Raw genomic sequence first — 72,089 nt, 5'->3', positions numbered from 1 at the left:
AGAACCTGAGCTTCATCACAAACTCAATAGTCCTGAAATGTTAACCTTAATCCTGACCTCAGAATAAACATCACTCCCCAAGTTATCATGATGAAAATGTCCCAGAACTCTTGGCGAACAGGTCTCTAAATTCATTGGGCTCCCAACCCTAACCCTTGCCATTGCTCTGGCCCTGACGGAGGCTGGAATCCTAGGTATGAAGAAAATATACCAATTCTGAACACATGACTGCCATAATATTAAAAAGCCAAAAATCCAGAAGGAAACTATGCCATTTTCAACCACCAGAATGGTGCAAGAAATATGAGTCTTTGCAAAAACCCAATGCTAACCCATAACCTCAGCCTAGCCCAGGGACTCTCATGTTATACCTTGTCTTCAAATGATCTCTTTACTGCTGGAAGGTTGGTCCCTAATTTTACCAGAGCCCTATCTATAAACCTAACCCTTTCTCTGGCCCTGACCCAGGCCTGAATCATAGGTCTGAGGAAAAAGCCAAAATGGGACACATAACTGATGGAATATTACTCAAACAGGAATACAGAAGGAACAATCTTTTGCATCCTTTTGCAATGACCAGAGGAAGAGACTATGATTCTGAGTGGAAACGTGAGCCTCACCACACACTCAGTGTAGCCACTGAACCCTAAACCTAACTGTGACCGTCACAATAATAATTGCAGTCAACTTACCCAACTGGAGAGGTCTCTGCATGGCTGGCAGATAGGCCTACATCACTCAGACCATAACCTTAACACTAGATCTTGCTTTGGCACAGACCAAGGCCCAAAAAATAGGACTCAGGGAAAAACTGATTCAGGACATATTATCAAAGGAATATTACTGGAGCAGGAACACCTAAGAAAACTTTGCCAGTTGCAATAAAGGGAATGGGACTACAGAGTATTATTCTGAGCAAAAACATAACCCTAAAACACACTCAGCCTACACCTAAACCCTAAACTTAACCCTGACACTCATGTCAAACCTCCTTCAACTTACACTCTGAAGAGATCTTTGCCATGACAGCAAATAGGCCCCTAATCTCACCTGGACTCCAACCATAATCCTATCCCTTGCTTTTGCCATGACCTGGGCCATGGATTCACTAGGTCTGAGAAAAATTCTGGTTCAGGACACATGACTGACAGAATATTATTCAACCAGGAACACAGGAGGAAACTGTGCCATTTGCAATGAAAGACATGGGATTAGAAAGTATGATTCTGAGGGAAATCCAAACCCTACCCACACAATCAGCTGAACCCCAAAACCCAAACACCAACCCCAACATTTACCCTAACCCTCGCCCTCAACTTATTCCTCTGGAGATGTCTCCACACCGATGGCAAAGAGGCCCTTAACTTTGCTCACACCCTAACCGTAACCCTAGCCATTTTTCTGGCCTGACCAGGGCTGGAATCCTAGTTGTGAGAAACAAACTGATTCAGGACACATGAGTGAGGGAATATTACATGGTCAGGAAAACAGAAGGAAACCGTGCCCTTTGCAATGACTGGGATGGGGATAAAGAATATGATTCTGAATGAAAACTGAACCTTGACCCACATGTTCTACACAGCCCCTGAACCCTAACCTTAAACCTGACCCTAACCCTAATGATCACCCTCTACTCTGTAGAGGTCCCAAACTAGGACCCTAACTTCACTGGGCCCTAACCCTAACCCCAGCCTTTACTGGCGTCCTGACAAGGGGTCTGAATCCTAGGTCTGATGAAAATACATATTCTGGGGACATGATGGCCATAATATTAATTGGCAAAAATACAGGGGGAAACCATGCCAGTAGCAATGACTGGGATGGTGGTAGAGTGTATGATTCTTTGGACAGTCTAACCTTAATGCACACCCTACCTTAGCTGAACCATAACCTAAAGCTGACCCTCACAATAAATCTCACCACCACCTACCCTTTAAAGAGATTTCTGCACTGCTTGTAGATAATCTCATAGCCTCACCCTAACCCTAAAACGAATCCCTTCTCTGGCCTTGACCTGGTCCCCAAACCTAGGTCTGAAGAAAAACCCAAATTGGAACACATAGCGAATGGAATATTTCTTGACCAGGAACACAGAAGAACCTTGCCCTTTGCAGCAACTGGGATAGGTCCAGAGACTATGATTCTGAGTGAAAATCTAAGCCTAACCCTCATGCTCAGCCTAACTTTGAACCGTAACCACAAACCTGGCCTTCATCATATATATCGCCATCAAATTATTCATTTGGAGAGATATCCAAACTGCTGGCATATAGGGAACTTCCCTCACACTGACCCTAAATTTAACCCTCACCATTGATCAGGCCCTGATGTAGGCCCAAACCTAAATTTGAAGAAAATACTGATTTGGAATATACGACCAATAGAATATTACTCAGCCAAAATCACAGAAGGAAACTATGCCTTTCAAAGACTGGGATAGGACAGGAGAGTATGATTCTGATCAAGAACCTGAGCCTCACCACACACTCAATAGCCCTGAAATGTTAACCTTAACCTTGACCTCAGAATAAACATCACTACCAAATTCTCACTCTGGAGAGGTTCCAAACACCTGGCAGATAGGTCCCTAACTTCACAGAGCTCCTAACCCTAACCCTAGCCCTTTTTCTGGCCCTGAGGCTGGAATCCTAGGTGTGAGGAAAATATACCACTTCTGAAAACATGACCACCCTAATATTAAAGGGCCAAAAACTCAGAAGTAAAATGTGCTTTTTCAACCAACAGAAAGGTGCTGTTTTGCAAAAACCTAACCCTAACCCATACCCTCAGCAAACCTGGGACCCCAACACTAACACTGAACCTCATGTTAAACCTTGCCCTCAACTTACCCTCTGAAGAGATTGCTTCACTGCTGGTGGATAGGTCCTTATTCTCACCCAGCCCTGTCTATAAACCCAAACCCTTTTCTGGCCCTAACCTAGGCCTGAATCCTAAGTCTGAGGGAAAAAAAAAGTTGGGACACATAACTGATGGAATATTACTTGGCCAGGAATATAGTGGGAACAACATTTTCATCCCCTTGCAATGACCAGGATGGAACAAGAAACTATGACTCTGAGTGGAAATTTGAGCCTCACCACACACAGAGTAGCCACTGAACCCTAACCCTAACCCTGTGCCTCACAATAACAATCACACTTAAGTTGTCCATCCAGAGAGGTCTCTGCATGGCTGCCAGATAGACCTACCTCACCCGGGACCTAACCATAACTCTAGCCCTTGCTCTGGCTCTGACAGGGTCCAAAGTATAGGCCTGAGGAAAAAACTGAATCAGGACACATGAGCAAGGGAATATTACAATGCCAGGAAGAAAGAAGGAAACTGTGTCTTTTGTGACAACCGTAATGGATATATAGAGAATATGATTCTGAGTGAAAACTAAACCCTGATCCACATGCTCTGCTCAGCCCTTGAACTTTAACCCTAACCTTAACCCTCACCCTAATGAACGCCCTCAGTTTATTACTCTGTTGAGGTCGCAAACTACTGGTGGATAGGTCCCTAATTTCACTGGGCCCCTAAGCCTAACCTTAGCCTCTGCTCATCCCTGAACAGTATCTGAATCCGAGGTCTGATGAAAATACCATTTTTGTGGACATTGCTGTAATAATAATGAGCCAAATACAGAATAAAACTATGCCATTTCAAACAACAGGATGGTGGTAGAGAGTATTGTTGCCATGCACTGAAGAAGTTCTCAGACACCAGACTGAGAGGATGTGTAGGATTGCCTCTGTGAGAGAGCAGCAAAAGGAGAAGACTGCATAGTTTTTATTTCATGTTTTATGGGATATAAGTATCAAAGAGTATCAAAGAATGGAAAGAGAACACAAGAGATTTTAAACATTACCCAGACACACATCTGGTGGTTACATGAAGGCATGCAGGGAATACCTGCAGTTCCAAGGAGTGTCAGTAAGTTACAGCCATTTTCGACTTTCTTACTATCCTCTGGGGGATCATGGGTCTCTGTATCTCATAATTCTATCACGTTCAATAATCTTGAGACCAGAACATTGCTGACATTTCAGCTATTGCTCTGCTCACCCTCCAGGGCTTACAATACATTCTCTAGAAATAACTCCACAGAGAATGATTCTTTGTCACAACCTAACCCTAACCCACACCTTAGGCTAGGTCCAGAATGCTAACTGGAAAGCTGACACTCACATTAAACCTCACCCTCAACTTACCCTTTGAAGAGATCTCTGCACTGTTGGCAGGTAGTCCCCTATCCTCACCCAGGCCTTCACCCCAAAGTTAACCTTTACTCTGACCTTGACCTGGGCCCAAATCTTAGGTCTGAGGAAAAACCTGAATTGGGAAAAAACCAATGGAATATTGCTTAACCAGGAACACAGAAGGAACTTTGCCCTTTGTAACAACTGGAATGACAAAAGAGTATGATTCTGAGTGAATATCTAAGCTTAACCCACATGTTTAGCAGAGGCTTGAAAACTAACCTTAAATTGACCCCCACAATAACAATCACCCTTAAAATAATCCTCCAGATATGTATCTGCATTACTGGGGATTAGACCACTTCCCTCACCCAGGCTCCAGAAAACCCTAAACCTAACTTAAACCAAAACTCTTCCATTTGCAACGTCTGGGATGGGCTAGATAGTGTAATTCTGTGCAAAAGCCCAATCCTTACTGATATCCTCATCCTAACCCTTGACATCAACTTATCCCTTTGGAGATGTCTCTGCACTAAGAATAGATAAGCCCTTACACTCACCTGGGCCCAAACCCTAACCCTAAGACTTGCTCTGGCACTGACATGGTCCTGAATACTAGGTTTGAGAAAAAAAGTGATATGGAAAACACGACCAAGGGAATATTACTTGGCAGAAAACACAGAAGGAAATCATGCCATTTGCAACAACCAGGATAGCCCTAGAGGGCATGTCTCTGAACAGAAACCTAACACCAACCCACATCTTCAGCCTAGCCCCTGAACCCTGATTTTCCCACTAAACCTGGCCCTCAGCTAATCTGTCTAGAGAGGGCCGTGTACTGCTAACAGGCCCTTACCCTCATACAAGTCCTAACCATAGCCCTAGTCCTTGTTCTGGCCCTGAGCCAGGGCCAAATAATAAGACAGAGGAAAAGCCGATTTTGGACACACAAATGACGGAATATTACTTTACAGAAACAAAGAAGGAAACTAAGCCATTTGTAATGAATGGAACGGGGCTTGAGCATATGATTCTTAACAAAAACCTAACCATAACACACACCCTCAGTATTGCCCATGAATCCTAACCCTAAACCTCACCCTAACTCTATTCCTCAACCTATCCCTCCAAACAGGGGCACCTGGGTGGCTCAGTTGGTTAAGGGTCCATCTTCAGCTCAGGTCATGATCTCTTGGTTTGTGAGTTCAAGTGCCAAGTCAGGCTTTGTGCTGATGGTTTAGAGTCTGGAGCCTGCTTCAGATTCTGTGTCTCCCTCTCTCTCTCTCTGCCAATCCCCTGCTCTCAATCTGTCTCTCTCAAAAATAAACATTAAAAAAAAAATTATCCCTCCATAGAGGTCTCTATACAGCCATCAGATAGGTCCTTCCTTCACCCAAATACTAACCCTAACCCTGCCCTTGCTATTGCCCTAAGGGTTCAACCCTAGGTGTGAGGAAAAAAATGACTCAAGACACATGATTAATAATATTAGACAGGAATAGAGAAGGAAAATGTTCCATTTGCAATGATCAGCTGGTGCTAGCGAGTATGATTCTCAGCAAAAACATGACCCAAACAGACACCACCAGCCTCACCCCTCAATCTTAACTCTAACCCTGCCCTTACACAAACTTTTGCCCTCCACCTATCCCTCTGGAGAGGTCTCCATACTGCTGGTGGAGAGGTGACTACTTTCACCTGGGCTCTAACCCTAGCCCTTGTTCTGGCCCTGACCTGGGCCTGAATCCTAGGCCTGAGGAAAAAACAAAATGGGACAGAAAACTGACAGAATATTACTTGGCAAGGGACACTGAAGGAAACCATGCCATTTGCCATGACCAGCAGGGAACTAGAGTATGATTCTCAGCAAAAAAAAACTGATTCTATCTCCTGAATCCTAACCCTAACTCTGACCCTCACAATAACACTTGTTTTCAACCTACCCCTTTCTAGAGGTCTTTACACTGCCCATGGATAGGCTGCTCCCTTTACCTGGACTCTAAACCTAACCCTAACCTTTGTTTTAGCCAAGACTCATGTCCAAGTTGTATATCTTGGAAAAAAACAATTTGCACCACCTGAGTGATGGAAAATTACTGGGCTTAAAACACAAAAGGGAATAATGACATTTGCAACAATCAGATTGGGGCTAGAGACTAATATTTTAAACAAAAACCTATCAAATCCACAATTTCAGCCTAGTCCTTGAACCCTAACCTTAACCTTGACCATTACCCTAACACTCAAACCTCAACTTATACCTCCAGAGAGGTCTCAATACTGAGGAAAGATAGGCCCCTACACTTACCCTGGCCTAAATTCTAGGTTGGAGAAAAAGAGAGATTTGGAAAACAAGACCTAAGGAATATTTACCAACAACACAGAAGGAAACGCCATTTGCAATGACCAAGATGAATCTTCAGAGTATTATTCTGAAGGAAAACCTAACCCTATCATACATTGTCTAGCACTTGAACCTAAAACTGACCCACATCCTAATGCTCAGTCCCTACTGAGAAGTTTTTGCACTGCTGGTGGATAGGCCCTTACCGTCTTCCTGGGCCCTAACTCTAATCCTAGCCCTTTATCTGTCCCTGAACTGTGCTCAAATCCTAGGTCTGAAGGACCTTAGGTCAATTTGGGACCCACGGCTGAATAAATATTATTCTAACAGGAACACCAAAGGAAACCATGTCATTTGCAATGACCAGGATGAGGCTAAAAATTATGATTCTGGGAGAAAATCTAATGATAACACACATCATCTGCCTAGACCCTGAAGGCTAACCCTACATCAGACCCTAACACTTGCCATGAATTTATCCCTCGAGACAGGTGTCCAGCAAGAGAGCAGATGCAGAATTAAATATGAGAGAAGCTAATGTCTGGGATGAGACAAAAACCCCGAATAAGTGTCCTTGCTCCGTATTTATTAGGATCATAAGTCTTACAAACGTGACGGATATACAGAAAGAGAAAATGACACAATGATCATTAACACAAGTGTGTGAGAGAAAGGGGGTTTCAAGAATATGTGGTGTTAGGGGTTTGGGTCAATACAAAACAAAATCCTGGAGCTGAGAAGATAGCTATTTATGGCAGGCACCAGGTGCCTTGTCTGTGTATCTTAACTTGCCTAGGGGATGACAGATAGAGCATGCTATCTCAGGGCTAACAAGGCACTTTTCTTTTGCCAATTAGCTCTGGGAAATTTCACCCTGATGTGGTGGTCTATTGCCTGTTTACCTGTTTTCCTATTCTGGACAAGTTCCTCCTGTGGAAGGAGCTTTCTGCTTTTGTTCTATGCTGGGGGTGCTTTCTCCCTGTTTACCTATTCTTGGACGCTTTCATCCTAAACCTACTTAATCCATTCGTGTAAGCTCAGGGCATTTGTAAATTTATTCCCCAGAGTCAGGTCTCCTCACTGATTGAGGATAGGCACCTACACTCGGACGTGCTATAATGTTAACTCTAACCCTTTCTCTGGTCTTGAACCTGGCCTGAATCCTCCGAGGGGAAAAAACTGGGGACACATGATCAACAGAATACCAGGCAGAAACACAGAAGGAAACTGTGCCATATGCCATGACCATGAGTGGATTAGAGAGTATGATTCTTAGTGAAAACCTGACCCTAACCTATACCCTCAGCCTATCATCTGAATCCTAACCCTAACACTGAACCTCACACTAACACTCACCCTCAACTTATCCCTCTGGAGAGGCCTCTGCACTGCCTGCAGATAGGCCACTACTCTCACTTGGGCTCTAGCCCTAATCCTAGGCCTTGCTCTGGCCCTGATCCAAACTCAAATACTAGGTCGGAGGAAAAACCGGATTCAAGACACATGACGATAAGTCATTTACAAATATATTCTCCCATATCTTTTAGTTTTGTTGATTGTTTCCTTTGCTCTGCAGAAATTTTTTTTTTATCTTGATGAATAGTTCATTTTTGCTTTCATTTCCTTTGCTTCCAGAGATATGACTAGGAAGAAGTTGCTACACCCGAGGTCATAAAGGAGGTTGACTGTTTTATTCTCTAGGATTTTAATGGTTTCCTGTCTTACATTTAAATCTTACATTCACTTTGAATCTATTTTTGTGTATATGATGTAACAAAGTCATTAGGTTTCATTGTTCTGCATGTCACCATCCAGTTTTCCCAACACCACTTGTTGAAGAGACTTTTTTTCCCACTGGATTTTCCTTCTTTGTTGAATAATAGTTCACCACGTAGTTTGAAGTCTATTTCTGGGTTTTCTATTCTCTCCCAATGATCTCTGTGTCTGTTTTTGTGCCAGTACAATAGTGTCTTCATGATGACAGCTTTGTAATACAGCTTGAAGTCTGGAATTGTGATGCCACTCACATCACTTTTCCTTTTTAATATTACTTTGGCTATTAACAGTCTTTTTGGTTCCATACAAGCTATAAAAGCTCAGTGGATAATGCTGGTGTTATTTTGATAGAGATTACATGGATTCTCTAGATTGCTTTAGGTAGCATAAACACTTTAACAATATATGTTCTAATACATGAGCCTGGAATATTTTTTTTAAATATGAAATTTATTGTCAAATTGTTTTCCATACAACAGCCAATGCTCATCCCAACAGGTGTCCTCAATGCCTATCACACACTTTCCCCTCCCTCCCACCCCCCATCAACCATCAGTTTGTTCTCAGTTAAGTCTCTTATGTTTGGCTCCCTCCCTCTCTTTTTTTTCCTTCCCCTCCCCCATGGTCTTCTGTTAAATTTCTCAGTATCCACATAAGAGCGAAACATATGGTATTTGTCTTTTTCTGTATGACTTATTTCATTTAGCATAACACTCTCCAGTTCCATCCATGTTGCTATAAAGGCCATATTTCATTCTTTCTCATTGTCAAGTAGTATTCCATTGTGTATATAAGCCACAATTTCTTTATCCATTCATCAGTTGATGGACATTTAGGCTCTTTCCATAATTTGACTATTGTTGAAAATGCTGCTATAAATGGGATACAAGTGCCCCTATGCATCAGCACTCCTGTATCCCTTGGGTAAATTCCTAGAAATGCTATTGCTGGGTCATAGGGTAGATCTATTTTTAATTTTTTGAGGGACTACCCCATTGTTTTCCAGAGTGGCTGCACCAGTTTGTATTCCCACCAACAGCGCTAGAGGGTTCCCGTTTCTCCACATCCTTGCCAGCATCTATTGTCTCTGGATTTGTTCATTTTAGCTAATCTGACTGGCGTGAGGTGACATCTCAGTGTGGTTTTGATTTGTATTTCCCTGATGAGGAGTGACGTTGAGCGTCTTTTCATGAGCCTGTTGGCCATCCGGATGTCTTCTTTAGAGAAATGTCTATTCATGTTTTCTGCCCAATTCTTCACTGGATTAATTTTTTTGGGTGTGGAGTTCAGTGAGTTTTTTACAGGATACTAGTCCTTTGATATGTCATTTGCAAATATCTTTTCCCATTCCATCAGTTTCCTTTTAGTTTTGTTGATTTCTTTCCTTTGCAGTGCAGAAGATTTTATCTTCATGAAGTCCCAATAGTTCATTTTTGCTTTTAATTCCCTTGCCTTTGGAGATGTGTCAAGTACGAAATTGCTGTGTCTGAGGTCAAAGAGGTTTTTTTCCGGCTTTATCCTCTAGGGTTTTGATGGTTTCCTGTCTCTCATTCAGGTCTTTTATCCATTTTGACTTTATTTTTGTGAACGGTGTAAGAAAGTGGTCTAGTTTCATTCTTCTGCATGTTACTGTCCAGTTCTCCCAGCACCATTTGTTAAAGAGACTTTTTTCCATCGGATATTCTTTCCTGCTTTGTCAAAGATTAGTGGGCCATACTTTTGTGGGTCCAATTATGGAGTCTCTATTCTATTCCATTGGTCTATGTGTCTGTTTTTGTGCCAATAGCATTCTGTCTTGATGATTACAGCTTTGTATAGAGGCTAAAGTCTGGGATTGTGATGCCTCCCGCTTTGGTCTTCTTCAAAATTACTTCGGCTATTCGGGGTCTTTTCTGGTTCCATACAGATTTTTAGGATTGCCTGTTCAAGCTTCGAGAGGAATGGTGCAATTTTGATTGGGATTGCATTGAATGTGTAGATAGCTTTGGGTAGTATTGACATTTTAACAATATTCTTCCAAATCCATGAGCATGGAATGTTTTTCCATTTCTTTATATCTTCTTCAATTTCCTTCATAAGCTTTCTATAGATTTCAGCATATAGATCTTTTACATCTTTGGTTAGATTTATTCCTAGGTATTTTATGCTTCTTTGTGCAATTGTGATTGGAATCAGTTTCTTTGTCTTTCTGTTGCTTCATTGTTAGTGTATAAGAATGCAACTGATTTCTGTACTTTGATTTTATATTTTGTATTTGTTTTCCTTTTGTTGTCTGATTGCTGATGCTAGAACTTCCAACAATATGTTAAACAGCAGTGAGAGTGGACATCCCTGTCGTGTTCCTGATCTCAGGGGAAAAACTGAAAGTTTTAATATTGAGGATAATATTAGCTGTGGGCTTTTCATACATGGCTTTTATGATGTTCAAGTATGTTCCTTCTCTACCGACTTTCTCGAGGGTTTTTATTAAGAAACGGTGCTGAATTTTGTCAAATGCTTTTTCTGCATCTATTGACAGGGTCATATGGCTCTTAAAATTTCTTTTATTAATATGATGTATCAAATTGATTGATTTGCAGATGTTGAACCAGCCCTGCAGCCCAGAAATGAATCCTACTTGATCATGGTGAATAAATCTTTTTATTTGCTGTTGAATTTGATTTGCTAGTATCTTATTGAGAATTTTCGCATCTATATAGTTGTATTTTTTTTTTCTGGGTCTCTGTCTGGTTTGGGAATCAAAGTAATGCTGGCTTCATAGAATGAGTCTGGAAATTTTCCTTCCTTTTTATTTTTTGGAACAGATTGAGAAGGATAGGTATTATGTCTGCTTTAAATGTCTGGTAGAATTCCCCAGGGAAGCCATCTTGTCCTGGACTCTCATTTGGTGGGAGATTTTTGATAACTGATTCAATTTCTTCTCTGGTTATGGGACTGTTCACATTTTCTATTTCTTCCTTTTTGAGGTTTGGAAGTGTGTGGCTGCTTAGGAATTAGTCCATTTCTCCCAGGTTGACCAGTTTGTTGGCATATAATTTTTCATAATAATTGCTTGTATTTCTGAGAGATTGGTTGTAATAATTCCATTTCATTCAGGACCTTATCTATTTGGGTCATCTCCCTTTGCTTTTTGAGAAGCCTGCCTAGAGGTTTATCAATTTTGTTTATTTTTTCAAAAAACCAACTCTTGGTTTCAGTGATCTGCTCTGCAGTTTTTTTTAGATTCTACGTTGTTTATTTTGGCTTTGATTTTTCTTATTTTTCTTCTGCTGAGTTTGGGGAGTCTTTGCTGTTCTGCTTCTATTATCTTTAGGTAGGCTGTTAAATTTTGTATTTGTGATTTTTTGTTTGTTTCTGGAGATAGGCCTGGATTGCAATGTATTTTCTTCTCAAGACTGCCTTTGCAGCATCCCAAATCATTTGGATTGTTGTAATTTCATTTTCATTTGTTTCCATATATATTTAAATTTCTTCTCGAATTGTCTGGTTGACCCATTCATTCTTTAATTGGGTGTTGTTTAACCTCCATGCTTTTGGAGGTTTTCCAGACTTTTTCCTGTGGTTGATTTCAAGTTTTGTAGCGTTGTGGTCTGAAAGTGTGCATGCTATCATCTCAATTCTTTTACACTTTTGAGGGGAGGTTTGTGACCCAGTATGTGATCTGTCTTGGAGATGGTTCCATGTGCACTTGAGAAGAAAGTACTTGAGAAGTACTTGAGAAGAAAGCACTTCTAACGTAGTGACACATGGTGTTGCTTGAACGATGGTGTCTCCCCAGGATTCTTTCACGCTGGCGGGCACATGTCACCTCTCCCCGTCTTTCCCCGCATAGGTGTTCCTACGCTTCTGGTGTAGTGAGATCAGATGTCAGTTGAAAGGTGGTTTCCCCAAAGTGCAGACGGGCAGAGTGGAGTGTAGGGAACTTTACGCCTTGTCTCCGGAGACTTTTGGGAACACTGCTTATTGGGGGAAACGAGCTGTTAGTTCAAAGATGCTTTCTCCAGACTGTTGTCTCACACAGGTGAGGATGCGGCACTTGCCTTGGAGTCCCCGCAGAGCTGTCCAGACAGGTCTCCCTTCGCGAAACAAGCTATCAGTTGCAAGACCCTTTGCCCAGCGTGTAGTTCCACAGAATCGAGTTACATAGCACTTCCCGCCTAAGCCCCCACAGGGTTTCAAGCCTTTCTCACTTTGTGAAACAAGATGCGAGTTGACGGCTGGTTGCGGCCTAGCGTTGCTTCACAAAAACGAGCATGTGGCACTGTCTGCCCAGGCCCCGCGAAGGTTTCCACACAGGTGTGTCCTTGGGAAACAAGACGGGCCTTGAATGATGACGACGGGCCCGAAGTGTAGTTTGACAGCGTGGAGCATATGGCCCTTTCTGGAGGGTCCTGGCAGAGGTGTTCCAACACTGCTCACTGAGTGAAGCAAGGTGTTAGTGGAAAGGTGGTTTCCCCAAAGCACAGGTGGACAGAGTTGAGTGTACGGAGCAGGATGCAGAGTCGCCATGGAGTTTTGGAAACACTGTGGGATGAGTGACACGAGATCTTAGTCCGAAGTTGGTTTCTGCAGTGTGTTCTCAGGCAGAGTTGTGGGCACGGCACTTACCTGGCAGGCCCCGCATAGGCTGCCAGACACTTTTCACTTTGTGAAACAAGCTCCGAGTTGAAACACTGCCTGGCTGCCGTGGTGTTTCACATCATGGAGTGTACGGCACTTTGTTCATATGCTTCCCCCCCACCCCCTCTCACCGCCACCTTCATCACCACGCACCCACGCATAAGGCTTCCGACCTCTCTAACGCAGGGAAACGAGACGCTGGGCGAGGGACGGTTTCGCCATTGTGTTGGCTCACCAAACCGAGGGCCCAGCACTCTCTGCCTAGGCACCACGTCGGTTTTCCAACAGCTGTGTCCTTGTGAAACAAGATGTTCCTTTAGTGATGCTGTCCCCGATGTGCCATATGACGGAGTTGGACTCTCCAGCTCTTGGGTCCTCGTCCCGGCAGAGGTGTTCCAGCACGTGTGACTGAGCGAAACATGTTAGTTGAAGGATGGTTTCCCCACAGGGTTCTTTCTCAGGTCGACTACGTGACACTTCGCTTGTGGGGCCCGCGTAGCTTTTGACACAGTGCTCACGTAGTGAAACCCGGTGTTCCTGGAAAGAGTGTTTCAGCACGGTGCTGGCTCACAGGATTGAGTACATGGCACTTTTCCACCTGGGCCCCGCCGTAGCTTTTCGAACCCTTCTCGCTGAGTGAAACGACATGTTCATTAATGGAGAGATAGATGGGTTCCCACAGTGGGGCCTGCTGAGAGCCGAGCCTAGGGCATTTTCCACCCAGGCCCCACACCGGGGTTTCAAACACTTGTAACCCAGGGAAACGCGATGCCATTCGAAAAGGGGGTTTCCTCACTGTGTTGTTTCACAGCATTTCAATCCGTGGCCCTTTCTGCATTCGCCCCACTGGGTTTGCACACCGTTGGGATGTGGTGAAACAGCACGTTGTTGGAAGGCTGCCTTCTCTTCCCCGGGAGCTGTTTCACGGAGTGGAGGTGTGTGGCGTTTTCCTGCTAGGCCCCGCATGGGGTTTTGAGCGCTTCCAAGTTCGTTGCAGCAGGTGTGAGTTGAAAGATGCATTCCCCCAAGGGCAGTTGGAGACAGTGGAGTATAGGACGCTGTTCACCTAGGCCCGCATAGGTTTTCAAACCCTTCCGAATGAGAAAAGATGTTCGTTTCAAGACGGTGTTCCCCCACAGAGCTCTTCGGAGAGTGGAGGATAGTCCACTTCCCTCGTGGGCTCCGCATAGCTTTGCAAACAGTTCTCAGTGAAACCATGCAGGGCCTGAACGACGGCTTCAGCAAAGTGCCGGTTCACAGGCTTGAGTACATGGCAGGTTCCTCATCGGCCCCGCAGGGGTTTTCCGACACTTCTGATGTAGTGAAACATGGTGTTGCTTGAACGATGGCGTCTCCCCAGGATTCTTTCACGCTGCCGGGCACATGTCACCTCTTCCCGTCGTTCCCCGCATAGGTGTTCCTACGCTTCTGGCGTAGTGAGACCAGATGTCAGTTTAAAGGTAACTTGTGCTAGGCAAAGATTTCTTACATATGAAAACTGAAAGGAACAATCATAGAACAAATGAATGCATAAACTGGACTTCACCAAAAAGAAAAACTCTTCAAAAACACTGTTGAGGGGCGCCTGGGTGGCGCAGTTGGTTAAGCGTCCGACTTCAGCCAGGTCACGATCTCGCGGTCCGTGAGTTCGAGCCCCGCGTCAGGCTCTGGGCTGATGGCTCAGAGCCTGGAGCCTGTTTCCGATTCTGTGTCTCCCTCTCTCTCTGCCCCTCCCCCGTTCATGCTCTGTCTCTCTCTGTCCCAAAAATAAATAAACGTTGAAAAAAAAATTAAAAAAAAAAAACAAAACACTGTTGAGAGAAGGAAATCACAGACTGGGAGAAGAAAAACCTTGCCAAAAAAACAGGTGATAAGGCTCTGTATCTAGCTCTTTCCACCATCTTTCTGTGCCACCATCATGATGCATGTGACTGTCGTGGCAGATACTCCCCAAAGCATAACAATACTGAAAAGAGAAGCAAACGCCAGGTTCTTACTAGGCCATGCTCCAAAGACATTGTCCACTTTCTAACTGTGATGATGAAGCATGGTTACACTGGTGAATTTAAAATCATTGATGATCTCAGAGTTGGGAAAATTGTTGGGAACCTCACAGGCAGGTTAAGCAAGCATGAAGTGACTGGCCCCAGAATTGATGGACAATGCAAAGATCTAGAAAATTGGCAGAATAATCTGCTAAGTTTGGTTTCATTATACTGACCACCTCAGCTACAGTCATGGACCATGAAGAAGCAAGATGAAAACACACAGAAGGGGAAATCCTGGGATTCTTTTTCTAGGGATGTAATACGTATGTGCAAATAAAATGCCTCAATGGAAAACAAAAACAAAAACAACCACAAAAAGACAAAAAGAAAACAAAATAAGAAGGAACTGTGTCTAGAATATACAAAGAATTCTGAAAACTCAACAAGTAAGAAAAGATACTAATTTTTAAAACAACAAAAGATTTAGACGATTCAAAGAAGATACACAGGTGGCAAAGAAGCACATGAAAATATGCTCACCATCATCAGTTATTAAGGAAATGTATATTAAAACCATAATGAGATATATACTAAATATCCATCCGAATGGCTTGGATTTAAAAAGCTGGCAATACTAAGTGTTCATGAATATGTATGTAGGAATTGGTGCTCTGACAGACTGTTGGTGGGGATGGAAAACGGTACAACTCCTTCAGAAAACAACTTGGCAGCTTCATAATAAGGGAATGTAAAGGGACATGAGATTTTCAAGGGTGATGAATATGTTAACTGTCTGGATTATGGTTATCATTTCAAACGTGTAAACATGTCAAAACTATCAAATGACACACTTCATATATGTGCAGTTTACCTAACTAAAGCTGTTGGAAACGAAAAGCTCTTTCACAGGAAGAAATGTCTAAAACAATGGATAAGACACAGATGGAAAGAAGGATGTAAAACAATACAAGATGAAGCCAGAGGACTGTGGCCTTTAACCTAATAGCAATGAAAAGTAATAGCTAAGCTTTAAGCAAGGGGGTACCATGATGAAAGACACATTTTTAAAAAACCTATACTAATTATGGTTTCAGTGTAGACCAAGGTCCTGAGAGGTAGAACAGCAGGGAAAACAGTCCTGAGGTTATTTCAGTCATCTAGGAGAAAAATGACCTGACCTGGGTGAAGGCACAGAAGAGAAGCAGAGTTAACAAACACATTAGATGTGCCATTCCCACTAAGAAAGGTACAGTAGAAATGATGACTCTTTGGCTGAGAGGATACAATAGTTCTCCTTTTATTTTAATATAAAACATATTTCTGAGATGAGCAGCTCTACAATACAGCAGTGTTCTATGGTGCAGTACTAGGCAAGGTGTGCACATATTACTACAGTAATATACCTAAAAAGGCATCCTATCTTTACAATCCATGCCAAGTTGTTCAATCAGCAACATGAAATTCTTAGAGTAAGGCAACTCACAATCCTCTGAGGCTGTTTCAGATGACTGAATGAAGTCGACAAGGTCATCCATAGAAGTAATTTCCTTTTTGACCTACAAATAAAGAATACCATTTCAAAATGTCCCCCAAATATTTATAAAATATACAAGGTGTAGAGAAGTGATAAATACCCATCTTTTTATAAAAGCTAAAACAGGGGCACCTGAGTGGCTCAGTCGGTTGAGCATCCGACTCCATTGTGGCTCAGGTCATGACCTCAGGGTTCCTGAGTTTGAGTCCCATGTTGACCTCCACAATGTCAGCATGGAGCCTGCTTGGGATTCTCTCTCCCCCTCTCCCCCTGCCCCTCCCCCACTTGTGCGTGCTCTCTCTCAAAATACATTTTAAAAATAAGTGAATAAACATTTAAAAGCGAAAGCACAGAGACTTTTTAAAAGAAGGGATTTTTATCAAAAAGACACTGTTATCCATAGCTAGTATTTCTAAGTACCTTTTTCACAGCAAATGTCTCTACAACAAAGGAAGATTTTCTATTTTTTCACTACATCTTTCATAAAGTAATTTTTTGCCACTGAACAATATTCCTAACAAATGTTATCAAAATGATATATAATAAAAATAAATAAATAATAAATAAAATAAAATTACATTGTCTATTTTTCTTACCTTGTTCTTTTTCTTAGAAATTTTCTTTGCAGGTCTGAAAAAAACCCAACAATTCCTTTCAGGCAAATATTAAATACTTAAAATACAAAGCATATTTAAACCTATTGTTTCTGATATAAAATCTCTGCATTTGAAACTAATTTTCTACAAAGGAGATTAAACAACAGAGTAACATTAAACAACATAGAAAATATACTACTGCTAATACTAACAAAGGATTAGGTGTATCCAGTTGTAATATATGTGCTGCTGAAGCGAGCACAACAAAGTACTAAAGTTAGATAAAAACTAACAAAAGCAAAGGAAAATCCTAATGCTACTTGCATTATTTGATAGGAATGATACCATTGTTTCTGTTGTCATTTCACTAAAAATAAGCTTTTACTGGCACTAAAACCTACTTGGAAAGTGCAAGTTAAGTCCCTATATGAAAGGACGCCTTTTTAACAATCGTGATATTAACGTGTTGAAGACTCACTGTGCAACTACTCTCTAGGCATTACTATGAGCACTTTACATGTCTTCAAGGTATTTGAAGCCCCACAACAATCTTATGAAGTAGGTTATTATAGTCGGTATTTTACACAGGAAGAAAATGAGGCACAGAAAGTCGAAGTGACTTGCCCAAGAAGCCCTAATCGCTGGCCAAGAACAGACCCTGAATTCAAACCCAGGAATGTGCCTTCAAAGCATGTGTTTTATACTATGTGGTTAAAGTAATACTCCAGTGTTTCTAACTAATATGACAGCAAATGAATCTATATTATGATTCGATTTCTAGCTATAGTGATACATAACAATTTCTGAATCTTACACATTTTTTAAGAGACTTTATACTTGGCAAGATGGGAAATCTACTTTCAATAAACTAAAGATTTGCTTCTTCTAGAGAAGTTCCTCAACAGGCATTCATTCGTTCATTCAACTGTTTATTCCCACATTCAACACATACTTATTGAACATATAATCTGTGTCAATGACACTGCTGGTACAGGAAGCATGGTTTTTGTAATTTAGAGCTTTCCAGTCCAAAAGGAATAATCTGTGATGGGTTACTAGTTTATTTTCCAATTGTAAATAAACAAAATCTTCCCCTTTCCCCAGAACATAAATAAATATTAACTTGATATAACCAGACACTTTCAAGTCCCTAACAAAATCACAGCTGTTCATAACGCTATCAAAGGCACTGAATATCTAAAAACATCAAGGAAGGATTAGTTCTATTCAGAATGGCCTCAGTGTTTGCATACATTTATTATAAGTGTGAGTGTATATATATACACACACATATACTTATATATACATATAGAATTTATACACAGGTATGTATGTGTATATATATATATACACATATATATATATATATATATATATATACACACATACATACTTGCATTCATACATATATATATTTTTAAATCTGCACATTCAATTACAGGAGAATACCCCATTGTGGAACCAATTCTGAATAAACCAACCTCTTCCACAAAATTACATGAATAGGAGTACTAAAGACAATGACTATAATCTTTAAAAGATACTGTAATACACTCAACAAACTTCCTAATGTTTGGAAACGCAAACAAAATTAAATTAACTAATCATGTCTATCTCTATTGATCATTTCCAACAGAATTCATACTCTAAAAGCTCCCATCTTAAAATAAAAAGAGAAAGAAAATGCCTTTGCAATTCACATTCTTTTTCAGTTATCATCCATTTCTCTATTGCCTTTCCCAATTAAAATACTCTAAGGAGTTGTTTACACTTAGTCATCTTCCATGCTTCCATGGTGACTACTGAAACTGATCCTTGACAAGGTCACTTACCCTCATCATAACTTTTCAAGCAGTGTGTTTGATATGTTGAGTATTTCTTGCTTTAGCTTGGACCTACCTACACTACAGCATTTATTTTCCACAAAAGGTAATCACTGCTAAAATTCCTTCACAGGCACAAAGAATTTATAGATTTTACCTGCTTTCATGCTGATCCTTTTCACTGAAATGGCTGCCATCATTCTTTTGTACTGGACCACCAGTTAGGGAATCTGCCTTCTGCAACACTGTTGTGATCTCAGATCCTTTTGATGTCCCTTTTTCATTTTCACCTTTCTTTAACTTCTTCATATGTAAACCAGGTTCCCTCCTTAAAAAAAAAAAAGCCATTAAAAAGCCATAAAAAACCTAATGTTTTCTAATAATTTTACTGATAAAGAATAAAAAGACAATTTTCATCAAGTTCTGAATTTTACCCATCTGACTTAATTTGATTAATTCAGAGACTAGTGCTGAAGTACGAACAATACAGAAGGAAATACTCATTTGTTGCTTCAAACACAGATAAATATACAATTAGAATACAATGTGATTTGTAAGAATTGACATGTGAAAAGCTGTAAGTGAGGATAAGAAAGGCTTTACTGAAGAGGGAAAATAAACAGCAGAGGTCACCAGGGAAAGAAACCGAGGAAAACCATTTTCTTAGAGATTAGAATGTGAGCACAAAGATTACACAGATGGCATCTAGGTGCCTTGAAAGGAAAAAGTATAAGCTTTTAGGAACTTGGAAAAAAAAAGCATAAAATACATGGAAGCAAGTAGTAAGAGATCATTCAGGAAAGAAATTCTGAAGAACCTTGAAGGTTACACTAAAAATTTAGAGTTGATTGCCTAACGGCAGTGACTCTTAGACATGGGAGTAATAACAGATTTTTGCTATATTTTTGGCTTTGCTTTTAAATATAAGAATGCTTAATTTCAACAAAGTTTTAAAGTAGCATGAAGTCCATATAACATGAAAGAAGAAATCAGGGAAATATCTTAGGGGATAAATTACTTTTAAAATACCCATATGTCAGAGCGATATCAGTATCATAGCTGAATAAGATGTACCTTGTTGCATCTCCCCACCTACAACCAACTGGCATCATATCCACCCATGGGCAAAACTGCCTTTGCAGGAGCTGTGGGAATCTAGCACCTTATTCCAAGGGACCGAAGAAAAGTCTTACCTACCCGTGCATCAGGTAACAGGCAGATATACTACAGTCTAATCTGTGGACCTAGCAATAGTCCATAAAGTGCCTCCAGCCCCTACCTCTCAGCCACATCTGGGAGTCCCTCCCTAGAAAACACTCTCTAAGATAATCACCTGTGGATGAGAGAGCCTTTTTGGAAAACCAGGTGTCCTGCAGAGAATTTCCAGCATACCACTGGAGCAAAAAAGTCAGGTTTGGACACACTGAAGAGGTAGTCATTAAAGACTTGAGGGGGTGACTGCTACTTCAAATGCAAAGAGAGCAATGCAAAATTGCAAAGAATATAAAATATCAAGGAAATATGATAACATTAAAGGATCACAATAATCTTCCAGTAATCAATCAGAAACACATGGAGATCTCTAATTTATTCAAAAGAGAATTCAAAAATAGCAGTTTTAAGGAAACTCAGTGAGTTACAAGAAAAACACAAAAAGCCAATTCAGTAAAATCAGAAAAACACTCTATGAATAAAATGAGAAGCTTAACAAAGAGCTGGAAATAGTAAAAGCTAAACAAAAATCCTGGAGCTGAAGAGTATAACGAAGGAGATGAAAAAAGCAGGAGTGATCACTGACAGGAAATGGATCAAGCAAAAAAAATGTGAATTGAAAGACAGGAACTATCAAATTATCCAGTCAGCAGAGAAAGTAAAAAGAATGAAAAAGAGTGAGGAAAGACTATGTGACTACAAGTGAACCCTCATAAGGCTATTATCAATTTCTCAGCAGAAACCTTACATGCCAGGAGGCAGTGGGATTACATATTCAAAGTGCTAAGAGAAATAAGACTATCAATCAAAAATACTTTTCTCAGCAAAATTACCCTTCAGAAATCAAATTGAATAAACACATTTGATACACCGCATTAACAGGATAAAAAAAATCGTATCATCATCCCACCATGGGAGGAAAAAGAATTTGACAACATTCAACATCTTTTCAGGATAAAAACTCTCAACAAAGTGGGTACTGAATTATCATATCTGGGCATAATGAAGCCCAATATGATAAGCCCATAGCCAACGTCATATGCAGTGGTAAAAAACTGAAAGCTTTTACTCTAAGTTCAAGAACAAGTCAAAGCTGCCCACTTGACCACTCCTATTCAACAGGATAAAGGAAGTCCTAGCCAAAGCAATCAGGCAAGAAAAGGAAATAAAAGGCATCCATATCAGAAAAGAAGAAATAAAACTGTCTGTTTGCAGATGATATGTTCTTCTATATAGAAAATCCTGAAGATACCACCAAAAAGCTGCTCAAAGGATGAGGGACACAAAATCAACATAAAGATGCAGGGGTGCCTAGGTGGCTCAGTCAGTTAAGCTTCTGACTTCGGCTAAGTTCATGATCTCGTGGTTTGTGGTTCAAGCCCCCTATTGGGCTCTGTGTTGACAGTTCAGAGCCTGGAGCCTGCTTTGGATTCTCTCTCTCTCTTCCCCTTCCCTGTTCACACTCTGTCTCTTTAGCCTCTATTACAAAGCTGTGATCATCAAGACAGTATGGTATTGGCACAAAAACACACAGACCAATGGAATAGAATAGAAACCCCAGAGGTGAACCCACAAATGTATGGCCAACTAAGCACTGACAAAGCAGGAAAGAGTATCCCATGGAAAAAAAAAGACAGTCTCTTTCTTCTGGGAGAACTGGACAGCAACATGCAGAAGAATGAAACTAGACGACTTTTCTTACACCATACACACAAATAAACTCAAAATGGATGAAGGACCTGAATGTGAGACAGGAAACCATCAAAACCCTAGAGGAGAAAACAGGAAAAAAACCTCTTTGACCTCCACCGCAGCAATTTCTTACTTGACACATCTCCAAAGGCAAGGGAATTAAAAGCAAAAATGAACTATTGGGACCTCGTCAAGATAAAATGCTTCTGCACTGCAAAGGAATCAATCAACAAAACCAAAAGGCAACCGACAGAATGGGAGAAGATATTTGCAAATGACATATCGGATAAAGGAAGGGCTAATATCCCAAAACTGTAAAGAACTCACCAAACTCCACACCCACAAAACAATCCAGGGATGAAATGGGCAGAAGACATGAATAGACACTTTTCCAAAGAAGACATCCAGATGGACAACAGACACATGGAAAGATGCTCAACGTCACTCCTCATCAGGGAAATACAAATCAAAACCACACCGAGATACCACCTCACGCTGGTCAGAGTGGCTAAAATGAACAAATCAGGAGACTACAGATGCAGGCGAGGATGTGGAGAAACAGGAAACCTCTTGCACTGTTGGTGGGAATGCAAACTGGTGCAGTCACTCTGGAAAACAGCGTGGAGGCTCCTCAAATAATTAAAAATAGAACAACCCTATGACCCAGGGCACCAAAAAACAAAAACAAAACTAGCAATTGTGTTTTTTTCAAAAAACTGTTATACAGGTAAATTTTCTCGTGGAAATAACATCCAAGAAAAGAAGAATCTTTCTGAAAGCAATTATCAAACAATTCCTCTTGACCCAAACTTCAAAAATGAATCTGTAATTATAGAATTTCAAATAGCTTTCATTTTGAGCCCAGTCAATAGAAGCAACTTTTAAGTAGAAAACATCTGGTGAAAGCCACCTCAAACTTAGAAAAAACAAAACAAAACAAAACAAAAAAAAAACAAAAAACCCTAACATGTAGCCATGGTAACAAGAAGCCACCAAAATCAGTTTTAAATGTGTTAATCAATGCCCACTAGCCCTACTCACCAACCAATCCATTTCAGCTCCTTCCTTCTGAAAGACAGCCAATAAAGGACAAAAATCACTCCAATACACATGCTTCAGCGTGCCAACCAATCCACAACAGTCTCCAAGCACCCGAACAAGCATGGTGCTTCAAATGGTGACAAACCATTTAATTTTCTGAAAGTCCCCCAATCCTTAAACTCCACTCTTCCCCAAACCCTGTATAAGAATAGCAGACTCCTCTGTTAGAGAAGACTATACCTAACCAGCATAGCTCGCTCTTATTTGTAAGCGATAAATTCCAACTTCATCTTTTTATTTCAGATCTTGAGGGCTCATAATCCTTTGGCAAGAATCTTTAAAGTCGTATAATAATTTGCCACCCGATTTTAGTTTTCTTAATAAGTATAAAGGAAGTTTGCTATTCCTTTGATACATTTCACCATAATTAAAACTAATATAAATACAACTAAAAGAATAAGTAGCAAGTAAACACAATATTGGGCCCCCCAAAATCCAAAAAAATGTATATAACTGGCAGGTTTAGTTGTCAGAATTAACCCACGCCATACATTGGCAAAGTGAGTACTAGTATTATGTTAAAAACAATACACACAGGTTAAACTCAGTTCACTCAATAAACATTATTAAGCACTATATAGACTAGAACATTTTCTAGGCACTGAGGACATGGCAATAAACAGATAACAATCCTACTCATGAGTGAAGTAAACATACAATAACAATAAGCTACACAAGCAAAATATACAGTATTAGAGGAGAAAAACTAAAGCAGAGAAACCACATTTTGATGTGTCATAGGGAAAAGGGTAGTTGAAGTACTAGTCAGGATGGCCAAGAAAAGCCTTGCTGAGAAAGTGACTTTTAAGCAAAAACTGAAAGAAAAAACAAACAAAAAAAGAAAAAGCAAGCCATAAGATATCTGAGGGAAAGCATTCCAGATAGAGTCAACAGCAAGTACAGAAGTATGTCCGAAGTACTTTAAAGAGTAGTGAGAAATTCAGTATGGCTGGACAGAATGAAAGGGGTAGAAAAGAGTTCAAATCAGAGAGAGAGAGGAGGAGACACCTGATCATATATAGGCCTTGTCGGCATTAGGAAGAGTTTTGGCATGTACTCTGAGTGAAATGGGAAGCAGTTAGGCTTTGAGCAGAGGAAGGACACAATCTGACTTACATTTTACTAGATCCAATGTGTTTAGAATTAACGGAAACAGGAAAAACAAAAGAAGAAACAAACAAACAAGAAGACCAGTTAGTTTCCTAGCACTCCAATATAAACAACAGATGATAGTCTCTTGGTCATGGAAGATGTGTTTGGATTCTGGATATATTTGAAGGAAGACCGGACAAGATTCGCTGACAGATGAGATGTGATGTGTATGAGAAAGAAAAAGAAAAGAGAAAGAAAAAGAAAGACAGGACTCAAAGATGATACCAAGCTTTTTAGCAGAGCAACTCATAGAACTGTTATTAAACCAATTAGGAAAGACATGAAAGGCAAATATTAAGAAAGAATATCAGGAGTTCAATTTGGGACATGTTAAGTTTGCAATAGCTATCCAGAAAGAGGTATCAAGTAGGCAGTTTGATATGCGGGCCTGGAATTATGGAGAGAGACCCAGGCTGAAGATATAAACTTGAGGATCATTAGAATATACAAGATAGTAAAAGTCAAGAGAAGGAAAATGAAAGGCAAATTCCTGGAAGACATCAATGGGTTAAAAGGTGGGGGACGAGGAGAAACAAGCAAACCGGGCTGAGGTGTACAGACTAGAAAGGCAGCGGCAAAATCAGGTGAGTGAGTGATATCCTACAAGCAACATGGAGACAGAATTTGGGAGGAGAGAGTTTTCCATTGGGTCAAATATTGCTGAAAGGTTAAGTCAAATGAGATGTATGAAATTAGGTTTAGATTTAGTAAAGTGAAAATCGGTGGTAACCTTGAAAAAACAATTCTGGAGGAGGGAGAGGGAAACTTGCTATAATGAATTCAAGAGTGGATGGGAGGGAGGGAAATCAGGATCAAAGAGTGAAGAAGGCTCTTGAAGGATTTCATAGCTAAGTGAAATGGTCATGGTTGATCTAATTTTCTATTATTGCTGTAGTTTTCAATTGTTACATAATGATTAGGTAGTAATTTGTAATATTTGGAAGTCTTAACAATTGCATATATGTAACACTAGTTTTTTGGGGTTTTTTTTTTTTCTTCCTTTTTTTAAATGCCACACCAAGGTACTAAATAACTCACAAAATTATACAATGAGAAGACTCCTTAAAATTTTTCTGGATATATAATATTATATAAGCTGATTACCATTTTTCTCATGCTTAGAAAGACCACGGAAAAACTAAGTTTCAAGGGCAGTATTTTGTGCTTGATAAAAATTGTGGAACTCTAAGGGCACCTGGGTGGCCCAGTCCATGAAGCATCCAGCTCTGGATTTCGGCTCAGATCATGATCTCTAGGATCTCTAGCATCGAGCTCTGCACTGACAGCACGGAGCCTCCTTGGGATTCTCTCTCTCCCTCTCTCTCTTTGCCCCTCCCCCACTCATGTGTGCATGCTCGCTCGCTCTCTCTCTCTCTCTCAAAATAAACACTTTTAAAAAGTCACCTAACTCCAGGCTATTATATACTATCCAAAGTATTTAGTCACATTAAAATTTTACACACAGAAGTAAAAGGGGGTGGGAATGCAGAAAATAGTCCTACTTTGTAAACTGAATTGTCATCAATTATATAACATGAAGGCACTGTTGAAAAATTTGGTGTGGTGCATGTTGAAATATGTTCTCTAAAAAGGCAGCATAATGGCATGCAAGCAAGGTACCTTTATGAAAACGATTCATTGCATTATCAGCATCTTGGTTTATAGCACAGGGGTCATGAAATGTTGATATAGAATATGAGACATGTTGCCACATGAAACCTCTTGGCAATATTCAGATGAAGCTGAGGGTCCAACATTGGAGCACTCATGCACTGGGAAACAAAACCAAAAATCTAATAACTAGCAATTTTGTTGGTAGACTGCCAGTGTAGCAAGGAAACTTCCGTTTGCAATTCAGTAGATATTAAAAGTATTCTAACAAAATATGCATAAGACATGACATCAAACCAAACCAAATGCCTTAAATATACTTTGTTAAACCATCAGTACACATAGACCTAAATTCATTTTTTATAATGGTCACATATTCCATTACTTTATAGAAGGGAAACTTAACTTCCTTATTAATGAATGGATATTTCGCCTATCTCTGGGGCACCTAGGTGGCTCAGTCTGGTGAGCATCCGACTGTTGATGTTGGCTCAGGTCATGATCTTGTGGTCGTGAGATCGAGCCCTGTGTTGGCCTCTGCACTGTTAACGTGGAGTCTGCTTGGGATTCTCTCTCTCTCTCCCTCTCTGTCTCTGCCCCCCCTCAATGCTTGGGCTCCCGAGTGTGCACATTCTCTGTCTTCTGTCTCTCAAAATAAGTAAATAAACATTTAGACTATCTCCAAATGTTTGATATGGGAATGCTATAATAAATATCCTTCACATATACATGTAACATATTTATATAAGTAACCTTAATATATCTGTCCTATTTTGTATATGTAATAATATATAATAATATGCCCTTATAGTGTGTGTGTGTGTGTGTGTTTGCATGTGCAGGCACATGCGCTTGCTTATAGAAGTCACGTATTTCAGAAGGACCCAGTCCTGGCAATGAAACCATTGGAATAAAGGGATGACCTACCTGAAATATTTTTCTTATATTATTTATTTTTGACAGTGACAGAGACAGAGCACAAGCAGGGGAGGGGCAGAGAAAGAGGGAGACACAGAATCTGAAGCAGCCTCCAGGCTCTGAGCCTTTAGCACAGAGTCTGACACAAGGCTCAAGCTCGTGAAGTGCAAGATCATGACCTGAGCCAAAGTTGGACGCTTAACCAACTGAGCCACCCAGGTGCCCCGACATATTTGAAATTTTGAAATACACTGCTAAATCACCTTTCAGAAAGGAGTTACCAATTTCATACAGCCACAGTGTCTAAGAATGTCATTTTGCTCACATTTCCTAACTTTGGTTATTTTTTTAATAAAATATCACTATGACTGCAAAAAATGGTATCTCATTGGTATTTACGTTTTTCTCATTAGCATGTAGGATGAAATATCTCCACGAAAAATACGAAATTTGTTCATCATGAACATTAGCTCAAACTAGAAAAGTTTGTTGAATAGGAAAATAACAATTACCTACTACTTAAGTATTGCTATAGTCTTACCTATCAGAATCTTTATTTCTGTAATAGGCAATTGATGGTTATCAGTTTTTCCATTCTGTCTTTGTGGAATTAATCCAGCAGCTGCAGCATCATGTATGTTTTCTGATACTTCCATGTCACTTCCTCTGTGCTTCATTTTTTCTTCAACCTTTAATGGAACTTGATACTAAATGTAATTGTTACTTTAGTCAATAAAAAGTTTTTTCATTCATTTTATCAGTTGACACTTTGTCATAAATTCAATGGAGGAAAATATTTTGTGTTTATCATTACAAGTAATTGTAATTTTTATAAACTCTGCTTCATTTCTACTGGAATTAAAAAAAAACAGAAGTTACTAAAATTTCTAAAAGGGCTTTCTTAATTTTGTACGCTTATTCATATCCACACTTTGCTACCGAGAATTCCCCACCCACCCCCACCCCATCTGACCAAGAGATACAAAGAAATAAAAAGACAAGAGACAAAATTTGTCTTTTTCTATCCTTACCACCTGGGTTTTACACAACAGCCAGATTTAAAACATGTGACATGGAAGTGCTCCAGTAACAAAAACAGGAAGTTTTCCTCTTTCTGCACGGAGCTATTCTTTCCCTGACTGCCTTTTACAATTCTTTTTCTTTTGGATCCTAAGGTTCTCAAAAAAAGTGTCAGTGTCCCCTAAAATTTATGAACCAAAGTTTGCCACAACACAAAATGAATAAAGTGAAACGGACGTTAGGGTGGAATTCTGGGAAATTAGTAATGCTCTCCGAATCTCACATTCAAAAACCATAAAACTTAAAAAATTTTTTTTCAACGTTTTTTATTCATTTTTGGGACAGAGAGAGACAGAGCATGAACGGGGGAGGGGCAGAGAGAGAGGGAGACACAGAATCGGAAACAGGCTCCAGGCTCCGAGCCATCAGCCCAGAGCCTGACGCGGGGCTCAAACTCCCGGACGGCGAGATCGTGACCTGGCTGAAGTCGGACGCTTAACCGACTGCGCCATCCAGGCGCCCCCAAAACCATAAAACTTTACAGGGAGAGGGTATAAAAGTAATGATCACCTTTAATCCCATTTGCTACTGATAACGTGAGTAAAACTCAAAAAGGTTAAATGATTTTTCCCAAGTTCCTAAAGTGGCATTACCTAGCATTTTATGGCACCAAAAGAGATGATACAATTCTTGAATGCTGAATCATAGAAATGACCACAAATTCATTAAATTAGTCAGATGCATGAAAATTATGACTTTGGCACAGTAAATTAATACCTTGATAGGGGACGAGTAGATTAGCTACTTATTCTTTTAAAGGAGGGTACCTCTAGATTTTGTCTATTTCTAAAGTCCACACATCTCAAAACTCAGTTTTCTCCCTTGGAGTTAAATACTGAAGGTTTGCTGAAGGTTTATGCTACCGACATGGTAAAAATCATACAGGCCAAAAGGTATCATACTTTATTGAACATAAAGTGAAGGTTTGACTCAACAGAAACATCTGAGCATCAGATTTTAAAAATGTGAAAAAAAGGGGTGATAATACAAATAGCTGCTATTAAGCCTATCTCAAAGGGATGCATGTTGAAATTCTAAGTTCCAAGATTGTGAGTAAAGCAGACAAGACTGCATATATTTGTGGGGAATAAGCTTAGGAATTCCCTGAGCCTACACTGATGGGTTAACCAGGCATAGAAAATTACAAAACCATAGGATGCTCACACCCAAGTTTGGGTAAACAATATTAGGTATCTAGGTATAGAGAGGGCAGGGCAAAGGCTCCAAGACAAAGGTGTGTGAGGTAAACAAGATTAGATATTCAGGAGGACACATTCCCCAATTTAGTACTATAGCAGAAAGCTCCTTTCACAGGAAGGAAGGACCAAATTAGGTAAACAGGTAAATAGGGTTATAGGCTGTAGGCTGCAGGGTGAAGATGCCCAGAGGGGAGCTAATTAGCAAAAGAAAGGTGCCTTGTGGATCCTGAGGTAGCACCTGTCTTCTCTCCTAGACAAGCTAAGATAAACAGAGAAACTGCCTCAGGTCAGCTGTTAACAACAATCCGCCAGGCGCCAGGATTTTGTTTTAAATTGAACCTAACACCTAACACCCTATATCTTGAAACCCCCTTTCCCTCATGTCCATGAGATCCTGTTCACAGATTGTCTCTTTGTGCACGTCCATCACCATGTTTGGAAGCCTTCTGATCCTAATAAAAAGAGAGCAAGGACCCTTAATCCGGGCTCCTGTGTTCTCCAGGACATTAGCTGTCTCTCCCATTGTAATCCTGTATCCCTCTGCTGTCTTGCTAGACAAGCAAGAACCCTAGACCCAGAGTCTACAGACACATACTGAAGCAATAGATTGCTTTAGCTGGGAACATTTGTTTATATTCCTTCTCTTAGTTATTGCTTCTTTCTCATTTTATTGTTTATGGAAATGCAATTTATATTTAAGCCAATATATTAAAAAAAAACAACCTGGAGATTATTATGTTTTTTAAGCAGTTTCTTTACGGTTATTCTGGTTCATGAGGTCACATGGTACTTATATAGCTAAGTTAGTTTCCCAGTTCATATACTACTTGGAAGACTGACACAGAAACTTTAAGGAAAACAAATCATAAGAATGTTTTCCTAAACTCTTATTTGTTAGATAGCAGAAATAATCTATTTCCAGACACAATTACTTATTTAGACAATTCCATTGTATACACACTCTTGTTCTCTTGAGTGGAAAATCAGAATGGATCAGATAATTGCTAAAGAGAAAAAACAAGAGTAACAGCAAGGCGGACCTCTATTCTTTTGGAGGTTGAACTTTCTTTCCAAAGACAGGAACTCTACTTGTGAAATGCCTATCTCATTCTTAAACCTTTGCATATCTTGATGAAATTCTTCACTTAGATATACTTCAGATGCTGGAAAACTAGATGCTGAAGAACTCACAATTTTTAATTCAGAATCAATACTTGTATAGTTATGACTACTGTCATTATCTGCATATAATGGATTCTGGAAAAAAATCTTGTACAGGTTTTGTTTTCTTGTGTTTGTGACAGCAGAAATATCATGCTTTTTTGTTTGAACCATGTGTTTCATCACATCGCAGCAGGCAAGCCACAAATCAAAAAGGCTCTCTGAATCACGAGACTGAGGTCTAATTTACAATCGGTGGTATTTTGGTCCATATTTTTTACCATTTGCATGTCAAACACTTGGCCTTCTTTCACTTTAAATGTAACTAGTCGGTTCCTTGCTTTTTCATTTTCTATATCATTTTAAAAATCCTCATTGTTGTTAAAAAGATGCTCAATATCTGGTTTGTTCTCATTTTCATAGTCTGATTTACTTTTTCTTTATTATGAAATTTATTGTCAAATTGGTTTCCATACAACACCCAGTGTTCATCCCAACAGGTGCCCTCCTCAGTGCCCATCACCCACCCTCCCCTCCCTCCAATCCCCCATCAATCCTCAGTTTATTCTGTTTGTAAGAGTCTCTTATGGTTTGGCTCTCTCCCTCTCTAAGGTTTTTTTTTTCACTTCCCCTCCCCCATGGTCTTCTGTTAAGTTTCTCAGAATCCACAAGAGTGAAAACATATGGTATCTGTCTTTCTCTGTATGACTTATTTCACTTAGCATCACACTCTCCAGTTCCATCCACGTTGCTACAAAAGGCCATATTTCATTCTTTCTCATGGCAAAGTAGTATTCCATTGTTTATATAAAGCACAATTTCTTTATCCATTCGTCGGGTGATGGACATTTAGACTCTTTCCATAAATTTGGCGATTGTTGAAAGTGCTGCTATAAACATTGGGGTACAAGTGCCTCTACGCATCAGCACTCCTGTATTGCTTGGGTAAATTCCTAGAAAGAAATTCCGAGAGAGAAATATGCTGGCAGTGTGAATCGGCTTAAGATTCTCTCTCTCACCCTTCCCTCACCCACCCACCTGCTATTGCCAGGTCATAGGGTAGATCTATTTCTCATTTTTTGAGGAACCTCCACACTGTTTTCCAGAGTGGCTGCCCAGTTTGCATTCCCACCAACAGTGCAAGAGGGTTCCTGTTTCTCCACATCCTCCCCAGCATCCATAGTCTCCTGATTTGGTCATTTAGCCACTCTTGACTGGTGTGAGGTGATATGTCAGTGTGATTTTGATTTATATGTCCCAGATGATTTGCTTTCATTTAAAGAAAACTTGGAAGATGACTGGCAAGCATATTCTGGGGACCCAGAGTATGAATGAGAGAGAATGACATTTTCAAGGCTAGGCTCTTTTTGTTCAGGAAATGCCTGAAATACTTCCGAGACAGACACTCCAAATGCATCTTCTTCCTCACAATCAAGTACAGTATTTGTCCAATTCGAAGGTATTTCCTTTCAGTTGGTTCCTCCTTAGAGTGACCCCGTGGTGGTTCTTCTTCAAGATGAGTAGGAATGCTGTGTTGTTAACAAATTTCACCAAACTTCAGCTTTCACTCACTGGTGATGAGTTTTAAGCTATTTTTCCAGTCTAATTTGCCTTATTTGATCCACATTTCCTCAAAGTTTTGCATAGAAGCATGTCTTAAATATAGAGATATATCATTCTCCCTATCACATTCCTTATTCATTGCTGGTTCTTGAGTCATTTTTTGCAGTTGCAAAAACAAATGGTTATTTCCTTGTTTTGATTTTCACATGTTTGTAAAAACACCTTATCCTTAAGTAATCAAGTACGGACAAAGAAAAATGAGAAAATAATTACAATTTTACTGTTAACTTTCTTAATCTATGTTTAGCTGTTCCCAAGTCACTGGATTGTAACTTCCTGTAAGAAGTGAAAACTAACTTGCCGTAGCCTAAGACAGAAGAAAAGTATGAACTCATAAACTTAAGCTTGTCAGTTTTTAGACCTAAACAATTCATTATATGTTAAATCGACCAAAAAATAAGTTAGATGATTTTTAATTTTACAAACCTTAAAAACTATTTAGCTTACCATCCCTTATAACGAGCACTAAAGTGCATTTGAGTACTATTTAAAGATTAATAACTAGAGAATTGGAAAACTTTAAATTATTAGCAGCCAAATCAATTAATATCAAAGAGAAAGATATATGCTGGCAGTGTGAATCGGCTTAAGATTCTTTCTTTCACCCTTCCCTCACCTACCCACATGCTCTGTCCTCTACTCTCTCTCTCAAAAGAAAGAATTAAAAGAAAAAGAAACCATAAGGAACAGAAAATACATTTACATAATGGTACTCTATTTATTGAAAAACATCTGTGTGTAAGTGGACTCCCACAGTACAAACCCTCCTGGTTCAAGGGTCAACTGTATACCTATATGATGTCTCCACTAAGAGATTACCGGAACTTAACATAGCGCCAAATTAGAAAATCAAAAACCCATTCCTACTCGTTCGATCTCCATCTACATCGTTGCAAATGGCAAGATTTCATTCTTCTTGAAGCTGAGTTATATTTCATTGTATATACTTATGTATGTATATATGAACATACACATATGTACATATGCATATACATACGTATACATACACACACACACCACAACTTCTTTTTGTTTTTTTTTTGTTTTTTTTTTTGTTTTTTTTTGTTTTTATTTATTTTTGGGACAGAGAGAGACAGAGCATGAACGGGGGAGGAGCAGAGAGAGAGGGAGACACAGAATCGGAAACAGGCTCCAGGCTCTGAGCCATCAGCCCAGAGCCTGACGCGGGGCTCGAACTCCCGGACCGCGAGATCGTGACCTGGCTGAAGTCGGACGCTTAACCGACTGCGCCACCCAGGCGCCCCACACAACTTCTTTACACCTTCGTCAGTTGATGGATACTTGGGCTTTCTCCATAGTTTGGCTACTGTTGATAATTCTGCTATAAATATTGGGTGCATGCAATGTCACTATTAGGTATTTACCCAAAGGGTACCAAAATAGAGTCTCAGTTTTAAAGTTTATTTTGCCTGATATAGGTATTGCTACTGGCTTTCTTTTGACACTATTGGCATGATAAATATTTCTTCATTCCCTCACTTCAAATCTGCAGGAGACTCAAGTCCAAATAAGGCTTTGTAGGCAGCATCTAGATAGACATTGTTTTTTGTTTGTTTGTTTGTTTTGTCCATTCTGACGCCCTATCCAATGTCTTTTGATTGGAGCATTTAGTCCATTTATAGTCAGAGTGATTATTGATAGGTATATATTTAGTCCCATTCTACTAGTTGTTTTGTCATTGTTTCTTGATGTTTTCTCTGATCCTTTCTTGTCTGTAACACTTTTAGTCTTTCATTTCCACTCAAGAGCCCGATTTAAATTTCTTTTCTTTTGACTGGTGGTACATTTCTTTACTTATTTTTAATATTTCTTCTTTTTAAAATTTAAGCCCACGTTAATTACCTTATAGAGGAATACAGGTTCAGCAGTAGAATTTAGTGATCCATCAAGTACAAAATATACCCAATACTCATCCCAAGGTCCACCCCTAATGCCCATCACCCATTTAGCCCATACCCCTATTCAGTAACCCTCCAGGAACCCTGGGATTCTTCCCTCTATTTAACAGTCTCTTATCATTTGACTCCCTCTCTGTTTTTATCTTATTTTTGCTTTCCTTGCACTATGTTCATCAGTGTTATTAAATTCGACAGATGAGAGAAATCATAGGATGTGTGTCTTTCTCTGACATATTTTGCTTAGCTTAATAAAGTCCGGTTCCATCCCCATTGTTGCAAATAGCGAGATTTCATTCTTTTTGATCGCCGAGTAATAGTCCATTGTATGAATATACCATATCTTCTTTATCCATTCATCTGTCAGTGGTCATTTGGGCTCTTTGCATAACTTAGCTATTGTTGATAATGCTGCTATAAATATTGGAGTGCACGTGCCACTTCGAGTCAGCTTTAGTGTATCTTTTGGATAAATACCTAGTAGTGCAATTGCTGGGTCCTAGTGTAGTTCTATTTTTTGTTTTTCTGACGAATCTCCCTCCAATTTCCAGAATGGCTACACCACTTTGCATTCCCACCAGCATTGCAAAAGGGTTCCCTTTCCCTGCATCCATGCCAACATCTGTCGTTTCTGGAGATGTTAATTTTAGCCATTCTGATAGGTGTGAGGGGATATCTCATTGTGGTTTTGACTTATATTTCAGTGATGACGAGTGAGATTGAGCATCTTTTCATGTGTGACCAATCTGGATGTCATCTTTCTTAAAGTGTCTCTTCATGTCTTTTGCCCATTTTTTCACTGGGTTATTTGGTTTCTGGGTGTTGAGTGTGATAAGTTTTTTATAGATTTTGGATACTAACCCTTTATCTGATATGTCACCTGCAAATATCTTCTCCCATTTCATTCAGTTTCCTTTTAATTTGGCTGATTTTGTCCCCTGCTGTGCAGAAACTTTTTATCTTCAGGACCCAATAGTTCATTGTGGTTTTTATTGCCCTTGCTTCTGGAGACATGACAAGCGAGAAGTTGCTGCGGCCAGGATCAAGGAGGTACATTGCCTGTTATCTCCTCTAGGATTTTGATGGTTCCTGACTTACATTTAGATCATTCATCCATGTTGAGGTGTGTGTGTGTGTGTGTGTGTGTGTGATTTAAGAACAGTGTCCAGGTTCATCATTTTCACTGTCCAGTATCCCTAGTACCATTTGCTGAAGAGACTCTTATTCCATTGGATATTCTTTCTGTGTTAACAAAGATTACTCACCATACGTTTCAGGGTATATTTCTGGGTTCCATATACTGTTCCACTGACGTCTGTCTCCGTTTCTGTGCCTGTACATACTGTCTTGATGAATGCAGCTTTCTAATACACCATAAATCCAAAATAGTTATGTTTCCACGTTTGTTTTCTTTTTCAACATGACTTTGGCTTTTGGTATCTTTTCTGGATCCTTACACATTTTAGGGTTGTTTGTTCTAGCTCTGTGGAGAAAGCTTGTGTTATTTTGATAGGGATTGCATTGAGTGTGTCGATTGCTTTGGTAGTATTGACATCTTAACAATGTTTGTTCTTCTAATACGTGAGCATGGAATGTTTTCCATTTCTTTGGGTTTCTTCAATTTTTCTCATAGACGATTTATGGTTTGTTGCTTACATCCCCATTGGGAGAGAGTCTGAGCTAGGGTTAGGGTTCAGTCCAGGACGTTGCCAGGGCCAAAGTAACTCCAGTCTCATGATCTCCCTAGAGGAATGAAGTAAGGGACCAGGAGACAGCGGGGGTCAAGTGTATGATTAGGTTTCAAGATCGGGTTAGGATTCAGTTGAGGTTTCAGGTTAGGGGTAGGGTTTGTGTTAGGACCCAAGAGGCTCCAGGTACTGAACCCATAGCAGGGCAGTGATCTCCTGAATGGGCTAAGTTGAGGGCACAGGGGAGAGGGCCGGTAAGATTCAGTCTTTGGCTTCCAAGGCCACGCAACTCTATGGGCCACTGGTTGGGTAGGCCTCAGGAATTATCTCAGAAAACTGCAGCCGAGCCTGCAGAATGACATTGTGAGGTTCCAGGCACTATGCCGAGTGACACTGCCCCGCTTTTGGAACCCCAGGTGGGTGGTGTTGCCAGAACTTGGGATTGGGTCCCCAAGGGGAGAGAGACTTAGATATGGTTAGTGTTTACACCAGGGACGTAGCCAGGATCGAAGCCACTCCAGTCTCGAGATGTTTCTCGAGAGAAGTGAGGGCCCATGCGAAGGTGAAGTTAAAATGAAGGGATAGGGTTCAAGGCCAGCTTAGGATTCGGTGGAGGGTCCGGTTAAGGGTAGAGTTGGGGTTAGGTCCCAGGAGGCCCAGGTGCTGAAGCCAGAACAGTGCAGTGGTCTCCCAGAAGGACTGAGTTGAGGGCAAAAGGGAGGGTGCCAGTCAGGATCCGTCTTTGGCTGCCAAGGCCACACACGTCGATGGACCCCTGCTCAAGGAGGCCTCCGGAATCCTCTCGGGCAGCTGCAGCCAGGCCTGGGAAACGACATGGTGAGGTTCCAGATTCCATGCCGAGTCAGACTGCACCGCATCTGGACCCCAGGCGCGTGGTGTTCTGAGACGCTGGATTGGGTCCCCATGGGGAGAGAGCCTTAGCTAGGGTAAGGGTTCGGTCCATGGACGTCGCCAGGGACGAAGTGAATCCTGTCTCGTGATCTACCTCAAGGGCAGAAGTGAGGGCCCATGCCAGAAGGCGGCTCAATTGCAGGATTAGGGTTCGAGGCAGGCTTAGGTTTCAGTGGAGGGTTCCGTTTCAGGGGAGGGGGAGGGTTAGGGTTAGGTCCCAGGAGGCTCCAGGCGCCGAACCCACAGCAGGGCAGTGGGCTCCCCAAAGGGCTGAGTTGAGGGCACAAAGGAGGGTGACGGTCAGGACCAGTCTTTGCCTACCAAGGCCACACATGTCGATGGGCCCCTGGTTGAGGAGGCCTCCGGAACCCTCTCGGGCAGCTGTAGCCGGGGTTGGGAAACGACATGCTGAGCTTCCAGGTTCCATGCTGAGTCACCTTGCACCGCTTCTGACCCCAGGCTCGTGGTGTTGTCAGGCGTTGGAATTGGGTGCACATGGGGAGAGAGCCTTAACTAGGTTAGGGTTCGGTCCAGGCACGTCACCAGGGCCGAAGCCTCCCTGGTCTCGTGATCTCCCTCGAGGGCTGAAGGGTGGGCCCATGTCACAAGGCGGCTAAAAGGCAAGCTTAGGTTGCAGTGGAGGGTCTCGGATTGTTGTAGAGTGAGGGTTAGGGTTAGGTCCCCGGAGGCTCCAGGCGCCGAAACCACAGCAGGACAGTGGTCTCCCCGAAGGGCTGAGTTGAGGGCACAAGGCAGGATGCCGGTCAGGATCAGTCTTTGGCTGCAAAGGCCACACACGTCGATGGGCCGCTGGTCTAGGAGTCCTCCAGAATCCTCTCGGGCAGCTGCAGCCGGGCCTGGGAACGACATGGTGAGCCTCCAGGTTCCATGATGAGTGAGCATGCATCGCTTATGGACCCCAGGTGCGTGGTGTTGTCAGACGTCTGGATTGGGTCCCCATGGGGAGAGAGCCTTAGCTAGGGTTAGGGTTCGGTCCAGAGACGTCGCCATGCCCCAATCCAGTCTGGTCTCATGATCTCCGTCGATGGCTGAAGTGAGGGCCTATTCCACAAGGCGGCTCAAGTGCAAGGTTAGGGTTCGAGGCAGGCTTAGGTTGCAGTGGAGGGTCCCGATTCGGGGTAGGGTTAGGGTTAGGGCCTAGGAGGCTCCAGGCGCCCAACCCACAGCAGGGCAGTGGTCTACCCAAAGGGGTGAGTTGAGGGCACAAGGGAGGGTGCCCGTCAGGACCATTCTTTGGCTGCCAAGACCACACACGTCGATTTGCCCCTGGTGAGTAGGCCTCCGGAATGCTATCGGGCAGCTGCAGCCGGGCCTGGGAAATTACATGGTGAGCTTCCAGGTTCCATGCCGAGTGAGCCTGCTCAGCTTCTGGACAGCAGGCGTGTGGTGTTCTCAGACTTTGGAATTGGGTCCCCATGGTTAGAGAGCCTTAGCTAGGGTTAGGGTTCGGTCCAGGGATGTCACCAGGGCCGAAGCCAATCCGGTCTCGTGACCTTCCTAAGGGTGAAGTGAGGGCCCATGCCACAAGGCAGCTCAAGTGCAGGGTTAGGGTTTGAGGCAGGCTTAGGAGTCGGTGGAGGGTCCCAGTATGGGGTAGGGTTAAGGTTAGGGTTAAGGTTACGTCCCAGGAGGCTCCAGGCGCCGAAACCACAGCAGGGCAGTGGTCTCCCCAAAGGGCTTAGTTGAGGGCACAAGGGAGGGTACCGGTCAGGATCAGGCTTTGGCTGCCATGGCCACACACGTTGATGGGCCCCTGGTCGAGGAGGCCTCTGGAATCCTCTCGGGCAGCTGCAGCCGGGCCTGGGAAATGACATGGTGAGCTTCCAGGTTCCATGCCGAGTGAGACTGAAGTGCTTCTCAACCCCAGGCGTGTGGTGTTGTCAGACTTTTGAATTGGGTCCCCAAGGGGAGAGAGCCTTAGCTAGGGTTAGGATTCGGTCCAGGGATGTGACCAGGGCCGAAGCCCCTCTGGTCTCTCGATCTCCCTCGAGGGCTCACATGAGGGCTCATGCGACAGGGCAGCTCAAGTGGAGGGTTTGGGTTCGAGGCCTGTTCAGGTTTCAGGGGAGGGTTTGGGCACAGGGTAAGTTTAGGGTTTGTGTTAGGTCCCAGGAGACTCCAAGGGCTGAACCCACAGCAGGGCAGTGGTCACCCCGAAGGGCTTAGTTGAGGGAAAAAGGGAGGGTGTCGCTCAGGATCAGTCCTTGCCTCCCAAGGACATACACGTCGAGGGGTCCCTGGTCGGGGACGCCTCAGGAATCCTTTCGGGCAGCTGCAACCGGGCCTTGGAAACTACATGCTGAGCTTCCAGGTTCCATGCTGAGTGAGCCTGCACCGCTCTTGGAACCCAGGCGCGTGGTGTTATCAGACTTTGCGATTGGGTCCCCATGGGGAGAGAGCCTTAACTAGGGTTAGGGTTCGGTCCAGGGACGTGGCCAGCGCCGAAGCGATGGCGGTCTCGTGATCTCCCTCGGGGGCTCAAGTGAGGGCCCATGTGACGGTGCGGCTCAAGTGGAGGTTTAGGGTTCGAGGCACGCCTAGGTTTCAGTGGAGGTTTCTGGTTCGGGATAGGATTTGGGTTAGGGTTAGGCCCCAGGAGGCTTCAGGGGCCAAACTTTCAACAGGGTAGTGGTCTCCCCGAAGCGCTGAGTTGAGGGAGCAAGGGAGGGGGCAAGTCAGGATCAGTCTTTGCCTCGAATGCCCCAAGAGTCGATGGGTCCCTGGTAAGGGTGGCCACAGGGATCCCTTCGGGGAGCTGCAGCCGACCTTCTGAAATGACCTGCTGACCTTCCTGGGTGCATGGTGAGGGAGCCTGCACAGCTTCTGGACCCCAGGCGCGTGGTGTTGTCAGACGTCTGGATTGGGTCCCCATGGGGAGAGAGCCTTAGCTAGGGTTCGGTTTCTGTCCAGGGACGTCACCAGGGCCGAAGGAAATCCGGTCTCATGATCTCCCTCGGGGGCTCAAGTGAAGGCTTAGGCGACGGGGCGTCTCAAGTGGAGGATTTGGGTTCGAGGCGGGCTTAGGTTTTGGTGGAGGGTTCTGGCATGGGGTAAGGTTAGAGTTAGGGTTAGATCCCAGGAGACTCCAGGGGCCGAACCCACAGCAGGGCAGTGGTCTCCCCGAAGGGCTTAGTTGAGTGTACAAGGGAGGGGGCCGCTCAGGATCAATCCTTGGCCGCCAAGGACACACAAGTGGAGGGCCCCCTTGTCGGGGAGGCCTCAGGAATCCTTCCGGGCACCTGCAGCCGGGCCTGGGAAACGACATGCTGAGCTTCCAAGTTACATGCCGAGTGGGCCTGCAGACTGTCTGGACCCCAGGCGCGTGCTGTTGTGAGACTTTGGTAATGGGTCCCCATGGGAGAGAGCCATAGCTAGTGTTCGGGTTCGTTCCAGGGAAGTCGCCAGGGCTGAAGCGACTCCGGTTTCGTGATCTCCCTCGAGAGCTGAAGTGAGGGCCCATGGGACGGTGCGCCACAAGTGGAGGGTTAGGGTTTCAGTTCGGCCTAGGTTTTGGCAGAGGGTTCCTGTTAGGGGTAGGTTTAGGGTTAGACTTAAGTCCCAGGAGGTTCCAGGTGCCGAACCCTCAGCAGGGCAGTATTCTCCCTGAAGGTTGAGTTGAGGGCACATGGGAGGAGACCTGTCAGGATCAGTCTTTAGCCTCCAAGGACAAATCGATGGGCCTCTGCTTGAGGAGACCTCAGGAATCCTCCCGGCAGTTGCAGCCGGGCCTGGGAAATGACATGCTGAGCTTCTAGGTTCCATGCCGAGTGATCCTGCATGGCTTCTGGACCCCAGGTGCGTGGTGTTGTCAGACTTTGGGATTGGGTCCCCATGGGTAGAGAGCCTTACCTAGGGTTAGGGTTAGGTCCAGGGACATCGACAGGGCCGAAGCGACTCAGGTCTTGTGATCTCCCTCAAGGGCTGAAGTGAGGGCCCATGTGACGGGGCGGCTCAACTGGAGGTTTAGGTTTCGAGGCCGGCCTAGGTGTCAGTGGAGGGTTCCGGTTCAGGATAGGGTTAAGGTTAGGCCCCAGGAGGCTCCAGGGACCAAACTCACAACAGGGCAGTGGTCACCCAGAAAGGCTGTGTTGAGGGAACTAGCGAGCGTTCCGGCCAGATCAGTCTTTGGCTGCCAATGCCCTAAGAGTTGATGGGTCCCTGGTAAGCGTGGCCACAGGAATCCCCTTGGGCAGCTGCAGCCGGGCCTGTGAAACGACCTGCTGTGCTGCCAGGTTCTATGGCGAGTGAGCCTGCACCGATTCTGGACCCCAGGCGCATGGTGTTGTCAGATTTGGGATTGGGTCCCAATGGGGAGAGAGCCTTAGCTAGGGTTAGGTTTCGTTCCAGGGACATTGCCAGGGCCGAAGCGACTCCGGTCTCATGATCTCCCTCAAGGGCTCAAGTGAGGGCTTATGCGATGGGGCAGCTCGAGTGGAGGGTTTGGGTTCGAGGCCAGCTTAGATTTCGGTGGAGGTTTCCTGCACGGGGTAAGGTTAGGGTTATGGTTAGGTCCCAGCAGGCTCCAGGGGCCGAACCCTCAGCAGGGCAGTGGACTCCCTGAAGGGCTTAATTGAGGGCACAAGGGAGAGGGCCGCTCAGGATCATTCCTTGGTCGCCAAGGACACACAAGTCGATGGGCCCCTGGTTGGGGAGGCCTCAGGAATCCTCTTGGGAAGCTACACCCGGGCTGCAGATTGATTCCATTCCCAATGGAAATGTAGAACATTGGCCTCATTGGGGCCATTACCTCTGTCACTATTTTTTTCTAATGAGATCTTTGCTTACCCATAGGAGCCATGGAGATCTCCCACACTCAGACAGCACCCAGGAAGAGGCAGGGAGTTGCCACTTTGGTCCTGTGTTCAATGAGAAAGACATGTGTCAAATATCCAAAGGAAAGATACATGAGCCCTTGGCCAGTTGTGCTCTGGAGGGTAAGGTGAGCCAATTTGCCTCATTTCTGTTGCTGGTTGAGATGTCCTCATTTTCACTAGCAGAAAGTTCACATATAGGCATTTTGCTCCAGGAACTGGTGAGTGCAAGAAGAGCCCTTTCTAGGAAGACAATGTCAGGTTCTTGTTCCAGACCCTGAGTCACAGGTAGGAGTACCCAACAACTACAGCTCAACCAGTGCTGTTTCTATCCACTGATGACAAATGGGAAAAAGACAGACAAAGCCAGGGATTTCAGGCTCCTGCTGCAGGAAGAATGCAGGCCTCTTTTGACAGGGTTTCCCAGGTGTAGTTTGTAGAGGGCTCCCTTTGCTTAAACTCTCAGGCTTTTAGTATTGGTGAGACAGCCATACCACTAGGAGATTGTGCTGTATACTTCATTCTCAACTTTCTCCCATTAACATCTCTAGGAAAGAACTCTGGCCATCCATGGTTTCCCTTTACACACCATTGTCTTCTCTTGGGAAACAACGTTCTGCATGGAATCCAAATAGAGACAGTGTCTCAAACTAATATTCCCTGCTTTTAATTTGGGAGTCTGGTGGTATCCCTGTGACTGCAATATGGGTTTGGCATTGGGCCTTTCTCATTTAGTTTCAGAAGTACGTGGATATACAGTGGTCTAGGTCATTTGAAAGTGCCCAAAACAGAATGTTTGTATATAGGGCTAGTTCAGAGGTCTGGGAAGGGAACCAGGATCCTGCTTGGGGTAAGAAGAGGTGAAGAGTATATGGACATCTAGAGGCATGTCATTGGAAGAGGATCACTGGAGAATGATTCTATGCTGGACTAGAGTTTGCTAGAGAGAGCTGATCTCCTTTATGGGCTGTGAGGAAATGAAGTGAGACATCCCCTTTCCAGATCAATCCTTTTCCCATTTGGAATGTTGAGCTTTGGTCCTCATCCTCCTAGACATGTCCACCCCATTGTCGTGTATCTAAGTATATTTTTGTTCACATATAGGAACCATAGAATTGTCACTGACTCAGGTGGCACCCTAGGGTAGGCCACATACTCCCATTCTGGTTCTATGCAGAGCCTGATGTCACAGGAGACAACCAGCCCTCCTGACCCTGAGTTCTCGGTGCTTAGCAGGGTAGAGTATCATGGGAGTAGCTACCTGGAGCTCCTGCCCCTAATTGATGGAGATACCCTCTTATGGAAGAACAGACAGTCTGTGCATGTGCAGCGTGCTCCATGACTTAATCAGTTCACAAAAAGCCTTTTGAATAAACAGTGCACCTGGGCCTCATTCTAACCTCGATGATGGAAGCAAATTCATATTTCAGAATGACTGCTGCCTTCTAAAGGGAGAATGTGGGTCTTTTGCTCAACATGGCTTCAAAGGGCATCCATTGGAGTACTCTTGTAGCCAAAGCCCACAAATGTTCTTGTGATTCAGAGCAAGCCAGCTAGTGAATACATTGTGTTAGGTTCTTCTTCTAAACATGATCCAAACTCATCCTTCATGAAGGACTCTGGCCCTCAGTATATCAAGATACATTCCATTGCTTTATTATCCATCATGGTTGGTCATGTGGCCCATAGATACTCCATCCTTCAGGTTACAACCTCTGGCTTGCAAGTGACAAATGTGGAGCAGCCCTTGTGACTGTGGGACAGGTGAAACCAAAGGAGCCCTGGAATTTTGGTTTCAGGAAGACATAGACATCCAGAACCCTAGGGCACTGGAAGGGTTCCAGGCGAGAGTTGTTTGTGTGGAGGCTGGGCCAGACGTAGAAGAAAGGAGCTGACCTCCTTGCTGGGCCTAGAAGAAATGAAGTTATACATCTCCTTCCACATTGATCACATTCTCATTAGATGGAAATATTGAACACACTTTGATCCTGACTACAGCCATTCCCTCTCCCTTTCTGTGTTTCTGACTATCTCCTCATTCACACATAGGAATCATGGAGCCATCTAGCACTCAGCTGACACCTCAGGGTAGGCCACAAACTTCCACTCTGCTCCTGTGCTCGGTGAAAGCTATCAGGCTCTGATCTACAAAAGGAAAGCGTGCTTGGTGCTTGGCCTGCTGTGCTATGGAGGATGAAGGGGAGCCAGCTTGCCTCCCTGACCTGGATGATTGAGTTGCCTTCATTCTGAGAAGCATACAGTTTGGCCAATGGCAGTACAAACAGGGAGAGGGTCAGCACTGGAAGAGGCCTTGCCATGAATTAAGGAACCAAGTCCTTGTGGCAAATTCCTTTAACAAGACCCATCAGAACCCAATAGCTCCAGCTGAAAAACTGCTGCCTCCCTCAACTGATGGGAAAAGAGGCAGGGATAGACAAATCCAGAAATCACTGTCTCCTCAAGAAAGATTTCAGGCTTCTTGTTGACTGGGCTCCCAGGTATAGTCCTGAATAGGTTTCCCTTGGCTTAAGCCCACAGGACTTTCTTATTCTGTATACAACCTGCTTGATAGGAGATTGACCTAGGTAATTCATTCTCAGTTTTCTCCAAATCTCATGTGTGATGAAGAACACTGACTGTCTCCACTGTCACCCTGTAGTCCTTTTGATGAAAGTTGGTTTGCACAGAAACTATTTTGAGACAGTATCTCAGAGTAGTATCCTCTTGTTTCAGCTTGGGGTTTTGGTGGTGTCCTTTTCATGGTGATTGAGGTGCTGCATTGGACCCTTCTGAATTTGGTTTCAGAATGATGCGGTCCTCCCCAAACCCAGGGTGTGTTCAGGTGCCCAAGGAGAATACTTGTGGGTAGGCTAGACCAGACGTTGGTGGTGGATACTGCCGGTTGTGTGGGACAAGTGGAAGGGAAGGTTGTGATCTCCTTCCTCGGTTTCCCCTGTGCCAATTTGAATGCACAGCTTTGACTCACTTTGTTGTCATTCCTCTCCCATGTCTGCCTTCTGAACGTTGTCTCAGTGCACACAATGAGACCCTGTGTCTGTCCCCTATACCACACAAGGTCCCAGTGTGGAGGTGAGTTTTGAAGCCTTTCTGAGAAAACACAGGGCTCTCAGATTCTGATATCCCAGAGGACAGGATATCCCTCTTCTTCCTGATCCCTTGGTGTTCGTTAGGCTACCATATCATGGAAATGGGTAGCCACATGATCCCCACCCCTAATGGGTGGAGCTACCCTCATTCAAAAGAACAGTCTGTGCATGTGCCGCATATTCCAAAACCTGATCGGCACATGAAATGCCTTTTGAATAAATAGTGCACCAAGGCCCCATTCCCGTCTCTTGATTGTCACATGGAAGCACATTCTTCATATCTCAAAGACTCTGCTGCTCCTCTCAATGGATACGATGGGCAGAAGTACACCAGAAACCAACTTTCCCCTCTATTTCTTGAGGGAGAATGTGGGCCTCTTCACAGGGCTCCAGTGGGCATCCTTTTGAGCACTCCTGTAGCCAAAGCCCCCAAAAGGTTTCTGTGATTCCTGAGCTAGCCAGCTTGCGAATACATTGTCAGGTTCTTCTAAAGAAGATCCATTCTCATCCTTCATGAAAAACTGTGGCTGTCGATGTATCCAGTTTCATGGCATTGCTTTATTATCCATCAAGGTTCATCTCAGGGTCCAACCAAATTAGTGTTTCAGAGTACTATCTTCAAATTGCAGATAAGGTTCAAAGGGGAGCAGCCCTTGTGACTGTGGGACATGGGGAGCCAAAGCAGCTTTGGCCTTTTGCTTTTAGGACTAGATGGACATCCAGAACCCTAGGGCATCAGAATCGGTCCATCTGAAATCTGTTTGTGAGGAGGCTGGGTGAGATGTATTAGCAGGGAGCTGGCTTCCTTGCTTGGCCCAGGGAAATGAAGATAAACATCTCCATTCCACATTGATTGCATTTCCTGTGGGTGGAAATATTGAACACCCTTTGGTCCTGGCTACAGCCATTCCCTCTCCCTTCCTGTATTTCTCACTGCATCTTCATTCACCCTTAGGTGGCACGGAGCTGGCACTCACTCAGCAGGTACCCAGGAATGGGCACTGGGTTACCACTCAGTCTGATGCTCAGTGACAGCCATCCCCATCAGATATCCCAAAGGAGAATAGCCCTCCTATCTCTGAGCTCGGTGTGTGGCTGTTTGTAGCAAGGGGGAGGGGGAGGGGAGCCAGCTCACCTACTTGCTCTGCCTGATTGAGATGCCTTCCCTCTGAAAAGCAGACAGTTCACACTGGAGCAATAGCCTACAAAAGTTCATCAGCAGAGAAAGAACATTTTACAGGAAGAGGGCACCAAGGCCCCTCTCCACACTTTGGAGCCAGAGCTGGGGGCACTTCCCATCTACAGCACTATCACTGCTCACTCCATTCAATGATGGGAAAAGCAAGAGAAACAGACCAAGTCCTAGGGCCCTTAAGATCCTTCTGAAGGAAGAAGGCAGGTCTGCAGCTGACAGGGATCCCAGATGGAGACTCTAGAGGGCACTTTTCCCTAAGCCATCTGTTGTTTCTTATTCTTCCCATGGCCAGCCCAGTGCAGAGAACTAGTTCTGGGCACTCCCTTCTCCATAGAAATCACCTTCCAAGCTCTGCAGAGCTTTATCCCTCCTTACCCACCTTGACACATCTCTACTGTCTTGTGGAAACAAGGTTCTTCCCGCGATCCATTCAGAGTCAGTGTCTCAAGAGTTATTTCCTGTGTCTTCCACCTGGGACTCTGTTCCAGTCCTTCTGACTGAAAGAGAAGTTTTGCCATAGGGCTCCTTCTTCATTAATTCACTGGGTTTCAGAAGTGTGCAGCCATTCAGAGGCTATGTTCTACCCTGGGCTCTTCCAATGCCCTAGGCCTCTGAATGCCTGCATGGTTACGACATCAACTTGCCAGGGTCCTCTGGCCAAATGTATCACATAGTCAAAGGATGAGATGACGGTGTCCAGCTGAACACCAACGATATTCCTCTGTGAGACTACATGGAATGGACCTCAGAGAGGTTTGAGTGCCAAATAGAGAAAAAGGGTGAAAATGGATCCACAGAAGGCCAGAGTTATTCACTAGGAATGAGAATGGGATCATGTGGAAAATAAAGTGACTAGTGTCATCTCCTTGCAAGCTGGCTGTCTCAGGAATAAGCAGGACATGTCGACTTTGGTGAAAGGAGCTCACTACAGGCTACAGCCAGAAGCCCTGTCTACAAAGGGTCTGCATTCTTCCTTCAGAAAAAGAGGTAAAGCCCTGGCTTTTGGTCTTTTTCTTGCCCTTTCCCATTAGCGGCTGGGCTGCAGTGATAAAGATGTGGCTGTTTCGGGCTCTTGGCTGATGGTTAAGTGGTTAGAACCCAGCCTAGAACCAATATTCACTTCAAAGTCCCATTGGGCACTAACCACAGCTTCAATAAGAGTGCACATGCATGAACAATATACTTTGCAGGATGAAGGCATCTTTGTCATCCAGGAGATTGAGGCCAGCTGGCTACACATCCCTGCAATGACTCTAGCTGACTAAGCACCAAGCCCCCAAGAACAGAGGGGCCTGCTTTCCTCTGGGATACCAGACACTGTCAATTGGCTCAGGAACGGACTGGGAACTCTACGCCAATGTTTGGACCTGGACTGTGTACCTGACACAGACCTATGGATCCTGGAAAGTTCTAATGTAAACAGGGTATATTTTTCTGAGGCTCTTACTCTGTAAGGCTCTCAGGTAAAAACTAGTTTGAAAAAAAAGAGCAATACAATGCAAATAGGCAACCTGAGGACCAAAGGTCTTCAGCACTGAAGGGAATGGGCTTAGAATTCAGTGCCTACTCCTATCTCCTGGCAGGCTGGCTGTCTGGGGGGTAAGAAAGACCTGAGGGTCAGTGTAAAAGGAAAACTCCATTGGCTACACCCAAGAGGGAAATTCTGCAGGAGGTCTCTATTGTTCATTAACAAACAGGAAAAGCTGGATTTGGTGGTATTTCCTGTCCTTCCCATCAGGAAATAGAATCACCACTGGTTTGGAGGTAAGGGGATCCTGCACCTAGCTGGTGATCAAGTGTTTGGAGCCTGGACGTGATGCAGTAGTTCTTGAAAGGGCCCTTTTGGTTCTGACTTAGTCCTGAAACCTAGTGTGCATGTTTGACTCAGAAGGAAGGCATGTCTATCCTTCAGTGCACTTTACAGGAGCTGGCCAAGCACCAAGCACTCAGGAACAAGAAGGCTATGCCTTCTTTGATTTGAAGTTACTGTTTGCTCTCACATAGCAAAGGACCAGAGTGGGAATTTAGCACCAATCTTTGGGCTCTGCTTGTGTGAAGTGAGTGGAAGTCCAATTGTCCCTGAATGTGACCAGCGATTTAGAAAATAGCAAATTGGTAGGAATGGCTGCAAGGAGGGAGGGTCTACATTACAGATGGATATGGGGTAATGCTGGGCATGTATATGTAACTGGATCCATCCCACTCCTCTGTCCCTGCCTACATGCAAACATTCTGTGCCAGGCTCCTTCCAAAGCTTTATGTCTTTTGTGGCCAACGGGAAGGCTGAAAGGCAAGCCCTGTGGGTGGGCCCATGTTGCCTAACTTTTCTGCAAGTTGGGAGGACGTGGCCTGACTCCCCACATGACAAGAGAGGACATGGCTCTTACACTCTGGCCCTGAATCCCCACAGTAATTGCCTAGTAGAAAAAGTGCCAGGGGATGGCAATGGAGACAATGCCCAAGTTTTTCGCTGCAGAAGAGGATGGCATAATGCTGAGAGAGAAATGAGTAGCTAAACTCCTTCTGGTCCCATAAGGGAGGCCAGCTCCATCCCAGCTCCTCTGGACTTAGCCTATGGGAAGAAATTCTGTTCTGGGCACCTTGCAATGCTTTAGGCCTCCCTTTGTCAATAGAGTTAGGAAATTCAGGTCCCAAGGGGCCCTGTTGCTCAACCTATCCCTGAGGAAATTGAGGCCAATGCGACTATCCAGTTAAAAGCAGAGGAGATACCTCTTGGACACTGGCTGTGAATGTCTCCCAGGGAAGACCTAGTTTGAAAAAAGGCAAAAGTGCCTAAGTTCTCCATTTCAATTGAGAATGGAATAAATCTGAGAATGAAATGACCAGCACACTCTTTTGACAAGCTGGCTGACTTGGGCATGAGAAACACCTCTTGGCTGGGGCAAAGGAATCCTCTATTGGCTACCCTGGTAACCAGTTTTGCAAGAATTCTTCCTTTGGGACTTCATAAAGGGATGAGAATCTTTTGTCACTGAGTGGATTTCTTACCCTAACCTACAGTGAATAGTCACTAGTGGTTTTGGTATAATGGATTTTCACACTTATGTCTTTGGAATCAGGCACTTTGGAAGTGTTCCTTGAACAGGCAATGCCCTGGGCACTTCTGGAGCCTGAATGCTTATATGGGAACCATTTGCTCTTCATGTGAAGGCATCCCAAGTAGCCAGGGGAGAGAGGCAACCTGGGTAACCATCAATGCCAAGCCCCACAAGGTCAGTCAAGGTAGTTAATCATTATTTGGAGATATCAGAAACCGATTGCTCTAGGGTAGCATAGGAATGGAGTGGGAGCCGGCTAACAGTCCCTGGGCATTTGCTGTGTGACTGAAAGCCCTACCACATTTTATTGTGACTCTAAGCCTCCTAAAAACACAGCTCGGGGATCAGAATGGATACATTATGGGTGTGTTGGAGAAGTGAATAAAGTACTGCACCAAAAATGGCGGTTGGGGCTAAAACAAGCTCTGGTCTTTAGATTAGAGACCCCTCCTCTGGGTTCTTCTTCCTTTGTTTGCTGTGAGCATGAAAAACCCCACAGATATAGAAGCTGACGACTATAAATTACCCTCCCCCTTGCATTCCAGTCTCAGACTTTTGGAGAAACAATCTCCTCTGAGCCTGCCAGTGTTAAATAAATCTCTGATCCACCAAGATCTCTGAGTGCCGCTTCGTTTTTCCTCCAGCATACCAGCCTTGTTCTGTAAAAAAAAAAATTTGGTTCCCTGAATGGGAAACTCAACTGCATTGGCCCATTGTTGCCGCTGGTTTGGGAGAACGATGAGGCAGTGAGGGAATGAGGGTCTCAAGAGAGAGTGCATGCTCTGCCTGCATTTCGGCAGTCTCCCTCTCTGTCGCCTCAGTCCAGACCCCTTCAACCATTCCCGCCTGACTCAAGGAGACTTGGCAGGTGAGAACCTGGACCCAACATCAGAACTGGTAATCTAGTCAGTCCCACTCTCAAGAGTGGAAGGGGGACCTGATCATTCCCCAAGACTTCATAAGTCTCACAGGTAGGAATTCTATGGGAGGGAATGTAATAACCTCTGGTGTGTATGTGAGTGTGAACATGCGACTCAGTCTAGCTTGCCTGCTGAGTTTGATTCTGTGGCTCCATGGGCAGGCACCCTTGGGTCCCCAGGGGCCCATGGAATCAGAGTGGGCCCGTCTGTGATTCCACGATGGATGGTGCTCGGTCTGTGGTGATATCAGAGTGCTTTCTGATTGTGGGACCCAGGGCTGGGATCTATGGGGTGAGCATCACCTGAGTTCCTTTGGGACATGGCCAGGCGGGCATCTGGCTGGTCTTCTCATTGGAGGGGGTGCCCCTGTCCCTCTGTCTGTCTTTGTGACTCTGCTTCACAGAAGCATTGTGGAGTCGGGACAAGCAAGGAGAGACAGGCAAAGGATTAGCCGCTTTATCCTGAGACTCACCCAGGGAGCCAAAGAAGCCACCCACCACTCCCCTAGTGTTGGGCCTCCTCATGAATCAGTAGGCTCCCTCCCCACCCCTGAGGTTGAAACTCTTCCCCCCTTGTGTCTTTCCACTGCTGCCACCATTGCACTGTCACTGCTACTGCCACTGCTGCCCATCTCTCCTCCACTTCTGGGCCAGAGAACGCTCCCCCACAAGGACCTGCAGCCAGATTGCACCCTTGGCCAGATCCAGGCACTCTCCAGATGCTGGTCCACATCTGTTGGTATCAAGAGGCGCTCTAGGGGATTAGAGCAGGGGCTGAGAAGGCCATAAATATGAACCTACTGCAAGGGGAAGGGACATTAAAAAGAATGAGTCCCAACCAGGAAAGTCCCAAAAACCCAGCAGATATCAGAAGGAACCTCAAGAAGAGGACCTTATTGGTCTAGCCTAAATGGAACCAGACTAAAAGGGGACGGTGACTTTCTCTCCCTGATCCTCTGCTTAATAGGTGTGAGAGATTCTCCCTCATTTCCCAGGTTAACAGCTATAATTGGAGCCAACTGTGGTTAGTCTACCTCAGGACAGGGACTTTAAGGAATATTCCCAAGCAGTTGCTGCTTCTGCCTTTCCATTCCCCTCATTTTTCTGCACCAACTTGGGTGTGGTCCTATAACATCCTTAGTGTCTCAGGCACCACTGGTTCATCCTTCCATTCTCCAAGTCAAGGAGCAAAGTGCACCCCCCTTGGACTACCCATTTCAGATACCACCACTGGTGCCCCAAATGAAAATTGACAATGGGGAAAAATTGACTTTTAGGTGGATGCAGGTGAAACATATTCGGTGTATAAACTAATTTAGTTTATTGGACCTGTCTTTAAAGTTATGAGCAAAGGTCAAATAAGCTCATGTTATCTCTGTTGCAATTTGTTAATGACAATTAATTTTGTCTCTCTCAATGTTTTTTTTATTTAACTTTATTTTTTATTTTTTAAAATTTACAGCCAAATTAGTATATAGTGAAGCAATGATTTCAGTAGCTTCCTTAATGCCCCTTACCCATTTAGCCCATCCCCCCTCCCACAATCCCTCCAACAACCCTGTTTGTTCTTCATATTTATTATTCTCTTTTGTTTTGTCCCCTTCTCTGTTTTTATATTATTTTTGTTTCCCTTCCCTTATGTTCATCTGTTTTGTCTCTTAAAGTCCTCATATGAGTGGAGTCATATGATTTTTGTCTTTCTCTTACTAATTTAACTTAGCATAATACCCTCCAGTTCCATCCACGTAGTTGCAAATGGCAAGATTTCATTCTTTTTGATTGCTGAGTAATACTCGAGTGTGTGTGTGTGTGTGTGTGTGTGTGTGTGTGTGTGTATACCACATTTTCTTTATCCATTCATCCATCTATGGACATTTGGGCTCTTTCCATACTTTGGCTATTGTTGATAGTGCTGCTATAAACATGGAGGTGCATGTGTCCCTTTGAAACAGCACACCTGTATCCCTTGGATAAATGCCTAGTAGGGCAATTCCTGGGTCGTAGGGTAGTTCTATTTTTAGTTTTCTGAGAAACCTCCATACTCTTTTCCTGAGTGACTGCACCAGCTTGCATTCCCACCAACAATGCAAAAGAGATCCTCTTTCTCTGCATCCTCGCCAACATCTATTGTTGCCTGAGTTGTCAATGTTAGCCATTCTGACAGGTGTCAGGTGGTATCACATTGTGGTTTTGATTTGTATTTCCCTGATGAACGATGTTAAGTATTTTTTCATGTATTGGTTGGCCATCTGGGTGTCTTCTTTGGAGAGGTGTCTATTCATGTATTTTGCCCATTTCTTACCTGGATTATTTGTTTTGGGTGTTGAGTTTGATAAGTTCTTTGTAGATTTTGGATACTAAATCTTTATCTGATCTCATTTGCAAATATTTTCTCCCATTCTGTCGGTTGCCTTTTAGTTTTGCTGATTGTTTCCTTCGCTGTGCAGAAGCTTTGTATTTTGATGAGGTCCCAGTAGTTCATTTTTGCTTTTGTTTCCTTTGCCTCCAGAGACATGTTGAGTAAGAAATTGCTGCAGGCAAGATCAGAGGTTTTTGCCTGCTCTCTCCTCGAGGATTTTGATGGCTTCCTGTCTTACATTCAGGTCTTTCATCCACTTTGAGTTTTTTGTCTGTGTATGGTGTAAGAAAGTGGTCCAGGTTCATTCTGCATGTCGCTGTCCAGTTTTCCAGCACCACTTGCTGAAGAGACTGTCTTTATTCCATTGGATATTCTCTCCTGCTTTGTCAAAGATTATTTGTCGATACGTTTGTGGGTCCATTTCTGGGTTCTCTATTCTATTCCATGACTTGAGTGTCTGTTCTGCTGCCAGTACCATACTGGTTTGATGATTACAGCTTTGTAGTATAGCTTGAAGTCTGGGAATGTAATGCTTCCTGCTTTGTTTTTTTTTTTCAAGATCGCTTTGGCTATTCGGGGTCTTTTCTGGTTCCATACAAATTTTAGTATTTTTTCTAGCTCTGTGAAGAATGCTGGGGTTACTTTGATTTGGATTGTGTTGAATATGTAGATTGCTTTGGGTAGTATCAACATTTTAACAATATTTGTTCTTCCTATCCAGGAGCATGGAATCTTTTTCCATTTCTTTGTGTCTTCTTCAATTTCTTTCATCAGCTTTCTATAGTTTTCAGTGTATAGATTTTTCACCTCTTTGGTTAGATTTATTCCTAGGTATTTTATGGGTTTTGGTGCAAATGTATATGGCATCGATTCCCTTATTTTTCTTTTTGTTGCTTCATTGTTGGTGTATAGGAATGCAACTGATTTCTCTGCATTGATTTTATATCCTGTAACTTTGCTGAATTCATGAATCAGTTATAGACGTTTTTGGTGGAATCTTTTGGGTTTTCCATATAGAGTATCATGTCGTCTGCCAAGAGTGACAGTTTGACCTCCTCCTGGCCGATTTGGATGCCTTTTATTTCTTTATGTTGTCTGATTGCAGAGGCTGAGATTTCCAATACTATGCTGAATAACAGTGGCGAGAGTGGACATCCCTGTCTTGTTCCTGACCTTAGGGGGAAAGCTCTCAGTTTTTCCCCATTGAGGATGATATTAGTATTGGTTCACATGTATATGGCTTTTATCATCTCGAGGTATGATCCTTCTATTCTTACTTTCTTGAGGGTTTTTATCAAGAAAGGAAGCTGTATTTTGTCAAATGCTTTCTCTGCATCTATTGAGAGGATCATATGATTCTTGTCCTTTCTTTTATTGATGTGATGAATCACGTTAATTGTTTTGCAGATATTGAACCAGCCCTGCATCTCAGGTATACATCCCACTTGGTTGTGGTAAGTAATTTTTTTAATGTATTGTTGGATCCGGTTGGCTAACATCTTGAAGATTTTTGCATTCATGTTCATCAAGGAATTTGGTCTATAGTTCTCCTTTTAAGTGGGGTCTCTCTCTGGTTTTGGAATCAGGGTAATGCTGGCTTCATAGAAAGAGTTTGGAAGTTTTCCTTCCATTTCTACTTTTTGGAACAGTTTCAAGAGAATAGGTGTTAACTCTTCCTTAAATGTTTGGTAGAATTCCCTTGGAAAGCCATCTGGCCCTGGACTCTTGTTTTTTGGCAGATTTTTGATTACTCATTCAATTTCCTCACAGGTTATGGGTCTGTTCAAATTTTCTATTTCTTCCTGTTTCAGTTTTGGTAGTATATAGGTTTCTAGGAATTTGTCCATTTCTTCCAGATTTCCCATTTTATTGGCAAGTAATTGCTCATAATATTCTATTATTGTTTTTATTTCTGCTGTGTTGGTTGTGATTTCTTCTCTTTCATTCTTGATTTTACTTATTTTGGTCCTTTCCTTTTTCTTGTTGATCCAAGTGGCTAGTGGTTTATCAATTTTGTTAATTCTTTCAAAGAACAAGCTTCTGGTTTCATTGATCTGTTCTGTTTTTTTGGTTTCGATAGGATTAATTTCTGCTCTAATCTTTATTATTTCCTGTCATCTGTTGGTTTGGGGTTTTATTTGCTGTTCTTTTTCCAGCTCCTTAAGGCATAAGGTTAGGTTGTGTATCTGAGATCTTTCTTCCTTCTTTCGGAAGGCCAGTATTGCTATATACTTTCCTCTTATGACTGCCTTTACTGCGTCCCAGAGGTTTTGGGTTGTGGTGCTATCATTTTCATTGACTTCCGTATACTTTTAATTTCTTCTTTAACTGCTTGGTTAGCCCATTCATTCTTTAGTAGGATGTTCTTCAGTCTCCAAGTATTTGTTACCTTTCCAAGTTTTTTTCTCGTGGTTGATTTCAAGTTTCATAGCATTGTGGTCTGAAAATATGCACGGTATGATCTCGATATTTTTGTACTTACTTAGGGCTGATTTATGTTCCAGTATATGGTCTATTCTGGAGAACATTCCATGTGCACTGGAGAAGAATGTATACCTTGCTCCTTTAGGATGAAATGTTCTGAATATATCTGTTAAGTCCATCTGGTCCAATGTGTCACTCAAAGCCATTGTTTCCTTATTGATTGTTTGATTAGATGATCTGTCCATTGCTGTGAGTGGGGTGTTGAAGTCTCCTACTATAATGGTATTAGTAATCGATGAGTTTCTTGATGTTTCTGATTAATTGATTTACATATTTGGGTGCTGCCACATTTGGCGCATAAATGTTTACAATTGTTAGGTCGTCTTGGTCTATAGACCCCTTGATTATGATATAATGCCCTTCTGCATCTCTTGATACAGTCTTTATTTTGAAATCTAGATTGTCTGATATAAGTATGGCTACTCTGGCTTTCTTTTGTTGACCATTAGCATGATAGATGGTTCTCCATCTCCTTATTTTCAATCTGTAGGTGTCTTTAGGTATAAATTGGGTCTCTTGTAAACAGCATATAGATGGGTCTTGTTTTCTTATCCATTCTGTTATCCTATGTATTTTGATTGGAGCATTGAGTCCACTGATGTTTAGAGTACTGAAAGATATGAATTTGTTGCCATTATCATGCTTGTAGAGTTGGAGTTTCTGGTGGTGTTCTCAGGTCCTTTCTAATCTTTTTTTTTTTTTTTTTGCTGTTGATATATATATATATTCATTCATCTTTTGTCCCCTCAGAGAGTCCTCCTTAATATTTCTTGCAGGGCTGGTTTAGTGGTCACAAACTCCTTTAATTTTTGTTTGTCTGGGAAACTTTTTATCTCTCCTTCTATTTTGAATGACAGCATTGTTGGATAAAGAATTCTTGGCTGCATATTTTTCTGATTCAGCACACTGAATATATCCTGCCACTCCTTTGTGGCCTGCCAAGTTTCTGTGGATAGGTCTTCTGCAAACCTGATCTGTCTTCCCTTGTAGGTTAGGGACTTTTTTTTTTCCCCTTCCTGCTTTCATGATTCTCTCCTTCCCTGAGTATTTTGTGAATTTGACTATACATACCTTGTTGATAGTCGGTTTTTGTTGAATCTTATGGGAGTCCTCTGTGCTTCCTGGATTTTGATGTCTGTGTCTTTCCCCAGTTTAGGAAAGTTTTACACTATGATTTACTCACATAACCCTTCTACCCCTAGTTTTCTCTCTTCCTCCTCTGGGACCCCTATGATTCTGATGTTCCTTTTTAATGAGTCACTGATTCTTAAATCATGCTCTTTTGCCTTAATCTCCCTTTTTTTCTCTGCTTCATTATTCTCTATAAGTTTGTCCTCTATATCGCTGATTTTCTGTTCTGTCTTGTCCATCCTTGCCGCCACTGCATCCATCCGTGATTGCAGCTCAGTTACAGCATTTTTAATTTCTTTCTGGCTATTTGTTACTTCTTTTATCTCTGCAGAAAGGGATTCTAATCTATTTTTGACTCCAGCTAGTCTTCCTATTATCGTGATTCTAAATTCTGGTTCAGACATCTTGCTTATGTCTGTGTTGGTTAAATCCCTGGCTGTCATTTCTTCAGGCTCTTTTTTTTGGGGGTGAATTCCTTCGTTTTGTCATTTTGAAGGGAGAAAAGGAATTAATGAGGTAGAAAATTGAAATTTAAAAATACTAAAATTAAAACCACACCCACAAAAATCGAACAGATGATGCTAGATCCTAGGTGTATTTTGGTCTGGGTGTAGAAAGTGGTTTGACAGATTAGAGAAACAAACAAAAAAAAGGTGGGGGGAGAGAAAAAAAGGAAATTGAGAATTTGAAAAAATGAATACACTAAAGTAGACTAAAATACACAAACGTAAAGAATATAGTAGGAAAAATTATAGAAAAATATTTTTAATAAAAATTAAAAAGAAATATGTTTTTTTCATTTTCTGTATTTAAGAAAAAAGAAAAGAAATGAAAAAGAAAAAAGATAAAAAATTTAAAAAAGGAAAAGACCAAAAAAGAAATCATTTGAAAATTTGAAAAAGTGAATACACTGTAGTAGACTGAAATAAAATGATGGGAGTAACATAGAATTTGAAAAAATTTACATAAAAGCAAAAAATATAGTAATAATTAAATAAAAATATTTTAAAAATAAATTGAAAGTAAAAATGAAATTTTTCTCTTTCTGCATCAAGAAAAAGAAAAGAAATGAAAGAGAAAAAGAAAAAAAAGAAACTGAAAATTTGAAAAGGTGAGTACACTGAAATAGACTAAAATAAAATGATGGAAGTAAAGTAGAATTTGAAAAAAAAATACACAAAAGTAAAAATTATAGTTATAAAAATTAAAGAGATATTTTAAATAAAAATTTAAAATAAAAATGAGTTTTTTTCTCTTTCTGTATTCAAGAAAAAGAAAAGAATCGTAAAAGAGAAAAAGGAGAAAGAGAGAAAAACCTGCTAACAGATTGAAGTACGACTGAAATTGCTTTGTTTTCCCCTAGAGTTCAGTCCATGTAGCTCTTTATAGTCCATAGATTAAGCTGGCAGTGAGGTTTGTGTTCTTGAAGAGTGAAGTTGGCCCAGTTGGGCAGGGCTTGGTGTAACAGCTCCGCTCTCCCCAGATGGTGCTGCTAGCCAAGTGGGGTGGATTTTTGTGGTGCTCATGGGTGCGCATGCCCATGTGCAGGAACAGTGAAAAAAAGGCACCACCCAGCCACCCAGTCTGTTCTCCTGGATCGGCAGTCATGCACCAGTCCTCTGTCTTCAGGTCTCATCCACTCCCCACTTTTCCACTATCTGTGACCAGGCCCCAGGCAGTACCTCTCTCCCAAGTTTTGTCTCAGATGTGGCTGTTTTCCCCGGCCCCTTACTTCCAAAGGACTGCGGCTTTGACCCACTCTGCCCCTCTGCGGGAGGGTCTTACAGAGCGATGGCCAAATGAGCAATGGCCAAATGTCGGCTGCACCCAGGAACGCCCACTGGATGCTGCTGTTGCCGGTGCCCAAGACTGCAGCCAGGTGCCAGCCTGCCTCCACAAAAAAATCGCAAGAGAGTGTAGCCTCAGCATTTCAGGAACCATGGAAAATCACAACACATATCTGACACCAGGCTTCATCCTCAACAACCTTGCCCCAGCACCAGTGAATGTGGCTGTCTTCCGGGGTCTGCTGCGACCAGGTGGCTTCAACAGTCTCTACCAAATGTCCTTCCAACAGTGGAACTGCTTTTCTCCATGTGGCTCAAGAACCTCCCAGACCCCACTCTGTTCCTGTGGATTCACCTTTCCCACCAGAGCACCGGCAGGTAGCGAACTGCACAGAGTTGCAGCCTTTGCGCTCCCCTTGTTTACAGTCTTCATGGAATTTAAACCCTCTCCTTTCTCCTTTCTCCCTTTTTAGTTTAGTCCCTGTGGCTGTTTCTAATTTTTCACTTTCTCTCCATCTGCTTTTGGGGAGGGGTGCTTTTCCTGTATGCTCCCCCACTCCCCAGTCTCCATCCTCTCTCTGCCCGCAAAAGCAGTTCCCTACCTTTCGGGGCTTCTTGGTCCCCAAGTTCAGCTCTTCAGATGTCATGTACCTGCTGAGTTCTGTGGTTCAGGTTGTGCAGATTGTTGTGTTAATCTTCCAATTGGTTTTCTAGGTGTGTAGGATGGTTTAGTGTTGGTCTGGGTGTATTTCACAGATGCGAGACACACAAAAAGCTTCCATGCTGTTCTGCCATCTTGGCTCCTCTCCTGTCTGTCTCAAAGTTTTAATGGGTAATGTTTTAGATAACTTTCAAGGTCCTTGGTAACCTGAAACTTTCCAAATAAGATGGGATGATAAAGCTTTGATTATTGAACATTTGTGTTTTTAACTTCTTATTGCTGTGAAATCGAGGCTATAAGGACCTATTGAAAAACATGCTTTGTACTTAATTTGTTCATGAATTTACCATCTGGTTCTGGTGTAAATACCTCTCAATTGGTTACTAAGTCCTCAATTGGAGACTAAGGTTTCCTAAGAGTTAAATTTCTACTCAGTGTACTTAAGACTGATGAATATAAAAAAGCTACCCTGTATGTAGGAAAATAGGAGGTATATAAGAAAGATATAAGGAATGGAAATACAGTTTTGTTGAGGGTAGAATAAAGTAATTTTGTGCTAAATGAGACTGGTTATTGGAAAGAAATGGCTTTGGGACAAAATTTAGAAGCAAAAGAAAGTTGCAGAAGGTTGAGATGAATGGAACTTTTAAAGTACACTGGTATAAGTTTTGAAATTCTGCTTTTTCTCTCTGCTCAAATGATAAAGTTTTCTTGAACTGTTGATCTACTTTTGATAATACAATGCAAACAAAGGTTTATCCTCCAGGAAATCAAAGTTTTAGCTTCATCTTTATTAGGTCTTTGATTACTTAAAACTTCTCAATGTTAAAGGAGTTAGGTTTTGATAACAACTGTATAATGCTATACCATTCACCTTTGGGATCTTTTATTGCAACTTTGGTTGAATAAATAAAAGTGTAAGATTTGTAATAATCTGTAATCCTATTTAAGATTCACTTATGACTTCTGGGGTTTTAACAAACTTCTCAGGATTTATATGGTAAATCAAGTCTTCTTAACCAATTAGGCCCTTTTATTTGGGGTGCTAATTTACTTGGAAAAGCACTGTCATTCAATGATAAACCTGCCCAAATATATGTAATTCCTAAAATTTTAATGTTTTGATATAAGGTCATCACTTAATATACTGATTACTTGAGATGTTTTGTGTCACAGAAATAACCGAATTTCTTTGTCAATTGCATCATAATGAACTCTCATCAGATCTTTAACAATGTCTATTTCTGAGATTTTGCCATTTATAATTGTTCTTATTCTCTCAAAAAACGTGTTTCTTCTTCAAGGAGATTTATAAAAAGGACTTTGGGGACAAATACAGGTATCCGACATCTTTAAGATTAATATTAAAATGGGTAGAATTTCCAGAACTAAAAGAGGCATTCAAATTAAACAAGAATTAACATTTTGTGATTCTTGTTGAAAATATTGCTGCTTCTACTAATGTTTCCTCTTCCAGATTAGGAAACTTTCTCTTAAGATATCTGTAATATACAAAAATGTCATAAAAATATTCGCTTGTAAACTAAAGCATTTATCTTTTCTCTGTACATAAATCCCTTGAAACTCAAAACTCTCGAATGAGTATTCTTTCTTTCATGGCAATTACAATTGTTTGCATAAGTTCAATAAGGATCTGTTCATCTTATAACAGGTCACTATTGAAAATACTGGTTGCTTTGACTGGAATGTCATATTTGAGGAGACATTTCAGAGACTCAGATATGACCAGACAGCTTTAAGAAACTAGGTATTGGCATTATAAAACATGGGCCCATAAAGCCCCTTGGAAATGTTGGTCTGGTGGCCTTGCTTACAGTTCTCCCAGCAGCCTCACCAGGTAAGTTAAAGGGAAGGTCACTTCCTGGCAGGTGCAGGAACCTCAGGATATCTTGAGGACCTCATGAAGAGGAATTTGCTCAATTCTACAGGTATTGAAGGCCTGTCTGATGGCAAGTATTTGGCTTGGCTTCTGGCCTGGAGAGGCTACTAAAGTTCAACCCAGAGATTCCTTTTAAAAGGTTCCAACAAAGCAAGCTTTAAAGATTCCTCATGATCCAATCGCTACTCTTGCTGAGCTTATGTAAATAATTAGGCCAGATTTGTTAAGACTGGATTTGTTCTGCAAATGCATTGGTCTCAATTTGGCTATCTCTGGAGAGGGGGATTTTGGAGAGAAACAACTATGTTTCAACAATGCACCGTTATGGATTGTTAAATTCTAGTTATGATTGCCTTTAAATGTTTTTTGGTTTGCCTATACTAGACAAACTTGAGGTAAACTTCATAAAATTATAGTATTTCATGTATAGGCAATCATCTGTGTTTGTTATTCTATGGGGATAATAAGACCCCATGGGTGTATGATTTCAGGAAAACATGTCACAACAAGGGCCCGTCCAGGAGGGAAGCGAGCTCGCTACACTTCCCTTCCTCAATGGGGGATCTCAGACAGGGGAGGTGTGCAAGGACAGGGCCCTTTCAAAAAGTTATAGGATACCCAGGATAGGGTAATACAACGCCACAAAGGCAACCACTCCCCTGGCAGCCCACCAGGGATTGAAACCTTTCATCCCTCAATACCAATTCCCCCACTCCAGCATTGGGCCAACTCTACAAGTCCTCCATAAAATAGATAATCACACCCAAACCTGTCTGGATGTGGTGGCCCTCAGACGAAGAGCTTACCTATCCACTCCTATCCCCTTGACATGGGAAGCTCCTGGAAAAATCTAAAAACAAACAACTTCTGTCTTAATTGGACTCCTGGCCGCGGGAGCCATCTCACAAATGACAACAATCTAATCTGTACAGTTCCTGGTGTATGAATGGTACCTCTCTGTGTGAAAGAAATATAACTTTACAGAGGAATACAACTCTATGTTCAACCCTGGGGTGTTCCATCTGTGTTTTAATTTGGCCTACCAATGCTTAGAGGCCAACGGACTCAGATATGATTTTCCATCCTCCTAACCCCAGAGATATCCGTGTACACTGAAGATCATTCCTAACAGCGTTTAGCCCCAAGTCCCAGGCTAAACGGGCAAGTCCTGCTACCTGTTCTTATAGGAGCAGGAATTGTGACAGGAATTGGAACCAAAATAGGTGACATAGGTTCATCTGTAGGACTATACCATAGACTATCTCAAGTGATAAATGAAACATGGAATGGGTGGCAGATTCTGTGGTAACCTTACAAAGCCAAATAAACTCCCTGGTGGCAGTGTTCCTCCAAAATAGGTGAGGCCCTCAACCTCCTCACTTCAGAAAAAGGAGGGACTTGTATCTTCCTGGAGGAGGAATTTTGCTATTTTGTAAACCTGTCAGAAATAGTTACAACTAAGGTTAAGGGACTCAAGGAAAGAATTCAATGTAGACCACAGGAAAATAATCGAGAGAATGGGATTTCTCAGACTGGGCATCCTGGCTCCCTTCCCTGGCAGGGCCCCTCTATTCCATAATTTTACTTGTGACCATTGGCTCCTGTATACTAAATACCCTGGTAAGTTTTATTGGAAACACTGTTGCTTGCCAAACTGCAGCACATATTTTAACCCTCTGAGTGTACCAATCATTAGAACTAAAAGTGATGCCTAATAAAAGATTTTTTAAAAGGAATCAAAGGGGGGAATGTTGGGAAAATGAATAAAGTTTACAAAAGATGGTTGATGGGATTACAACAAGCTCTGGTCTCTGGCTTAGGAAACCCCTCTTGCAGGTTCTCCTTGCCCTGTTTTCCCCCATGAATGAAACCACCCTCCCCCACAAAATGGAGGCTGACAACCTATAAATTACCTTCCCACTTGCATTCAGCGCTCAGAACTTTGGAGAAATGATCTCCTCTGACGCCGCCAGTGTTAAATAAATCTCTGATCCACCAAGATCTCTGAGTGCCACTTGGTTTTTCTGCTGAATTCCAGCCTGATTCAGTAACATCAGGACTACACAATGAAAATCCTAGAGACTTCCAGGTTAGGACTCTCAGTCCGTCACAGGAAAAACCTGCTTAGAAAAAGATCAAGGGAATTGGACGGGATGCATTTTGTCCAAATTCATTGTCTCAGATGACAATGGAATAAACTCTGAATGAAGTGACTGGCACAACTCCCAGAGAAGGTTGAAATCCTGGGACTAGGGAAAACCTGGGCACCGTAGAGAAGTGGAACATATTTTACTTCCCCCTGGGAGTCCTAAAGTAAGCATAAAAGCCCTACATTTGAATTCAAACAGTGTAGGAAAGCTAGGACACCTGCCAGCTTTGCAGCTTTTCCTGCTAGAGGGTACAAAGCAGTATGATTTTGGGGGCAGGAGTCTCAATATGGGCTGATGCCAAGGCTGTGGGACTGGGTTCTGAGTTTTAGGGTTTTGAGTAGTTTTCTTCATGTTTACCTGCTGTAAAATGGAATGGGCACACGGGAAACACTTAGAGGCTCAGAAATCAGGATGTTCAGGTAGTCTATGGCAAGGGCACAGAGCACAGCAATAAACACTGAACAAACCGACACTGAACAAACAAAACTCCCTGTTTTTAGGAGGGAAATATTTTCCTCTTGATATCAGATATTAGTTTTCTGGGGGTGGAAAGACAATATTCATATATCCCTCGCTGGGAGTTAATCAGCTCAATCTGTGTGATTTTTTCCTCTGAATGTGGCCCTGAAGGCCACATCTCCATCAGCTTTTCTCACAGAAGTGAGGCCAACTGTCTCCCAACAAAATATCACCTGCCCTTACCCACAAGCAATCCTCCTGTGCGTAACACAATCAAGTGCCCAATACCTCCTGTTCCCAAGTAGATCTGGAAGATACCCAAGGGACACCAGTTCCTAAAGCTATTCCAAACTTCTGGGAACTTGGCATGACTCCACAATTAAAATTGGAGAAAAAACTGCTGCCAGACTCTGGCACTAAAAGTCTCCCAGTGAACACACGGCTAGGATAAGTGTAAGAGAATTGAAAAGGATACACTGAGACCAAGAGTTCATCATCTCATGTGAGAGCAGAATGAAGCTGTAGATAATGTTTACAGGCACAATTCCTTGGGCAAGTTTGGTATCGAAGGAGTAAGAAAATCCTGTGGCCTGCCTGAAGAGAAGTGGAACATCTGCTAGCTAACCAGAGAATTATGGAAGCAAAAATCATGCACCTCAACCCAACTTCAAGAAAGGTCTGGAATGTGTCAGCCATCTCCAGCTTTCAAGCACTGCCTTTCTGTGGACAGATACCATTGTGAGTCACAAGGTAGGCTCTTGTTCCTGGCAAGTCTGCAGATTCGGGTTTGGTATTTTGGTCCTTGAGTATTTTGTGCCCTAAGCTGCTCGTTGAATGGACTTGACATGCATGAACCCCGAGGGTCTCAGGAGGTCAGTAGTTCAGGCTTCCCTGAAAGGAGTGGACAGAGAGGAAGAAAATGGTCCTATGCCAACAGAACCCTGCCAAAACAGAGTTTTCCTGGCAGAAGGTCAATCTTGTACTTTTTGATAGCATAAATTAACTGCTATGTGATGACACATGGTGTGAGGCAGGCTCCCCAGGAATTACTGGGCACTGTCTGAGGACAGCCCTGTAGCTGCTGAATTTGACCCTATTCCCTTGCTCCAGAAGCATATAGGATCCTTCCCAACATCATCCGCCCCTGTGCACATGCAAACCTCTTCTGCTGACCACATTCAAAGCCCCTGTGCCTCTTTTGGTTGACTTGTCTTGAAGTGTTCCATGGACTCCCGTTGCCCAGCCTATTCCAGGTTACTGGGAAACTAGTCACAACTCTATGATTAAAATCAGAAAATGTTCCCCGATTATGTCTGTCAATGTCCCCTAATGCAATCTTCATTAATGTAAGAGCAAGGGAATCTGAAGGGAGGCACCAAGGGCCAAATGTCTTCATCTCAGAGGAAAATGGTAGAAAGCTTCACATGAGGCACTAGCACTTTTCCCGAGGCAGGTGGTGTCATATCGCCAACATAAGTGGGCCACGTCTAAGGAGAAACATCCTTGAGCTAAACTTAGGGGCCCTGTGTGCAAAGGGCTGTCACTCTTTCCATTCCCTTCCTTCAGTGATATAACAGTGGTGGTTTGGAGGCTCTGTCTGGCTCCTGACTCATATCCATGTCTGTGGAAATGAGTTCTGGTGTTTTAGTTACGTTTACTTTTTCTATCCTTACCTCTCCAAGTATAGACTTTGCATGGGCAAACCATTAGAGTCTCAGAATGAAGTATGTTCAGGGGATTCCAGGAGGTGGTGAGAGCAGGGAGTGACCATCTGGGCCAACACAATCCCTGAGTTCTCAGCAACAGAACAACCTTTCTTCCCCAACATCAACAACTAATATCTTATGTGGCAGGACACCACTAGAGTGGGAACTTGACTATTTTCTTGTCACTGTCTGAGGGAACACCAGTCTCTGCTGACTCTAACCCCTAATCTCAGTCTTTTTTTTGCCCCTGAAGCGAGGTGGGCTCTTTCCAGCACCACCTGCATCGAAGTGCATTTGGTTTTTATATTCTGTACTCTATTTCACATCTAACCTGATTGTTTTGCAGCATTGTATCTTTCTTTGGATTGCATTAAACACACAGTGACACATCACTTGTTTTATGTCTTCAGCTATTTAGTCATAATATAACATTGGACTAAAGTGGGAAGCCTTCTGGAGGTTGAGCTTGAGTCATTCTGTGTGATCTCCAAACAGTTAACTGATATCTGACACAAGTATAGAAATACCTAAACTCACGTGAAAGGCAGTCTGTCATTGTGGTTGTGAATTCTGTCAAATTCTACTATCACATGGGAATAGTGAGTTTGAATATTTTGAAACACTTCTGATTAGAAATTGTAAAGAACCACTGAAGTTTCATGATATCACATTCTTCTCCCATTTTTTCTTAATGTATTCTAAATAATTGAGTGGCAGTTGACTTTATGATATTGCTGATGAACTGTAGTATAAAGACAAAAAAAGCGTACTTGGAATACGTAAGTTGATCACTGTAAATCATTAGGTTTTTGTTTTGTTTTTGTTTTTCTTTTTTTGTGTGTGTGCTCTTTGGAATATGTTCTTCAAAGAAGCCTCCAGCTTTGCTTTTTTTCTTTTTCCGGATTAATTTGGCTATTCAGGCTCTTCTGTGATTCCATGCAAATTTTGGGATTGTTGGTTGTACCATGTGTGAACGATGCTGGTGGTACTTTGATAAGGATTGCATTAACTCTGTAGATTGCTTTGGATGTTAGAGATATTTTAACAATGTTTCCACTTCCAACCATGAGCATGGAATTTTTTCTCATTTCTTTGTATCATCTTCTATTTCCTTCATAAATTTTCAGAGTGCATATCTTATACTCTTTGGTCAGGTTTGATTTCTAGGTACTCTACAAAGTATCTTTGGTGAAATTGTCAGTGAGATTGATTCAGTGATTTCTTTTTCTGGGTGGGTGGGTATGGGATAGATGGGTGATGGGTATTGAGGTGGGCACTTGTTATCATGAGCACTGGGTGTTGCCTGTTCGAGATGAATCACTTAATTCTAATCCTGAAAACCAATATTGCATACTATGTTAATGATTAGAATTAAATAAAAATTTGGCATACAACTGGAAAAAAATGAGCAGATTATTTATCTTGCTATTTGTACACTCCCATTTGACCCTTCTATCCTGACTCAGAATTTTATCTTGGAGAATTTAGCTCCTGCACACAATTTTGTTTTGGTATTGTGCTTAATAAACATGAAATCAGACATACATGAACATAGGATGCCATGGGATAACGTGTTTTCAGGGAAAAAATAATAAAACACTTCAAATCATTGATCACCTTAAAAAAGTGTAGCTCAACATACCAGTTGTAGTTTATATGAATTTATTTCATAATGAATGGTTTGTCTTCAGGACCAATTAATTGTTATGTAAATGATTGGATGTTCTAGCCCCACCATAATGCACTTAATATAGATTTTCCCTTTTTAAATTAAAAAAAAGGAAATTATATCCTGACATGTTAGAGGAGGAGATCAATGATATGTGATCTCCAATGGTGGGCAAGCCATAATCAGCCACATCTTGGGATCATTTATATGAAGAAGAAACTATATCTGTAGTCTGGTCACTGTGACTTTGACATCTACTGCAGGTGCCCAAACCTCACCCTTACGCAAGCAAGAACTTTGACACTGGAGCACTGTGTCACTTTGGAAAGGATCTGTGTCCTTCTGAAGGACAGATCTCTGTATGCCTAGCAGCAGAGGCAGGTGTAGAAGTAGGCTCTATGATTCTGAGATATAGTGCTTCTGCTTGGTTGATATCTAGGCCTTCTCTTCTGGGAACGTATGTGGTAGTGTGGTGGGTGGTTGCTCAAGACCCACTTCTTGGTGGAGCCTTTGCTGCATTACCATGCTCTTAAAACAGGGAGCACACTCATGCACTGTTGTGTTAGTGCTGGACATAGACCTGATTTTTCCTCCAAATTTTGGCTCCAAACGTTTGCCTGTTTCATGCAGGTTTTTAGGCACACAGGGACAGTGTACAGGTGTGGCTGAACACTCCCCACCTGACACCTATGCTGTGTTAAGGAAGCTGACATCCCATCTTCTAGAGAACTGGCTTTTGTAGTTCTCTATGCAAGCTCTCATTGTACCGTAGAGTACTGATCTGATCAAGAGACTAGGACTGGCCCAGGTCACAGGAGGTGGGAAGAGTCCAGAGATAAGGCTGGGCTCTGCCTTTTTAGGCCATGGCTCAAATCCCTCCCATCAGGTTTGCTTTAGAAATGAGAGAGTCTAATGTTCTGGGAGGAATCGTGCCCACTTGCTCCATGTGTGGTCATTTTACCATCCAGTCCCCACATGTGCACTGGCACACACATACTGATGGTGCGTTCAAGAAAAATCAGACCTGGGTAAGTGACAAGAGAGAAAGAAGAAAGAAGATAGAGTTCTGCCATGGCTGCAGCATCCATTTTCTTAGCTGTGTGCTCAAAGCCCAAACATGGTCAAGGAATTCTGAAATTGGTAGGTTTCTGCTGGACACAGGCCATCCTTAGCCCACCTCCAGAGGAAAGGACAGGGTAGTGCAGTGTAACTCTGTGGTCATCTGGAATTATGATGAGCTAACTCCCCACAGGGTATACAATAAGTACAGAAGAAAAGCTTCTTCTCCTGTAGTGTTTTGTTATCAGTGGGTTTCTCCGGGTTCCATGTAATGGAATGGGTCAATTGGCCTTGGCTCTCCATCAATGGATGTCTGTGTTCTAATTTACTAGATAAAGCTTTATACTTGCTGGAAGCCTTTGAGAGCCAGAGAAGCTTGGAGCCTTGGGTTAGTGAAGACTTGGGATACGGAAGGCATGTCAGAACACTTTACACTGAGTCTACAGTTCAAGCACAATAGCAGTCCTTTTTGGGCCACCAGGGTTTTCATTTGGAAATATGGGGCTCATTGTCCTGGTGACATGAGGATGCCTCATAAGTAAATAGTATACACTGGGGATGGACAGAGAAAAAGGAATGGCAGAAGCCTGAGATCTCTTGCACAGCCCAGGTGCCTGTAATCCTGAGCTTTATCCTGGAACCTTAAAGGGTCACTTCCTTCATGTCAGCCACATAAAGATGCTGAGGTTTTGGGGGTTTCATTCCTGTGGCTCCAGTGTTAGTGCTGGACATCAGAGAACAGGCAGAATCCTGTGTCAGTGGTGTTTTCTCCTCCTTCTCCTCTTCCTCCTCCTCCTCTCCCTCCCACTCCCCTTCTTCTCCTTTTTCTTCTTTTCTTCTTTTTCTTCTTTCTTTCCTTATCGTCCTCCTCGTCCTCCTTCTTCTCTCTTCTCTTCTTCTTTTCCTGACTGACACATTATTTAGTAGCATGGTATTTAACCTCCATGTATCTATGGTTTTTGCAGATGTTTTCTTGTGGTTGACTTTCAGTTTCATATGCTGTTGTCAGAAAAGGTGCATGGAATGACTTCAGTCTTTTTGTATTTGTGAAGGTCCATTTTATGACCTAACATGGGATATGTTCTGAGAATGTTTCATGTGCACTTGTAAAGAATATGTATTCTGCTGTTAGGATGGAATGATCTCAATATATCCGTTAAGTGCATCTGGGCCAATAGGTCATTCAAACCATGTTTCCTTGTTTATTTTCTGTTTAGATGGTTGTCCATTGTTGTAAGTGGGTTTGAAGTCCCCTACTAGTATTGTATTGTTATCAATTAGTTACTTCATTCATTAGTGTTTAACGAATTTGGGTTGTCCTAAGTGGGTCAATATATATTTACAAGTGTTGTATCTTCTTGTTGGATTTTCCCCTTTATTGTGATATAGTGACCTTTTTGTCTATTGTTACAGTCTTCTTTTAAAGTCTATTTTGACTGATATTGCTATTCCAGTCTTCTTTTGATAACCATTTGCATGAAAAATGCTACCCCATCCTCTCTTTTCAATCTGTAGGTGACTTTAGGTCTAAAATGGGTCTCTTGTAGGCAGCATGTGGGTGGATCTTGTCTTTTAATCCATTCTGCCACCCTATGGTTTTAAAAGATTAATTTAGCCCCTTTACACTCAAAGTCATTATTGATGGATACCATTTTATTACTTGTGATTTTTTTGAAGATTTTCTCTGAATTTTCATGACATTATCTCTTTCATGTTTTCTGATTTTCTTTAGTGATATGTTTGGATTCCGTTATGTTAATTCTTTGTGCATTATAGTGGTTTTTGATATTTGTCAACCTTTAGGTTTGTATATAACTCTCCTATATATAGCTGTCTACATTAAGTTGATCATAATTTGACTGAACCCCGTTTTTCTCCTCCTCCACATGTTTGAGGTATATGGTATATGTCTTCTATCCTTTTCTGTGAATTCTTTGAATGTTTCTGTACAGAAAAATTCATTTCATGCATTGTATTTTCTACTTTTTTATACTGACACTTTTCATCTGTCAATTCCACTGAAAGAGTTCCTTTTAATATTTCTTGATATTCTGGTTTAGTCATCATGATCTGTTTAGTTTTTGGCAGTCTGAGAAACTCTCCTCATATTCTGAATGACACCAATGCTGTAGAGAGTATTCTTGACTACAGAACCTGACCCTAAGGCTGACCCTCACACTAACAAATTCTCTCAACTGAGCCCTCCAAGTAGGCCTTTACCATTTTTCATGCACTAACCCTAAGCCAAACCATGGCTCGACCCTAATAGGCTTGAATGGTAGCTCTGAGGAAACTATTTGTGACACATGACTGATGCCAGATGACTCGACCAGGGACAAAAAAGCTAATGGTGCCATTTTCAATGACCAAGAGGCAGCCAAAGAGTAGGATTCTGAGCAAAATCCTAACCCTGGACCACACAAACTGCCTAGGCCTTGCACCTTGAACCAAAGCCAGTCAGAAATCCTGACAGCTCAGCACTGTGAGCTGTCCTCAGCTCAGCACTCTGTGGGAGCTGTTCACTGCTGGTGGATGGACCACTATCATCTTCCAGGCCCTATGCCTAACCCTAAATATGACTCTGTTCCTACCAAGGCCTGGATCCCAGGTCTGACCAAAAAAGGAATTTGGGAAACAGGACTAACTCCAGATAACTCAAACAGGAATGGAGAAGGAAGTTCTGCTGTTTGCAATGACCAGGATGAAGCTCGAATGTAGGATTGTGAGCCAATACCTAAGACTAACCCTCACCATCACCCTAGTCCTGAACCTGATTCTATGTGGAGCATACATACATGACATATATAGTAAAATCACAACATACATACACTTAAAGACCACACAGAAAGACACATACATCACTTACAAACCACCGACACACCATACATGCACATCACATTCACCACACAAATGCAGTACCCAGAAATAAAACCACATATACAACATACATGCCATCCATACAGAACAGGATCATGCACTCAATCACAACTACTCCCAACATACACCACAAACACCACAACACCACACATATACCTCTCAATACACCCATCAGACGCCACCCACGCCTTGTGGCTTACTGCCTGAAATGACACTGCTCAAGTGTCTTTCATGTAGCCTTTCACATACATCTCAGAGGCAGATTGTTGAAACATTATTTATTAGTGTGTGTTGGGAGAACTAGCATGGCAGGTGTGTAGTCTCATTCCTGGAACATAGCTGGATCACTAGCAAATCATTCTAAATACCCCAGAAAGCCACCTGAAGACTGAGAAGACCAATTCCACAGCTACATGGAGAGAAGAAACCACATCCAAAAAGGAATGCAGAGAGGGGGTGTTGGGGGAGAAATATCAAGGGAGCTTCAGAGGAGAAGAAGCCCTCATTCAGGAAAGAGGGAGAGGGAGAGGAGCACACAGGGGAACACGCAAGGTGAACCTTTCCATCCAAAAGCACATGAAAAGAGGCTCAACATTACTCATCATCAGGGAAATACAAATCAATACTGCAATAAGATATCACCCACGTCTGTCAGAAGGGCTACATTTGACACCACAAGGAACAAGTGGTGTTGGCAAGTTTGGGGATAAAGGGAAACCCTCTGACACTGGATGGGAATGCAAATGGTGCAGCCTCTCCGGAAAACAGCCCAAAGTTTCATCGAATGTTGAGAATATGAGTGCCCTGGGGCACCTGGGTGGCATGGTCAGTGAGGCGCCTGACTCTTGATATCCACTCCAATCAGGATCTCACAGTCATGGGACTAAGCCCTTGTTGGGCTCTGCACTGACAGCATGGAGTGCGCTTGGGATTCTCTCTCCATCTCTCTCTGCTCCTCTCTATCTCTCACTCTCTCAATCTCTCCCTCTCTAATAAATTAATTAATTTAAAAAATTGCTTACCCTTTAAAACTTAGAGTTGCCCTATGATCCAGCAATTGCCTTATGAAGTATTTATCCAAGGGATACAAAAATAAGAATTCAAAGGCCCACAGCCACCTCAGTGTTTTTCACAACACAATGAGAAATAGCCAATTAGGGAAAGGGCTCAAATGTCCACTGGCTGAGGAATGGATGGAGATGTGGTATATACATACAATGGAATATTACACAGCCATGAGAGAGAATGAAATTTTCCTTTGCAATGATTTGGACGCAGCTCAAGAGTAGTATGCTAAGTGAAATAAGTCAGTCAGAGAAAGGCTTATACCGTATGATTTCACTCCTATGTGGAATGTGAGAAACAAAAAGAAATAATCATGGTGGAAAAAAGAGACTGGCAAAACAAGAAACATGCTCTTAACTATAGAGAACAAACTGATAGATACCAGAGAAAAGATGGGTGGGGAGATTGGGTTATAGTGGAGATGGGAATGAAAGAATACACTTTGTGATGTGCATGGAAATTTGTGTGATGGGTGAAACAACTGAATTCTACACCACTGAATTCTACATAAACTACACAAATTACAACTGAAATCTACACCACTGTATGTTAACTAACTGGAATTTAAATAAAAACTTATTTAAAAAAAAACATTGCATATTAGCTGTAGGGAAAGGCCCGGTGCTGAAGTGCCCAAAGTGTTACTGTGCTTTAAGTGACATTCTTGTCTCTCATAGACATATAGAGTAACATTTTGCTCACCTCTCTGTATCGACACTTGTACTTTACTGCTGAAAAGTACTCTTTGCTGCAAGAGGGATTTAGAAAGCTTCTTGGAGATATTGAGTTATATGTATTATTAAACCCTTGTGTAGAAGCACCAAGAAACGCCCTAGGGTTAGGTGCCTAAAAGTAGAGTGTGACACACTGTGTCTGCCCCCTACACCAACCGAGATCCCTGGTTTGTAGGTGAGTTTCAAAGTCATTCCTGACACAATGCAGGGCTCTCAGAGGCTGATATTCCATAGGAGAGCTACTCCCAATGTCCCTGCTCTCCTGGTGCTGGGCAGGCAACAGTATCAGAGGAATGGGAGCCACTTGGACGCCCCTAATGGATGGAGCTACCATCCTTCGGAAGAACAGTGTGAAAATGCACCATTCTCCATGATATGATCAGTGCACCAAAAGGCTTTTGAATAAATAGCGCACAAAGGTTTGTTCCCACCTCATGATCATTCCATGGAAGCACATTCTTCATATCGCAGAGCCACTGGTGAACCTCTCTACAAATAAGATGGGCTGAAACCCACAAGAATTCAAAGTTGTGCGCTAATTCTTAGGGGACAATGGGGCTCTTTCTCACAGGCTCCAAATGGTATCTTTTGGAACACTCCTGTAGCCAAAGACCCCAAAAGTTCTTTTGATTCCTGTGTGAGCCAGATTGTGAATACATGAGCTAGTCAAGTTCTTGTAAACATGAACACGGGCACTCAGTGTATCTAGTCTCAGAAAATTGCTTTATCACCCATCAAGGTTCATCTTGTGGTCCATAAAAACTCGGTCTTTTTGAGTATTATAGCCA

At 42.5% G+C, this 72,089-nt stretch overlaps 1 protein-coding gene and 1 pseudogene across 1 annotated transcript; one reads left to right on the top strand and one right to left on the bottom strand.

Moving 5' to 3' along the window:
* The first annotated feature begins 14,860 nt into the window (after positions 1–14,860).
* Positions 14,861–15,337, top strand: LOC115511472 (annotated as a pseudogene).
* A 996-nt stretch (positions 15,338–16,333) lies between these two features.
* Positions 16,334–27,281, bottom strand: POTEA (POTE ankyrin domain family member A). Its single transcript, XM_030314461.1, has 4 exons — positions 27,111–27,281; positions 19,041–19,211; positions 17,061–17,094; positions 16,334–16,486 (listed from the first exon to the last, which is right to left on the bottom strand). The coding sequence occupies exons 2-4, from the start codon at positions 19,190–19,192 to the stop codon at positions 16,334–16,336; spliced, it is 339 nt and encodes a 112-aa protein (XP_030170321.1). The 5' UTR covers positions 19,193–19,211; positions 27,111–27,281.
* Positions 27,282–72,089: the final 44,808 nt, after the last annotated feature.

This window comes from Lynx canadensis, chromosome B1, assembly GCF_007474595.2.
Source record: "Lynx canadensis isolate LIC74 chromosome B1, mLynCan4.pri.v2, whole genome shotgun sequence".
NCBI lineage: Eukaryota > Metazoa > Chordata > Mammalia > Carnivora > Felidae > Lynx > Lynx canadensis.
This window is presented reverse-complemented; position numbering and strand designations above follow the sequence as displayed.

Bases quoted from the DNA above. Each gene is read 5' to 3' on its own strand.
- POTEA (XM_030314461.1), bottom strand. From the start codon at position 19,192: ATGAAGAAGTTAAAGAAAGGTGAAAATGAAAAAGGGACATCAAAAGGA. The intron at 17,095-19,040 runs GTAAAATCTATA...GGTTTTTTTCAG, and splicing joins AAGGATCAGCATGAAAGCAG to ACCTGCAAAGAAAATTTCTA. The intron at 16,487-17,060 runs GTAAGAAAAATA...CTTTATTTGTAG, and splicing joins TTTCTAAGAAAAAGAACAAG to GTCAAAAAGGAAATTACTTC.